General features: G+C 37.2%; 2 protein-coding genes and 1 non-coding gene across 3 annotated transcripts; 2 read left to right on the forward strand and 1 right to left on the reverse strand.

The window, feature by feature from the left end:
* Positions 1 to 2,138: 2,138 nt before the first annotated feature.
* LOC130966510 (protein NRT1/ PTR FAMILY 6.3) lies at positions 2,139 to 11,883 on the forward strand. Its single transcript, XM_057891325.1, has 6 exons — positions 2,139 to 2,432; positions 2,538 to 2,715; positions 2,936 to 2,975; positions 3,222 to 3,793; positions 9,727 to 10,204; positions 11,258 to 11,883. The coding sequence occupies exons 1-6, from the start codon at positions 2,318 to 2,320 to the stop codon at positions 11,657 to 11,659; spliced, it is 1,785 nt and encodes a 594-aa protein (XP_057747308.1). The 5' UTR covers positions 2,139 to 2,317; the 3' UTR covers positions 11,660 to 11,883.
* A 773-nt stretch (positions 11,884 to 12,656) lies between these two features.
* LOC130979441 (villin-3-like) lies at positions 12,657 to 15,335 on the reverse strand. The gene is made up of 6 exons (XM_057902892.1): positions 15,290 to 15,335; positions 15,093 to 15,155; positions 14,674 to 14,735; positions 14,055 to 14,276; positions 12,882 to 13,093; positions 12,657 to 12,660 (listed from the first exon to the last, which is right to left on the reverse strand). Exons 1-6 carry the CDS (start codon positions 15,333 to 15,335, stop codon positions 12,657 to 12,659), a joined length of 609 nt encoding a protein of 202 aa, XP_057758875.1.
* A 17,532-nt stretch (positions 15,336 to 32,867) lies between these two features.
* On the forward strand, positions 32,868 to 32,971 carry LOC130948632 (small nucleolar RNA R71). Its single transcript, XR_009073131.1, has one exon. It is a non-coding gene; the product is annotated as a small nucleolar RNA R71 (small nucleolar RNA).
* The last annotated feature ends 39,118 nt before the right edge of the window (positions 32,972 to 72,089 follow it).

Raw genomic sequence — 72,089 nt, forward strand, 5'->3', positions numbered from 1 at the left:
CTGGGATGGGGCAATATTACACGACCACAACAGGTCGGTCTCGAAAGTAGTAAAAGGAAAAGTAACGTTCAACTGACTGAAGAAGTATTCATAGGCATAGAAGAAGGGACGCTCCCTCTCGATGGAAGTCGGAAAACAAACTCTCTCATCAGAATCAGGAGCAACAAGCTCATAATCCTCCTTACGAGCACTGTTACCACAAATCCTATGGCGCTTCCTCAGTTCTGTGCAAAATTCAGCATCCACAACAGAAACACACAATAAAACAAGGGAGTCCAGCCAATCGGACATTCCCTCGGGAACTCTGGAAGACATCTCTACAATGTTATTTCGAGAAGACATGAGGCCAACTAATCCTACAAGTAAGAAAAGAAGATGGGGTTACTAAAATCATCTCGGACAAAGGAGAAAATAACTCAATACGATACAGGCGAACACACAGAAAAGGAAAACCCCAAGACTCAAACCAAAGTCTTGGGGCATCCTTTGGAGGCAATAATAAAGCAAAGTTTCTAGGAAAAATCTACTTCTTGCATCCCAGCACCTCTCAAAACAAGAAAAGAAGGCTTCAAACAACAAGCATTTTTCCATCAAAGCGAAACACAAAAAGTCATCAAAAACATTGCCTTTACAGTCTAAACCAGCAAAAACCATCCCTAAAACGAAGAACATTAAAGAGACCATTAAAGATGCAACCTTTTTCAGAATCAGACAAAAGCAACCTTCAAATAAAACGAAGAACAGATGCGGACAACAGTATCAGAATAGAAACAACAAAGAACATGCAAAGCCCTAAAAGCATCAAGCAAAAGCAAAAAGGATCATGCAGAAGATGGAGAAACTCCCAGAACACACATCTCAACAAATCTAGGGCACAATGGAAACAGAAAGATCCAAACTTTCTCTAAAAGGAGGATCAAAATCAAAACCTCATTACAAAAATAAAAACAAAGAGAAAGCACGAAATGGGACTAACCTGGAGACGAAAGAAGCTTCGAGAAAGAAAAATGGAGGCGCAGAAATGAAAACTACCCAAAAAATCGCCAAACGAAAGCCGCAACACAAGAAAGCAGAAGCGCAAAACAGAGAGCGAAGAGAGCGGAGAAAAGAAGTTACGAAAAGGACGAAGGAGAGAAACCGTTTCTGGGTTTTCAAAATCAAAATAAAGAGCCTAAGGGAAACGGGGCAATTAATGTTAAAATTAATGAAGGCATTAAACCCTCGCACGTTCCCAAAGCACCGATACAAAAGCGCGCGCTTTTAGAGGAAAAACCTTCTACATTCAAAAGCTTCTACAAAGGAATCGACAAAATGCTTGAGTTCGGCTTCACTAGAGAAGGACCGAAGTCCAGGACTCGACCTCAAACAAAAAGACCGAGCTCAAGCAGGGGCACTGTTCATACCCTGGGTCGAGCTGTTCGACCCGGGATGTTCTACAGACAAAGCGACCGACCTCTTTAGGTCAAGCGGATCGACTTCTTCGCAAAGAACTCGGTCCAAATCGACAGGAAAGCCCAAAGAAGGGCCCAACTCAAGGAATACGATAACGATCCAAGGGCAGCCCAAGCCTATAGAGATAAGGGCGGTTCCATGGAAGATAAGCTAACCTCGACAAAAGATAAGATAAGATAAGATAACTAACTTATCTTATCTAAAGAAGGTCACATCTCACCATTATAAATACACTGGAGCACCCAAGTATAACTCATACTCTGATTCTACTCAATACCTGTTTAATACCCTTGCTAACTTAAGCATCGGAGTCCCTTGCAGGTACCCCCCACCCTTCGGTAACAAGGGATCAGCAACATTCTCCGTTCCACAAGTCGGACACACCAGCTCCGGCTGCTACACACCTGCCGGACACGTCGGTTCCGACCAGCACAGAAGATCTCGTCCAAAATCGACCTACAGTTTCAGGTAAACCCTCGGAACAAAAATATTTTTGGATTCATAGAGCATTTGTCATTTAGAAAACAATTTTCTGGATTTCAAACACTAGATAACAATTTGTATAAAAAATAAAAAAATAAAAAACGGCATCATAATTAATTTAATGTATCCTAGTTCATGATTGCCGAGGAGGAACTTAACTTTTTTCACACATAATTCTAATGAATGATTGGGTAGCTAGCTAGGCGAAGAGCCTCTCTCATCTATGATGAACATTTTTAAAATCTCAGTCGTAATTCCTTCATGGTCCCTCCTCACCTCGCTCTGCTTATATATAAACACAAGCCTCCGAGAACCTTAACTCCCTCGCCCTCACCCAACTTGGTGACCTTTTCCCGTCTCTTCTCGATCTCCCCAATCAAAAATGGCAACTTTGCCTCAAACACAAGGGGAGACCATTCCCGATGCCTGGGACTACAAGGGTCGCCCAGCTGAGAGGTCCAAAACTGGTGGTTGGGCTGCTGCAGCCATGATCTTAGGTCCATATTACTATTACCACACAAATGTTTTTTTAATTTGTACAGAGATTACATGATGAGAGTGTAAAGTTAATGTCTTGTTTTGATTGTTTTTATGTATAATAGGAGGAGAAGCATGTGAGAGGTTAACCACGCTTGGAATCGCGGTGAATCTGGTGACGTATTTGACGGGTACGATGCATTTAAGAAATGCTGCTTCTGCAAACATAGTAACCAACTTCCTCGGAACCTCTTTCATGCTCTGCTTGCTCGGTGGCTTCTTGGCTGATACTTTTATTGGAAGGTAGAATGTTGCTTTCTTAATGCTTTGTGTTCAATGATACTTCAATCTCCTTGGAATATTTTACTTCCAAAAGGGAAAAAAAAAGTGTTTGAAAGACAAGAGCTGGATTTAATTATTTGTTTATATATATAATTTTTTTTTATTCAGATTAACTTTTGTCTTTGCACTTTTTACATGTGATCACTCACTGGTTTTCTTTTGTCCATTCTGTCCGTGACAGATACCTCACCATAGCCATCTTCGCAACCGTTCAAGCAACTGTAAGACATTCCATTTCATCTCTTTTAATCATCTTTCCACTATGTTTATATTTAGGACTTGTTTGCGAGCTAGACTTTAAAAATATATCCTAATAAATTTCCAACTCGCAAACAACCCCTTAAAACAAAAATTACTTGGCTTCCTTTGGTGAAACAGAGCATGTTCTGCTCTCAAGTTCAGTTTTTTAATTTCTTTGGTTAGATATTAATAAAAATTGTGTGTATGATATTGTGTCGATACAACAGGGAGTAACAATCTTGACAATATCAACCATAATTCCGGGACTACACCCTCGGAAATGCAAAGACCCATCCACACCTTGTGTACCTGCATCAAATACGCAACTCATGGTACTATACTTGGCGCTATACACAATCGCCCTCGGCACCGGAGGCCTCAAATCTAGCGTCTCAGGCTTCGGCTCCGACCAGTTTGACGAGTCGAACAAAGGGGAGAAGGGACAAATGACTAAGTTCTTCAACTGGTTCTTCTTCTTCATAAGCATAGGGTCCCTTTTGGCGGTTACGGTTCTTGTTTATATTCAAGATAACTTTGGCAGGGATTGGGGTTATGGTATATGTGCATGTGCTATATTGTGTGGATTGGTTGTGTTCTTGTCTGGAACTAGAAGGTACCGGTTCAAGAAACTGGTGGGGAGCCCGCTGACGCAGATCGCGGTGGTGTTTGTGGCGGCATGGAGGAAGAGGAGGTTGGAACTGCCATCAGATTCGTCGTTGCTGTTCAACGTTGATGACATCATCTCTGATGAAGCAATCAGTAAGAAGAAGCAGATGTTGCCTCATACCAAGCAGTACCGGTAACACTTTTACCTAAATTTTTACCTTATTATAAACAGTCCGTACACACATACATTACGTATTCATTTATCGGTATTGTTAGAAAAAAAAAAACAAAAAAACAAAAATAGACAGAAATTATTTTATTTAATATTTATTAATTATTATAATAATTAATAAATATTATTTATTATTAAATATTTTCGTTCATATATTACTCAGTCTAATCATATTAAATATAAATTAAAATTATTTAATAAAATTAAATATTAATTAAAATATATAAATATATATTAACATTAAATTAAATTATATATATTTATATAATAATTAATTTTAAAAATTAATTTTAATATATAAATAACTTTTTTTATTCACTTATCCATCTTTTTAGCGTCAATCATACTTGAAATTAAATTTGAGACATCAATGCATCAAGCTAACACTAGAAATAGTCAAACAGGGGGTGGAAAAAAGTAACCAGACAGATAAGGAATTAAATATCTTCTCTGCCTTAAAAGGAAAAAAAAGCAACTTTATAATTTTTTTTCAGATATTCTAATAAATTGTAGGAAGAATATTACGACATTAACATTTTTAGTTTAAAAAAAAAGAAAATTAATTAGTATTAATTTAAATATAAAATAAAAATAAAAAATTATTGGTTGTCTAAAATTTTTAATTTTTTTATTATATAATCCTTTTATACTATTTTATATTAATTGTGATTATTTTTTTAATATATATAAATTAAAGTATTCATATTATATTATGTTCAAATACATTAATTTTTCCTTACAAATACATTTATTTCTCCAATACACCAAAAGAAAATCAAAACAAAAATCAATTTAATAAGGATGTCAATTTAATAAAGATGCAATAACTTATAATAATGCTATTAAATTAATCAATCTCGTCAAATAATTAATAAAGATCTAATCAACAACAAGTTAACAAATATTTTTAAATTATATTTTATATTAATTAATTATTATTAATTAGTTATTATTTAAGTTTTATTTTTAGAAAATATAAAATTAATAATTCTTAATTATAATTATCTAAAATTAATTAGATGTTATTTGTCTATATTTTTCCTAAATTAATATATTTAGTTACAGTTCCTTCAACCTTGGGAAAGAAAAAGTAGTGGATAATTACATATTGGCCCCACCTTTTATTTCCCTTCCTCACAAAGCGTTCTTTCTGCATATTTAACCAGATTTAATGCTTGATGGGTTTAGTGTATATACTAATTATATTAGAACTGCTGATTGCTGACATTAGATTTCAAAAGTAATTACAAAAACAAATGATTGCGTGCAAACATAGGACACTTCAAAATTTCGAAGGGAGAAACTTATAAAAATGTAAATTCATGATTCGGAAAAAAATATGAATAATCGAGTCTAGATAGTTACGTTTCCGTGAGCCTTGGGATAGTTGAGAACATCCCTGGTTGAATAAACGGTGCAAAAATATTTATAAAACCATTGAAAATTATTTTGATAAAATAATTTTTAGTCCAAATTCATAAAAATAGTTTGTGATTTTAATTTAAAAATTGATCACTCCGTTAATAATCAAATTCATATTTAAAATATTACTCTTTTTTAAATTGATTCTCCAATAATTTTTTAATCATATTATTAGTTTTAAAAAATAAAATATAAATCAAATTATTTTTTTCGTTAAGTTAATTAAATGATGATATATCATATTAAGTGGTACATAACATAATAATTAGTTAATATATCAGATCATTGACACTTAATATACCACTTATTATTTAACATATATCATAAATTTATTTGTAATTAAATTAGTCCCTAAAAATATACACGTTAATAATTTTTATCTCTAAAATTTTAAAATTGATCAAATTAATTTTTTATAAATTTTTCATATTTTTTTATAATACTAAATTCTTAACATTTCTTAATCCTACTCATTTTAATCTCATTTTTTATACTTTAATAAACAAAATTTTCTTTAAATAAATAATAAAAATAATTAAATTATTATAAAGTTATCTTTTTATTTATAATTTTTTATTTTTAAATTTTAATTTTTTTGTAGTGAAATTTTTTATAGAAATAATTTTATTAAATTATTATTAATTATATACTAAAAATTTTAATTTTTTAGATTTTACCGAATAAATATATAATAATTATTTTAAGTGTTTTAAATAAAGGTTTCATTAGTGATGACCATGGATGGGCCCCGTGTATGAATTGAGCCTTTTTAGCTATCAATCAGAATTCAGAAACAAAATTGTCTACCAAATACTTACATGATTGAGAACTAAAGTTGATCATTGAAATGGACAACTATTGTTTTAGGCTCTTCTTTTGTTTTTATGCTGACTGGGGTGGCCTCCCATGTTATTCCATGAGCTCAAAGGAGAAATTAAAATAAATTATGGAATAATTAGCACATCATGTTTATGCTCCGGATGCTATGTGATTGATTACTTTTCATCATAATCATATTTATTAGATACGTGTATCTCAGAGAAAAATTACTTAAAATAATAGATTTTAATATTATTATATTACAGTAATTACAATAATTATGTAAATATTATTAAATTAAAGTTATAATTTTTTGTATTTTAGTAATATTTTTTTAAATAATATTTTTTTAAAATATTATTTAATAATAAAAAATATTATTTTAATTTTAATTATAATAATATTATTTTTAAAATCTTATAATTATTATATTACTATATCATAGTCATATTGAAGAAATCCTACTTAAATATAATATTTTCGTCACATAACTACTCGTGACATTACTTGACACTATAAGAATGAATATGTTTCTTAACAGATAATAATTAGGACGTTGACACGTTTGATATAATGTAAAGGATTCTTTAAACCTTCCTCTCCTTGATCAATGACACTCGTATGAGTGTCCTTTTTATTTGTTAAAAGTAAATATCTTCCGCTCTTTTTTATCCTATCTTCTTGTTTACTCAACTTGCGAGCGGTGACCACAGAAGTTATAACAGCTTAATTATAATGCTAGAAAAAAAAAAAGGTATTTACTATTGGAGGAAATTAAAATGCTCCCTTTCTTCTCTAGGTAAATTTCAACCACAAATTATAAAAGAGGTTTGCATAATCATCACTCTTATTATGATAGTACTAGTTAAGAAACCATAAAATGGAAATTTTATTTTGATACATACATAATAGACGCAAAATATTTGTTATACATAATTATCATAGAGTGTTAAATTAAATCAAATATCATTAAAGAAAATGATATTCTCTTCTTTTACAAGATGTGTAAATAACACTCATCTCTTTTATCGGATTAAGATAATAATATATTCTTTAATCTACTTTTGACTAAAGTATTGTATAATAACCATTATAATTTTATATATATATGAACCAGGGATAATTGTTTATTGGTTGATTTAAATAATAATAATTTTATTATTATTATTATTACCAATGAATTATTATTAATTTATATATATATATATAATATTAAACAGCATTTCAGTCAAATAAAATAAATTATATATATTATTAATTTTATAAACAATTGTATATTTTCTAAATAAAAAAAGTATTATTTGGATATCTTACCATTGTTATTTCCTCTATTATTTATTTATTTCCTCTACAAATAGAAAATAAATAGTGTTTACATAGAGTATATTAAAATAATGATAAATTTTAATATTTCTTGTTTACTTGTTCCAATAAGATTCTATTTTGCTGAAGATCACTATAGGTAAAGGGTAGTTGAACAAAGTAACATTTAATCATTCTGGGGATGGAGGGAGTCTCTCACGTTATCCACTCCCTTCCTAGTATCCCATTATTCCTTTTATATTTTACTTACAAAAAAATGATATGCATTGATGTATGTCCCCTTAATCCACAAACAACTATCATTTTAGGGTAAAACATAGAATTAGGAATAGAAACTCAAAAAACACTACTAAAAAAAATCATATATATATATATATATATATATATATATATATATATATATATATATATATATATATATATATATATATATCTCCTTAATGAAACTCTTAATTAAGTTGGGCTGATGAATTAATAATCAACTTTTTAAAAATAAGATTTGATTGTTAATACATAACTGTGCAATTAGCAAAAAAGAATTACACTAAAATTCATCTATGTATGTGAAAGTTATAGCCAAACAATTTATTAATATATAAATAGAATATAGAATAAATATCCTTTCCGGTACCTAATTATTTGTCTGATGGACTTTTCACCCCTTAAGAAATCTAAAAACTCAAATCGGTCCCTATCTACTTTGAAATATGTACATTCCAGTCCCTATCAACTTTGAGTAAATATCTTTCTGGTCCTTGGTAATGTCCTTTCCGGTCCCTAACCAAGGACTGGAACGTACATATATCAAAGTAGATAGAATCGATTTGGGTTTTTAGATTTTTTAAGCAGTGGAAAGTCCATCGGACAAATGATTAGAGATCGGAAAGGACATTTACTCTAGAATATATAATTATTGTTCACTTGTGAATGCAAGCAGTAGTACCCTTTGATTTTTAAAAGAAAAGAATAAAGATTAAAAGTCCTAATTTATTTTTAAAATTATTTTTTAATATTTAAATGAGAAAAATGTAGATATATATTTTATTTTTTGAAAATATCAAAACGCAAAAATTAAGAAAATAATTACAGAGATTCCCAATTATCTTTCCAAATAAAATTAGTGGAAGTAGAAATCACTAGGACTAAAGCAGTGGCAAGCCTGTTCCTCAGTTTACGTGCACGCCTCATGTCCATATGCATATGTGTCCTATTCACCAATCAACCCCTCTCGTTCTATAGTCTTTCATACCTTAATTTTTGTCGCTGTCTTCCACCCAACCAACCCAACCTTACTGTGATACTGTCACGGACGTGAACATGGTTTTTATTGTTTGTGCCATCTCTAGGTCCAAGGACTACCTATGATAAATCATGAAGTTGCATTTCTAGCCCCAGATGATAGATAAATAGAATTTATTTTTATTAGAATTATTATTATAATCATTTATATTCTTTCTTTTATAAGTTTACATTTTTTAAAAAACTAATATCATGATAGTATCAAATTTTTTATAATCTAAAATTTTTAGAATTCGATTTTTGTTGATCCAAAAAATAAAAATTTTAATATAAGACAAATAAAAGAATAAAAAATTATGCCTATATAAAATATTTATAAAAACTCAAAAATTTTTGTGTGAAAAATATATTAAAAATATAATTATTTATTTATTTTTTTTATCGGTTTAAACTTTTAGAAAAAAAAAATATACTAAAAGATAGTATTTCTCATTACATAAATATTTTCCACTTCTTACACCAAATCAACTCATATATACACTGCTGTTAAATGATGTGTAGGATTAATTGATCATGGTCTCATATTTTTGCAGTAATAAAAATAAATAAAGCTTCTTTATTCGGTTGCTGTGCCCGATACATGCATGCAAGCTCTTTGAGAAAATAAACAAAACATACACTAACTTCGTGCTAATTACTACCAAAACCTTATTATCAAATGAGTACAAGCACCACTCATATCACGTGGTATTCTGGCAAGGTGTGATTCTATCTTGTCTGTTATACACTAATAGGAGGTATAGAGCCCAGTCAATTTTGTATTCAATTGTCAAACCCGCTTGCTCTCTGAGATTAATGCTAGCTCCTACCATGAATTGGAATCTATAGAATTTCGGATACCCTTTTATCAAAGGAAGTTAATTTGGACATCCCTTTCAATAAATTCTCCTTGGTATTCGAAAGAACTTTGAAATCAATCACATACTCAAATTAAACATTTTTGTGTTTGAATAATAATTTTATTATTATTATTATTATTATTATTATTATTATTATTATTATTAGATAATTGAATGGTATGCTCTTTTCAGATTCTTGGACAAGGCAGCAATTAGGGACTCAAACACCGTCGGCGGCGAAACCACGGCGGAGAGAAAATGGTATCTATCAACCTTAACCGACATTGAAGAAGTAAAAATGGTTTTAAGGATGTTGCCAATATGGGCCACCACCATCATGTTTTGGACAATCTACGCTCAAATGAGCACATTCTCAGTGTCACAAGCCACCACCATGGACCGCCACATCGGAAAATCGTTCCAAATCCCCGCGGCATCACTCACCGTCTTCTTCGTCGGAAGCATACTCCTTACCGTCCCCGTCTACGACCGCGTGGTTGTCCCAATCATGAGAAAATCACTCAAGAACCCGCAAGGGCTGACGCCTTTGCAACGTATCGGCGTAGGGTTAGTACTCTCAATCTTCGCCATGGTTGCAGCCGCACTCACTGAGATAAAGCGATTAAGGGTCGCTGAGTCACATGGATTGGATCATGATGATGCTTCTAAGGTATAACATTCTTCATTTTAACTCGCATGGATATAATTCAACTATGTTAGGTGTACATACAAAATTTATCACTAACAATCAGTCTGTGTAAATAATTTAATTAAATTCTTTTTAAAAAAATAATTTAAACAATAAAAGTGGATATTAAAAATAATTTATAAATAATTTATTTTATATTTAATTTTTTTATTTTAAAAATATTTTTTTAAAAAAATATAATAAAAAAAAATTTATTATAAAAAAAGTTTTTTTTTTATTTTTTTATAAGTATTTAAATAATTTTTTAAAAAATTACAACTTTATTTTAAAAATTATACTAAATATTAATATTATATTTTTCCATAAGTTAAAAATTAAAAAAATTACTTATGAACTTAATTAAACAGACTCTAAATCAACTATTTATATAAAATATATATTAAAATATAAAATATATTTTAAAAATAAATTAAATAATATGTACATAATAGCTGTTTTAACCATTAATTTTTGTATTCACATGTATACTTTTTTGGCAACTACTCCCATGAAGATGTCAAAAACATCTTCTCATGATGATCCTTATTTAAAAAGTGTAACTTATTTGTTTAGTAACACTTTTAATAAAGGTAACACTTTTACTTCAAATAAAAATCAAGCCATACAATCTATCATCCAATGGCCAAAATAAAATATCTTCACATGATGACAATCATAAAATCTTCATTGGAGTAGCCACCTACTTTTTTTTGTGCACATTTATGCATTGTACGATATTACTTTTAATATTATCGTGAGAGTATGCATGTGTCCAGAAAACTTAAATCGATAAGGGATATGTACATAAGTTTTTTTAAATTTGATCCGTGATTTGCAGTACAACAAACGCGCTGAATAATGGCAATTTATTTTGATAATAACAGGGGTTTAAAATTGTCGTTAAACCGACAATTTCAAATTAAATATTTTTTTTTTTGTAAATTTTGGTGTAAAATTATTTATTTTAAAAATTTAAGCTGATAAATTATTATGTCTTTAACAAATTGTGCGTATTTATATTTGTGAAACACACAGGTGGTCCCGTTGAGCGTGTTCTGGCTAATCCCTCAGTTCTTCTTTGTGGGGTCAGGAGAGGCATTCACCTACATAGGTCAACTAGATTTCTTCCTAAGGGAATGTCCCAAAGGGATGAAAGCAATGAGCACCGGTTTGTTCTTGAGCACCTTATCCTTAGGGTTCTTCTTCAGCTCCTTGTTGGTGACCATAGTGGACAAGGTCACCGGAACCCGAAAGCCATGGCTCGCCGACAACCTTAACAAAGGGAAACTCTACAATTTCTATTGGCTATTGGCTACTCTAAGTGCTTTCAACGTCGTGATTTTCTTACTATGTTCCAAGTGGTATGTTTACAAGGATAAAAGGCTTGCCGAGGAGGGCATTGAACTTGAGGAATCAGACACTGCTTACCATGCATAGCTTTTGCTTTATTTATATTATAACTCAAAGCCTAAAATTACCATTGTGGTTGTGTTAGCCATTGATGGATAAAGAAGAAATTAAAGAAAAAAAAATGTATATGTAACGGCCACAATTATCCCTGTAATGTTGATAGGATTGATACCACGTACAATAGCAGTGTTATGACCGCAGTTACAGTTGCGTAATCTCGTACCATGCATAGGTTTCTAATTTTGTTAGCAGCTGCTTAGTAGTGTATTTTTATCAAAGTGCAACAGCATCGGTTAACAATTTATATAATATTGCTAAGAAGATAATAACATGAAGTTATTTTATTTAATTTAATATTTATAATTATATATTTATTAAATTTAAAATTATATACTTATTATAATTAAAATTATTTTTTATTTTAATAATAATTAAAAAATATAAAAAAGAAATAAATGCATTAAAAAAAGGGCAAAAAACTAAATTATGACTCCCAATAATTTTTAAATTATGACCCTCAAACATTATTTAATTTATAATAATCTTTTTTCATTACAAGAAAAGCGGATACTAGCGGCGGTTTTTTAAGATTTGCGACAATTTGGAATTACTGCTAAACAGAATATTAGTAGTTTAAGGACGGTCGTTTTTTAAAACATGGGGATTGAATTTTGTGATAGTTTTCAACAACTGCTGGTATAACCACCACTATTCAAATATTTTGTGTCGTGGATGGAATTATGGTGGTTTTAAACTGTCACGTTATGGCCAAAGATAATTTCACCTTCTTTTGCGATGGTCACTAACCGTAGCTATTTGGTGCTGTAATTTTTTTCTTTCAAATTTGTGACGATTACAAATCGCCACCATTTATTGCTACTAATTTTTTAAATTAAAATATATTAATTTATTTTTTTTAAATATTCTGGGAATACATATATTTTTTTGGGGATTATTTTTTAAATTTAAAAATTTTATCAAGTCTTTCTAAAAATCTAAATTGAGTACGAGAACTCACAAAAATTTAACTGCAAAACAAATTAATATATTTATATTAATATCAATAAAGTATTTTTCTAATTAATAAAGTATATTAAACAAAATATATACTTCAAATAAAATAAAATCAAATTCTAATTTCTATTTTTCGCTATGTCCATCCAAAAAATTCGTCTGTGCAGCGATGTTTGGTGGCAGCTCTCCATCTTGTCGTTAAATTAGATAACTTATAACATTCTCTATTGCTTGCCTCTTTATCTTCTCTGTTGCTATATCATCCTCCATTGCCTTCCTCTTTAATTTTTCTACTGTTACTTCTTCCTCCACTGCCTTCCTTTTCAATTTCTCTGCTGCTACTTTATCCTCCGCTACCCTCCTTTTCAATTTTTCGGCTGTCACCTTTGCCTGTAATTCAAACAACATTCCTTGGGCCTCCTCTATTTGAGCTCCATCTAGAGGCGACTGCGAACTCAAATGGAAGAGTTGTCTTCACAACTAGAAAATGGATTAATACAGACAGATTTACAGACGGATTTAGTCTTTATTACAGACGAATTTTCGGTTACCGACGAAATTACCGACGGATGTTGTCCCTCTGTAAAAGCCCCATCGGAAATTATTTACCGACGGATTTTTTTTTCCGTCGGAAAATTACAGACGGATTTTTAGCAGTTACCGACGGATTTGCCCTCTGTAAATTTTCTATCCATTTCCCAAAGGCGACGAACTTTCCGATAGATTTTCCGTCTGTAATTACAGACGAATTTTTTGACGGATTTTCCGTCTGTAATTACAGACGGATTTTCCGTCTGTAAATTACAGAGGGATTTTTTGACGGATTTTCCGTCTGTAATTACAGACGGATTTTTCGACAGATTTTCCGTCTGTGATTTGAACTTTGAAAAATCATCCCACGTTCTGATTACAGACAGAAAATCCGTCTGTAAATCCATCAGTAAGGTAAAATATTTTTTTTTATTTTTCTAATTGCAAAATAAACTTGTTTTCATACAAAATAAATATAAATTTAATACAAATTTCATCTAATTTGTATTCGAATATTTATAATATTTCAAAAAATAAACAAATTCATCGTATTATGAAGTACTATAAACAAGCAAGTCAATATAATTCAAAACATAAACAAAATGTATTGATCATCAACTATAATTCCTAGTATATTGTTCAACTATACTAAAACTATCAGCTATAGTCTTCAGTGTCATCTTCATCCTCATCATCATCATAGTCCTCATCTGAAGACATTGAGGGTGGCGGATGGTAGTAGAACTGCACTAGAACTACTTGACGCTCTAACCTTCTTATAGTAGCTAATCTTTCTTTTGTGACACATTTAACTTAGACAATAAGAGCTATATTTCTCATCGGAAGTGCTAGTTTCCACAACAGGACTTCTAGTTACCACAGGAGAAGAATCAGGTGATTGTTTCTTCTTCTTAGCAGTAAGAACTTGAGAGAGAGAGCAGCTACTGCTGCTGCTCTGTGATCCTTGACTTCTTCTAGTTGTCTTAGGGCTAGAACTTTTGGTTTCGGATGATGATTTTAATGCAGAGTTTAAAGCAGCCAAAGCTTCTGCTCTTTGTCTTGGTCCTCCTTGATTCAGCCCATTCAATCTATCCTGTGACTGTAAGAGTAGAAAGTATTAGAAAGAAAGGCAAGTTCCAACAGAGTATGAAATCATCATGATCTGTGACTTGGTTTGGAGATGTTCAATTTAATTTAAAAATTATGATATCTTTCCTTCATTTTTCTTTTTGGCAAATTTAATTTAAATACTATGATATTCTTTCTTTCAATTTTCTTTTCGGCAAAGATGGAAAAACCTGAACCTGTACCTACCTAAATATAATTATTAAATTTACCACTAATAACAAAAGAAAAGATACCATATACAATATGCTTAAATGCTTCATCAAGCATAGTTAAACAGATATTCATTGCACAACATATTTACTGTACAGCATTAGAGTAAGAAAAACAGCAAAACTTTTGTCATCAGAATTAATAACTCAGGTCTATACCTCTACAGCATGGCGAATCCGAAAAGTAATGTCACCTTTTTCTAGAAAGAGTTCCCCTGAACCTGCATTGCATCAGGAAATAATCCATAAGGTGGCTCATTTTGAAACATGGACATGCACATGGATTACCTAATCAATTTCAGAAATCACACATATATCTGATATACTTTGGCTAAGTATATGTATTGATAGCATTATGTAGCACTATGCCAGCAAAAAAGTAATTGTCGGAGTCAAGTTGCTCATAGCTGATCCAAGAGTGTGAGAGTTGTAGCTTATGCCAGTGAAAACACAATTCTGCATCATAGTTATGTTGCAATGTATATCTCAGTAACAAAAGGTATCATCACTGAATGAGAAATCAAAGATATAAGAACAATTCCCAAAAATATTATATTTTAACTACTTTTGGGGCATACCCAACAAGGGCAAGGAGGAAGAATTTGCAAAGAAACGAGAAAGGAAGAGGTGGTGTTGTAGTTCTGCAAAACAAAGGAAAGGAAAAGAATTAGGTAGAGATGGAATACAGCCCAATCACAAAGTTGGAGATCTAACAAGGGAAGAAGACAAAAAACCAGGAACAAAGTTGGAGAAGGAGGACTCATCGGAACAGAACCGGCCAAATGGCTGGTGGGGAGGCCGGTGGTGTATGACTCTTCCATGGAACGCAATATATCACAGCCATCAATAAGTGGTAAATGAACTTAGATTCCAAAACCCTGGAAATAGAATTCTATAGCCATTACATAAAAGAAAATAGTTTATGCACTTTCACTTTCATGTTAGAGAGAGTGTACTAAATAAAAGATTTATATCGTTTCAGAATTTTGGATCATTAAGTTATGAAAAAATATATACCGTTTCAGAAAGCATTGCTAGTTCAGCTTGAACTTGTTGGTTCATTTCAGATGAGTTATACGAGTTTACAAGAATCTAGATTACTGCACTTGATCACCTTCATTTTCCCACACACCAGGCCTGAAAATATTTTAATTTGAGAGGGAGAAACAAGTAAGCAGCTAATTTGAGAAAATGTCCAAAATGGTGCAGTCACAGATGAAAATTGGCATTGATTGTATGAAATACCACAGTTAGCAACTTACGCATCAAGAAATAGCCCATCATCACTGAGACACTTCACTTTTGTACTCCTTGTATGACATCATTACACCATCCTCTTCCCTATCAAAGAATTTACACTCTAATATCAATAGAAACCTTTGATATTAATGACCGAACTGGCTATTAAAATAGACATCAATGTAATATGCTTCTCATCATGACAAAAACTTCAACAATGGTGGAAGGAAAAAAGAAAAAAAAGTGATGTAATTTTGTACCTCAACAATGGTGGAAGCATGGCAGCTGTTGAAGGGAGCTGATTTTTTAGGAAAAGTGAACTCCTCCAAAAGAGGCCCTTTTATGTAGCTGTTGCCTAAACCATCTGCTCCGGAAATTGTGGAGTTTCCCCCTACAAAACTTTGCTACTTGCTTTTAGTTCATTGCTTCAGAGTTGTCACTTGCAGTGTCAAGAACTCATATTTCTATAGACACAAGGACAAAACATCAATAATATAAAAGAAATGTAATCATATACTGAACCATTCCAAAGAAGATAACAATATAGGTCACAAGTGTAGCAAAAAAGCAAATAGTGAAATGGTAATGGAAAATCATAAAATAAAACAAAAGGAAAGATAGTCAGCTGTACCTTTGTTCAAAGGTAGATTGACTTAAACTCTTCCCATAAAAATTGAATGACAGCATTTAGAATTGAAACTTTAATCATGATAATAGGAACTTTTTATATGCTTAAATTAACTGTCTAGTCTATAATGGCATAGCTGGCATAATAACTAGAGCAGAAAATTATAAGCATACCTCTATGTTTTAATGCAACAAAGTGAAAATGGTGTATTAACAAGGGCATAGAGTATTATTTTTATTAAAAAACTTCTAGCAGTGAAAAGATAATAAACATTGCATATGTGTATTAACAAGGGAATGAAAATGGTGATGCAAAGAATTAGCATGAGTTTTGGGAAGATGAGAGCAAAAACACATACCTAGGTACTAACATTCAGTTTTTGCATAACCGCACGCCCATCTAATTGATAATAGAATTCCATGAGCTCAACCAATGCAAATACTGTAAGCAAGAAAGGAGCTATCATGAAAAAGTTTAGTTTTTTGTTCTCTTTTCTAAGCATCTAGTTTATTATCCTTAAAAAAGTGAAAAAAATTGGCACCAAATAAGAACTTTTCATTTTAAAAATAAAACTTGTGTGTGAAAAGGGTAGCCATAGTACAGAGAAATGGCTAAGAATAGAAAGATAAACATTGTCTCGGTTTATTAACACAAGAGAGTTAATCTTTATAATTTTTCAATAGAGCTGCCTCAAGAAGATCAAAAAAGTATAATCTTAATTTAAACTATAATTTAAAAGATTGTAAATGGCATAAATAATAAAAATATAAAGTTCATAAGAAAAAAAAAGTTATGAATTAAGCCCTTGCTCTAATTTGTTAATCTTTTGTTAAATGAATAAAAATATAAATATATGAACAACCTATAATAAACAGTATAAAAATAGTACAGCAACAAGAATTAAAAACATTTGAACATTAAAAAAATTGTTGATTTATTTTGTTATTTAAAATGAAAAAGGGAAGGCTGAGTAGTAGTACAGAGTGAAGAAAACCAAAAAAGAATAATTCAAAAATGATGTGAGCAAGGAAGGGTATATGTAGTACCAAAGCACCATTGCCAAATGTGTCATTCCAAATCAATATCCCATTTCTCAGCCTTTTCATCAAACAGCTTACATGCATCATTCGAAATGATTTGATTAAATAAAAAATTCATCACAGTAACCAAATAAATCACAAAAGCAAAAGCAAACGCTAGTTTAATCCCAAATTGAAAATGAAATCAAGCAGCAATTAAACTAACTGGAAGAAAAGATAGCATACCTTACCTAATGATGCCAGGGCATTTTGGCCAGTTTCACTGACCTTTTCTTCACTGTTTTTAAGGTAGTTTCATGCATTTTCTTAGGAAATAAGCTAGTTTTGGGTAGAATTTCACTTACTTCTTGATTCAAGTATACATTGTGCACTTTACATGATTTCATGAGGATTTTGCATGAATTATATGATAAATTGGATGATGCATGATCCTATGATTAAGAGCAAGACTTTGATGCACTCTATTTGTTTGATTTCAGGCAAAAAGAAGAGAAGAGCCATGTTAGTGGCTACGTTAGTTACACTAACGTGGGCACTAACGTGGAAGGAAGGAAAGTTGGAACGTTAGTGGCATTAACTTTGAAGAAAGGAAATGGAGCCAACGTTAGTGACACTTAACATTATCACTAACGTTGGACCAAGCTCATAAGTGGCCACGTTAGAGTCCACGTTAGCTTAGTTAACGTGGCCTCTAACGTTAAAAGGGGGAAGGAAGCCAACGTTAGTGACATTCAACATTGTCACTAACGTTGGCCTAAGTGCAAAATGCAACGTTAACTCCCACGTTAACTTGGTTAACGTGGGAGCTAACGTAAGAGGCAAGGGTGGTCGACAACGTTAGTGACACCCAACATTGTCACTAACGTTGAAAGCAACCACACAACCCCCAAGGAAGCCACGTTAACTTCCACGTTAACTTAGTTAATGTGGAAGCTAACGTGGATGAAAGAAGGTGATGGCCAACGTTAGTGACACTCAACATTGTCACTAACGTTGGAAGGAGCCACACAAGCCACAATGAGCCACGTTAACTCCCACGTTAACTCAGTTAACGTGGAAGTTAACATGGGCAAAAGTCCCACTTGGCAGCCTGACCATGCCTTCTTCAAACATGCATAACATGAGCCACAAAGCTCCAAATGAGGTGATTCCAGTGGCATTGGAAAGTAGAATTCCAGAGCTTTCCAAGCATATATGGCACTACATGGTTGACACTAAATTTGAGGGAGAAAACCTGCCCCGAAAGTGCAATGATGAACATAGTATCAACCTGTATTAAGGCCTACTGACCTCTTCACCTTCCAAGAAGTATAACTCGAGTTGTAGAGCTCCAAATGATGCGCTTCTAAAGGCATTGGAAAGTAGACATCCAGGGCTTTCCAACAATATATAATAGTATGGGGTGGACACTAAGTTTGAGCTTCAAAAACGGGAAATCACTGGCGTTATTGAGACTCAACATTTTCAGTAACGTTGGCATATATGCCAGCGACCATGTCCACTTCAAAGGAGCATAACTTGAGCTACAGAGGTCCAATTGAGGTGATTCTAGTTGCGTGAGAAAGCTGACATTCAGAGCTTTCCAACGATGTATAATACTTTATAGTGGGCATGAAATTGGAGTACAAACAAGAGGCATCTTTTAAGCCCCAAAAACACCAACTGGGCAGCAAGTGCAACGTTAGCCACAATAACTTTAGCACTAACGCCACACTTGTAGCGTTAGAGTGACTAACTTTAGCACTAACTTTAGCACCTGGACCTCAACTTGACTCACTTCTCTCTCAAGTCCACTTCAAAGCCCAAGCAAGCAAGCCCACAATTGTCAACCAATCAAGACCACAAGAAGCATCTAGAATAGGAATTTTCATTTAATTGTAATTTGCTTTTATTTTCATTTGTAATTTAGGAGAGCCTATATAAAGGCCTTAGTCTTTACATTGAAGGATCCTGGAATGGAGGGGTCTTCGGACTCCCTCCCCTCACACACTTTTCTTTCTTTTCTTGTACTTTTCATTTTATGAATTTTGAAGTTTCAATTTCAGTTTTAATCTTCATCTCTACTTTTATGCACTTTCTTTCTTTTCTATTTTGTTAGAGCAATGACCAACTAACTCTTTTTATTGGGTTAGAGAGCTCTATTGTGATTTAATGAATTAAGTGTAGTTCTTCTTCTTCTTCTTCTTTCTTTTCTCTTGATTTTACTAGAGAGCTTTCGATCTTCATCCAATTGGGTAGTTATCTTGGAAAAGAAACTATTCATACTTGGATCTCTTCTGAACCTTGAAAGAGGAATGAAGAGTTCATGCTAGAAATGCTTTCTCATGCTGGACCAAATTGGGTGTGGATGGATATGTGACTATAATCCTTCCAACACTTGATTTGGGAAATGCATGTGGTATAATCAGTGACCATGCTTCATCTCTTCTCATGAGCAATTGACCAAGGAATTGGCTATTGATCAAGATTTGAGAGATTGAATTACAAGTAATTGTAATTCGATCACTTAAGATTGCCAAGGAGATCAATGAATGATTAAGGAAGAGATGAGAATGAACTTGATCCGGAGGATTGCAATATCTCTTGATCCCAATGTTCATCTTATTTTTAGTTCTTACATTTACTTTTCTTGCCATTTTACTTCTCTGCACTCTATTGCTTTCTTTACTTTTCTGTAAATTTACAATTCCTGCTGCTCATCATCCAAATCTGAATCGTCTAACTAGGATAATCAATTAACCATTGATTGCTTAATCCATTAATCTCTGTGGGATTCGACCTCACTCTATTGTGAGTTTTTACTTGATGACAAATTCGGTACACTTGCCGAATGGGAATTTGTTGAGAGACAAGTTTTACTCCGATCAAGTTTATGGCGCCGTTGCCGGGGATTAACTGTGATTAACAAACTGCCGGTTGATTGATTTACTAGATTAGACACTTTTCTTTTATTTTTGTCTTTCTTTTGTTTCTTTATTTTCTTTTGCTAACCAACTGTTTGTGATATTGCCTCACTGGGAATTTCCTCATCTGTGACAATGGAGATTCCAATTTCTTTTGGTGATTATTGTTTGAGACAGAGCTTTCTGCAGGAAAGAAAGGAGCATCCATCATCTTTTGGTGATTATTGTTTGAGACAGAGCTTTCTGCAGGAAAGAAAGGAGCATCCATCATCTTTTGGTGATTATTGTTTGAGACAGAGCTTTCTGCAGGAAAGAAAGGAGCATCCGTCATATTTTAGGCAATCAAGTTTCATGAGAAACTCTCCACCACCCCAGAATGATTCACTTTACTATGCTCATGGTGGGTGGGAATATCAAGAACATGAAATGGGGTACTTTCTGGAGCCACAAAATGATCCATATTTTGGTGAAATTGATCACTACTCAAGTTGTGGCTGGGAAGATCATAATCAAAGAGATTTCACTCATTCATACCCCATTCATCAAGAGCCATCACCTCTCAATTATACAACCTCACCTCCAAGTTTTACATGCCTAAATTCTTCATCACTTGATTATGCCTCAACACAAAGTCCATACAAGTCATCCCATCAATCACACAACTCATTCCACACCCCTCAGCACAACTTCACCACAACACATCCATGTCACCACAACACAAGTCATCATATACCCATTTTTCAAGCTAATTTCACTTGTTTTATTAGTCTTTATGCACTTTCTTGCATCCTAAGTAAGTGGTTTGGAGTGAAAATGCATAACTTCCTTAAATCAAACAACCACCATGAAATTAATGTTAACTCATGAGGTTTAAGCTAAATTTAATTGATTTTTAATTGATTTATAAGCCTTGTGAATTTAGTGATACTTGGAGTGGTTGTTTTGGTTGATTGTAGGTGAAGAAAAGAAGAAAAGAGAAAGCGTGGCCTAAGAAAGCGTGGCCCAAGGAGAAGAAAACGTGGTCAAAGGAAGGAGAAGTGTGCCGCATGGAAGGGAGGAAGCAAGCATTGCCCTCCACAAGGGCACACTGCCCTTGTGGAGGGCAACATAAGGAAACAAGGCTTGAAGAGGCAACTCTGCCCTGCCCACGACAAGGGCAGAGCACAAAATTGTGTCTTGGATCAAAGAAGAGAAAAACCTTGCCCTGCCCTCCACAAGGGCAGTATCGAGCTCACTAGAGGAATAAATCAAAGGAAAAAGTTCACCTAAGCTTGCTACAAGAATCGAACACGGCACCATGAGGAAGCAAGGATTTAAGCCTCACTTTGGTACCAAGAGAACCAAGGAAAATAGGTAGCGTGTGTGTCATCCAAGTTTCGAACACGGGGCTTCAAGTTGGAAACATTGCCCTGCCCTCCGCGAGGACAGGGCAGCATTTTGTTGTGGCACGGCCAGCGCACCATTCTGGCGCACCAAGGCATCACTCGGCAGCACCAGCAGCACGCGCAGGCACCAAACTGGCGCACCAGAAATTTCTGCCCTGCCCTCCGCGAGGACAGGGCAGCATCCTGCAAGCACGCATCGCACGCACCAACGCACCAAGGCCGCACGCACCATTTTCTGCCCTGCCCTCCACAAGGGCAGGGCAGCCTCCTGGAAGCAAGTTTTCATGGGCCAAAAATTGAATTAAAAATCCAATTTAATTCATTTCTTCACCAAATCAAAAGCCCATACAAACCCCAAGATCCAAGAATAGAAAGTGTATAAATAGGAGCTAGTTTGATGTAATTAGAACTTTTTACTTGACTTTTGAATTTGGCACTTTCTTTGGAGCTTTGAATTTTGCAACTTTTCTTTGAGAGACTTGACCGAGATTTCAGAGAATTAGGGAGGAGAATTGATCTCTCTTCTTCCTCGTTCTTGCTTGGGCATTTTCTACTTTTCTTGTTTGAGTCTTGGGTGTTAAGAATTGAGGAAATTCTGTCTCAATCTCCACTCAAGAGCTCTTTAATTTCTCTTCTGCATAATTGAATTCATTTACATTCCCTTTACTGCTTCTTCTTCAATTTCTTGTCAATTGCTTTGAGAACTTGGATCTGGGAAGGCAATTGAGATCTAGGCTTTGCTACCTAGTCTCTGGAGTCCTGAGATCCCAATTTTCTTTTGGTTCTTCTGTGAACCCTTGCTGCACTCAATTTCCTTACTGTTTGAGTTCTAATTGCTTCTAATTCAATTTCTGCTCTATTAATTGTTGCAATTCAACTTCTCTTTGCTTAGATTCTGAAATCCCAGTCCTCAAATCCCTTTCACATTCAAGCAACTTATATTCCTTGCATTTTAAGTTACTGCAATTTACATTTCTTGCACTTTAAGTTTCAGTCATTTACTTTCTTGTTCTTTAAGATTCAGCAAGTTTACTTTCTTGCTCTTTAATTTACTGCAATTTTCCCCTCTCCCTTTACATTTCAAGCAATTTAGCTTCTGTTAAATACAAACCACTCAACCAAAACTTAATTCGCTTGACTAAATCAACCACTAAACTAAAATTGCTCAATCCTTCAATCCCTGTGGGATCGACCTCACTCATGTGAGTTATTATTACTTGATGCGACCCGGTACACTTGCCGGTGAGTTTTGTGTCGATCGTTTTCTGCACATCAAGTTTTTGGCGCCGTTGCCGGGGATTGAAATAGATTGACAATGATTAAGTGAAGTGGAGGTCTAGATCAAGCACTCTTTTTTTTTTCTGTTTCTCTAACACACTAACTGTTTGAATTTTTGCTTAAACTAACTAAAAATTCATTCTAGCAATAGATTGAAGTTTTATTAATTTTCTGGTTCTGTGTGTTTATTGTTGTGTGTTTGTATGTCAGGTACAGGAAGAGCCTCCCCTATTCTCTCTGAAATTGACCAAAGAACTCTTCGAAGAATAAGAAGAGCTGAAAGAGGGAAGAACGTCATTGGAGAGGAAGAATCTGAGGAGGAATTCCAAGAAATGGAAGGAGATCCATCAAATCCCAATCAACCAGAAGGAGGAGCCAATAATAACCAACAACAAAGAAGAGTACTGGCTTCCTACACATTTGCAAACGCTAGACATTGTGGGAGTAGCATTCTTCCCCCCAATGTCAATGCAAACAACTTTGAACTAAAGCCACAGCTCATCACACTGGTCCAAAACAACTGTTCTTTTGGAGGAGGGCCATTGGAGGATCCGAATCAACATTTATCTACCTTCTTAAGGATTTGTGACACTGTCAAAACCAATGGTGTGCCTCCTGACAGTTACAAGTTATTGCTCTTTCCATTCTCTCTCAGGGACAAAGCCACTCAATGGCTAGAAACGTTCCCAAAGGAAAGCATCAACACTTGGGATGACTTGGTGAGCAAGTTCCTTGCCAAATTTTATCCACCTCAAAGAATCATAAGATTGAAGACCGAGGTGCAGACATTCACTCAAATGGAGGCTGAGAATTTATATGAAGCATGGGAAAGATATAAGGCACTATTGAGGAAGTGTCCACCGGAGATGTTTACTGAATGGGATAAGTTGCAGAATTTCTATGAAGGACTTACTCTGAAAGCTCAAGAAGCACTTGATCACTCAGCTGGAGGCTCATTACAACTCATGAAAACGACAGAGGAAGCTCAAAACCTCATTGATATGGTGGCCAACAACCAATATTTCTTTGCTCATCAAAGACAACGCCAACCATCACAGAGAAGAGGAGTAATGGAGTTAGAAGGAGTGGATTCAATTCTAGCTCAGAACAAGATGATGCAGCAGCAGATTCAACAACAGTTTGAGCAAATGGCCAAAAGAATTGATGGCCTGCAAGTAGCAGCAGTGAGCACCACAAGCCAACCATCAACCACATGGGTGCAAAGTGAAGAAACCCAAGAGGAGCAACAGCAAGAGCAAGTCCAATACATGCACAACCAAAATCCTGGAACAAATGAAGTCTATGGTGATACTTACAATCCATCTTGAAAGAACCCTCCCAACCTCAGATGGGGAGACAACCACAATCAAAACCAACAACCATGGCAAAGAAACTCAAGTCAGAACAATTGGAAAAGCACAAACCACAACCCCCAGCCAAACACTAACCAAAATACATACAGAAAACCACAAAATAATTACCCCAACTCTAACCATCACCTACCCAATAACCACCCAACTAACCAAAGCACTTACCATCATCCAACAACACCCCAAAACCAACCCATCTCACAAGAATCTCAGAGGATCACTAATCTAGAGCTGCTCATGGAGAAAATGATGAAGAACCAAGAATTGACAACAAAGAACCAAGAAGCTTCCATGAAGAACCTAGAGAGGCAGATTGGGCAAATCTCCAAACAGATTTTTGTTGAAAAACCATCAAGCTCACTACCAAGTGACACCATTCCTAACCCAAAGGAAGAATGCAAGGTCGTGCAACTAAGAAGTGGAAAGATGTTAGTGGATGGTAACCAAGGAGCAACCAAGAATAATGACAATGAGCCAACAAAGAATGATGAAGCCATCAACAAGGACATGACAAGCAAGAATATCCCAAAAAAACTCACAAAGGAAAACAACCAACCACAGAATCTGAAGAAGGGAAAGCAGATCATGGAAGAACCAATTCCAAGACAACTTCAAGGGGAGAAAAGCTTGACACCCCTAATACCTTATCCACAGAGATTCCACAAAGAGACAAAGGATCAGCATTTCCACAAATTTCTTGAGACTTTCAAAAAGCTGGAAATCAACATACCTTTGGCTGAGGCATTGGAGCAAATGCCTCTGTATGCCAAGTTCTTAAAGGAGCTCATCAACAAGAAGAGAAGATGGAATGAGAAGGAGACTGTAATGCTTAGTGAAGAATGCAGTGCACTCATCAAAAAGGGACTCCCTCCCAAGCTTGAAGATCCTGGAGGTTTCTTCCTACCCTGCACTATTGGAAGCCTATTCATCAACAAGGGGATGTGTGACTTAGGAGCAAGCATAAATCTAATCCCATCTTCTTTAGTGAAAAAGCTTAGCATAGAGGAGGTGAAACCAATACAGATGTCTTTGGAGTTGGTGGACCAATCAGTAATATATCCTAAAGGGCTTATTGAGAACCTTTTAGTTAAGGTTGACAAGTTCATCTATCCGGCAGATTTTGTGATCCTGGATTCTTCAGAAAATGGAAACGACTCCATAATACTTGGTCGACCATTTTTGGCCACTGCTAGAGCCATTGTGGATATAGAGCAGGGAGAGCTAACCCTCAGGATGCATGAGGAGAGCATCACCTTGAAAGTCTTTCCAGAATTACAAAGGAATGAAGAAACAAGCAAGACAAGTGGTGACTTCCTTCCAAAGCAAGCAACCGATAAAACAATAGAACAGGAGAGTGAGCTTGTACAAGGAGGAGAAGGAATTCAAAAAGAGGTCGGGATGATAAACAAAAAGGGGGAAATCATAACCCAAGTCACTGTCAAAGGAGACAGATCAACAAGGAAGAAAAAGAAGAAAAACATGAAGAAGGCCTAAAAAGGGTGGAAGAACAAGAAAATTCCAACTGAGGGATTTTCCAAAGGTGACAAAGTACAATTAGTATATCAACAGCTGGGAACAGAAGATCATTACACTGTCAACCAAGTACTCTCTCTTGAGCACATTGAAATTGAGCATCAAGGCACACAGAGAAAGCTTACAGTGAGAGGTGACAAGTTGAGACATCACCAGCATCAACCACCTTAAAGGGAGTTCAATGTCAAGCTAGTGACAATAAAAGAGCGCTTCATGGGAGGCAACCCATGATTTAAGATTTCTGCCTTCTCTTTCATTCAATAAGCCATGATTACTTGAGCATGATTTTTGAACGTCCATAAAAAAAATGCATACATTGTTTTGAAGCACTGGTGGACGAAATTGTGATTCATTCTTTTCACTTCAACAATCCCAGGTAATGGCTCCAAAAACTTGGTGTCAATGCCATGGTTCACAACTTCGCACAACTAACCAGCAAGTGCACTGGGTCGTCCAAGTAATACCTTACGTGAGTAAGGGTCGATCCCACGGAGATTGTTGGTATGAAGCAAGCTATGGTCATCTTGTAAATCTCAGTCAGGCTTATCCATGTGGTTATGGGAGATTAGATAATTAAAAGATAAATAAAATAGGATAGAAATACTTATGTAATTCAATGGTGGGAATTTCAGATAGGCGTATGAAGATGCTGTGCTCCTCTTGAATATCTGCTTTCCTGCTGCTTTCATCCAATTCTTCTTACTCCTTTCCATGGCAAGTGGTGCGCGAAATCGTGATCACTACAACTTCGCACAACTAACCAGCAAGTGCACTGGGTCGTCCAAGTAATAAACCTTACGCGAGTAAGGGTCGATCCCACGGAGATTGTTGGTATGAAGCAAGCTATGGTCACCTTGTAAATCTTAGTCAGGCAGACTCAAATGGGTATAGATGATGAATAAAACATAAAGATGAAGATAGAGATACTTATGTATATCATTGATGAGAGCTTCAGATAAGCGTATGAAGATACTGTCCCTTCCGTTTCTCTGCTTTCCTACTGTCTTTATCCAATCCTTCTTACTCCTTTCCATGGCAAGCTTATGCAAGGGTTTCACCGTTGTCAGTGGCTACCTCCCATCCTCTCATTGAAAATGTTCAACGCACCCTGTCACTGCACGGCTATCCATCTGTCAGTTCTCAATCAGGCCGGAATAGAATCCAGTGATTCTTTTGCGTCTGTCACTAACGCCCCACCTTCAGGAGTTTGAAGCACGTCACAGTCATTCAATCATTGAATCCTACTCAGAATACCACAGACAAGGTTAGACCTTCCGGATTCTCTTGAATGCCGCCATCAGTTCTTGCCTATACCACGAAGACTCTGATCTCACGGAATGGCTGGCTCGTTTGTCAGGCGAGCACTCGATTGTCAGGTGATCAACCATGCATCGTGTATCAGGAATCCAAGAGATATTCACCCAATCTAAGGTAGAACAGAGGTGGTTGTCAGTCACACGTTCATAGGTGAGAATGATGATGAGTGTCACGGATCATCACATTCATCAAGTTGAAGAACAAGTGATATCTTGGACAAAGAACGAGCGGAATTGAATAGAAGAACAATAGTAATAGCATTAATACTCGAGGTACAGCAGAGCTCCACACCTTAATCTATGGTGTGTAGAAACTCCACCGTTGAAAATACATAAGAACAAGGTCTAGGCATGGCCGTGAGGCCAGCCTCCCAAAGTGATCAAAAGATCTAAAGAACAAGAGATTCCAAAGATCAAAAGATTCAAATACAATAGTAAAAGGTCCTATATATAGAGAACTAGTAGCCTAGGGTGTACAGAGATAAGTAAATGACATAAAAATCCACTTCCGGGCCCACTTGGTGTGTGCTTGGGCTGAGCAATGAAGCACTTTCGTGTAGAGACTCTTCTTGGAGTTAAACGCCAGCTTTTATGCCAGTTTGGCCGTTTAACTCCCATTTAGGTGCCAGTTCCGGCGTTTAACGGGGAAATCTGAAGGTGACTTTGAACGCCAGTTTGGGACATCAAATCTTGGGCAAAGTATGGACTATCATATATTGCTGGAAAGCCCAGGATGTCTAATTCCAACGCCGTTGAGAGCGCGCCAATTGGGCTTCTGTAGCTCCAGAAAATCCACTTCGAGTGCAGGGAGGTCAGAATCCAACAGCATCTGCAGTCCTTTTCAGTCTCTGGATCAGATTTTTGCTCAGGTCCCTCAATTTCAGCCAGAAAATACCTGAAATCACAGAAAAACACACAAACTCATAGTAAAGTCCAGAAAAGTGAATTTTAACTAAAAACTAATAAAAATATACTAAAAACTAACTAAATCCTACTAGAAACATACTAAAAACAATGCCAAAAAGCGTACAAATTATCCGCTCATCACAACACCAAACTTAAATTTTTGCTTGTCCCCAAGCAACTGAAAATCAAATAAGATAAAAAGAAGAGAATATGCAATGAATTCCAAAAACATCTGTGAAGATCAGTATTAATTAGATTAGCGGGGCTTTTAGCTTTTTGCCTCTGAATAGTTTTGGCATCTCACTCTATCCTTTGAAATTCAGAATGATTGGCTTCTTTAGGAACTCAGAATCCAGATAGTGTCATTGATTCTCCTAGTTAAGTATGATGATTCTTGAACACAGCTACTTTATGAGTCTTGGCCGTGGCCCAAAGCACTATGTCTTCCAGTATTACCACCGGATACATACATGCCACAGACACATAATTGGGTGAACTTTTTCAGATTGTGACTCAGCTTTGCTAGAGTCCCCAATTAGAGGTGTCCAGGGTTCTTAAGCACACTCTTTTTGCCTTGGATCACAACTTTATTTCTTTCTTTTTCTTTCTTTTTTTCTTTTTTTCGTTTTTTTTTCTTTTTTTCTTTTTTTTTTGTTTTTCTCTCTTTTTTTTTTGTATTCACTGCTTTTTCTTGCTTCAAGAATCATTTTTATGATTTTTCAGATCCTCAGTAACATGTCTCCTTTTTCATCATTCTTTCAAGAGCCAACATTCATGAACCACAAATTCAAAAGACATATGCACTGTTTAAGCATACATTCAGAAAACAAAAGTGTTGCCACCACATCAAAATAATTAAACTGTTATAAAATTCAAAATTCATGCAATTCTTTTCTTTTTCAATTAAGAACATTTTTTATTTAAGAAAGGTGATGGATTCATAGGACATTCATAACTTTAAGACATAGACACTAATGATCATAAGACACAAACATGGACAAACATAAAGCATAAATTTTCGAAAAACAAGAAAATAAAGAACAAGGAGATTAAAGAACGGGTCCACCTTAGTGATGGCGGCTTGTTCTTCCTCTTGAAGGTCTTATGGAGTGCTTGAGCTCCTCAATGTCTCTTCCTTGTCTTTGTTGCTCCTCTCTCATGATTCTTTGATCTTCTCTAATTTCATGGAGGAGGATGGAATGTTCTTGGTGCTCCACCCTTAGTTGTCCCATGTTGGAACTCAATTCTCCTAGGGAGGTGTTAATTTGCTCCCAATAGTCTTGTGGAGGAAAGTGCATCCCTTGAGGTATCTCAGGGATCTCATGATGAGAGGGGTCTCTTGTTTGCTCCATCCTTTTCTTAGTGATGGGCTTGTCCTCATCAATGGGGATGTCTCCCTCTATGTCAACTCCAACTGAATAACAGAGGTGACAAATGAGATGAGGAAAGGCTAACCTTGCTAAGGTAGATGACTTGTCCGCCACCTTATAAAGTTCTTGGGCTATAACCTCATGAACTTCCACTTCTTCTCCTATCATGATGCTATGGATCATGATGGCCCGGTCTAGAGTAACTTCGGACCGGTTGCTAGTGGGAATGATTGAGCGTTGGATAAACTCCAACCATCCTCTAGCCACGGGCTTGAGGTCATGCCTTCTCAATTGAACCGGCTTCCCTCTTGAATCTCTCTTCCATTGGGCGCCCTCTTCACAAATGTCAGTGAGGACTTGGTCCAACCTTTGATCAAAGTTGACCCTTCTAGTGTAAGGATGTTCATCTCCTTGCATCATAGGCAAGTTGAATGCCAACCTTACATTTTCCGGACTAAAATCCAAGTATTTCCCCCGAACCATAGTAAGCCAATTCTTTGGATCCGGGTTCACACTTTGATCATGGTTCTTGGTGATCCATGCATTGGCATAGAACTCTTGAACCATTAAGATTCCGACTTGTTGAATGGGGTTGGTAAGAACTTCCCAACCTCTTCTTCGGATCTCATGTCGGATCTCCGGATATTCACTCTTTTTGAGTGAAAAAGGGACCTCGGGGATCACCTTCTTCAAGGCCACAACTTCATAGAAGTGGTCTTGATGCACCCTTGAGATGAATCTCTCCATCTCCCATGACTCGGAGGTGGAAGCTTTTGCCTTCCCTTTCCTCTTTCTAGAGGTTTCTCCGGCCTTGGATGCCATAAATGGTTATGGAAAAACAAAAAGCAATGCTTTTACCACACCAAACTTAAAAGGTTTGCTCGTCCTCGAGCAAAAGAAGAAAGAAGAGAGTAGAAGAAGAAGAAATAAGGAAGAAGGGAATGGCTTTGTGTTTGGCCAAAGAGGGGGAGAAGTGGTGTTTAGGTTGTGTGAAAATGAAGGTGTGAAGAAGGGTTTATATAGGAGAGGGGGGCTCATGGGTCGGTCATGTATGGGTGGGTTCGGGAGGGAAAGTGGTTTGAATTTGAAAGGTGAGGTAGGTGGGGTTTTATGAAGGATGGATGTGAGTGGTGAAGAGAAAGATGGGATTTGATAGGTGAAGGGTTTTTGGGGAAGAGGTGTTGAGGTGATTGGTGAGTGGGTGAAGAAGGAAGAGGGTGGTGGAGTTGGTGGGGATCCTGTGGGGTCCACAGATCCTGAGGTGTCAAGGAAAAGTCATCCCTGCACCAAATGGCATGCAAAAACACGTTTTGTGCCAAATCTGGCGTTAAACGCCGGGCTGGTGCCCATTTCTGGCGTTTAACGCCAGGTTCTTGCCCTTTCCTGGCGTTTAACGCCAGTCTGGTGCCCCTTTCTGGCGTTAAATGCCCAGAATGGTGCCAGACTGGGTGTTAAATGCCCAACTGCTAGCCTTACTGGCGTTTAAATGCCAGTAGGTTCTTCCTCCAGGGTGTGCTGTTTTTCTTCCTGTTTTTCATTCTGTTTTTGCTTTTTCAATTGATTTTGTGACTTCTTATGATCATCAACCTACAAAAAACATAAAATAACAAAAGAAAAAAATATAACATTGGGTTGCCTCCCAACAAGCGCTTCTTTAATGTCAGTAGCTTGACAGAGGGCTCTCATGGAGCCTCACAGATACTCAGAGCAATGTTGAAACCTCCCAACACCAAACTTAGAGTTTGAATGTGGGGGTTCAACACCAAACTTAGAGTTTGGTTGTGGCCTCCCAACACCAAACTTAGAGTTTGACTGTGGGGGCTCTGCTTGACTCTGATTTGTGAGAAGCTCTTCATGCTTCCTCTCCATGGTGACAGAGGGATATCCTTGAGCCTTAAACACAAAAGATTCTTCATTCACTTGAATGATCAGTTCACCTCCATCAACATCAATCACAGCCTTTGCTGTGGCTAGGAAGGGTCTGCCAAGGATGATAGATTCATCCATGCATTTCCCAGTCTCTAGGACTATGAAATCAGCAGGGATGTAATGGTCTTCAATCTTCACCAAAACATCCTCTACAAGTCCATAAGCTTGTTTTCTTGAGTTGTCTGCCTTCTCTAGTGAGATTCTTGCAGCTTGTACCTCAAAGATCCCTAGCTTCTCCATTACAGAGAGAGGCATGAGGTTTACACTTGACCCTAAGTCACACAGAGCCTTCTTGAAGGTCATGGTGCCTATGGTGCAAGGTATGGAAAACTTCCCAGGATCTTGTCTCTTTTGAGGTAATTTCTGCCTAGACAAGTCATCCAGTTCTTTGGTGGGCAAAGGGGGTTCATCCTCCCAAGTCTCATCTCCAAATAACTTGTCATTTAGCTTCATGATTGCTCCAAGGTATTTAGCAACTTGCTCTTCAGTGACATACTCATCCTCTTCAGAGGAAGAATACTCATCAGAGCTCATGAAAGGCATAAGTAAGTCCAATGGAATCTCTATGGTCTCATTTTGAGCCTCAGATTCCCATGGTTCCTCATTAGGGAACTCATTGGAGGTCAGTGCACGCCCATTGAGGTCTTCCTCAGTGGCGTTCACTTCCTCTCCCTCCTCTCCAAATTTGGCCATGTTGATGGCCTTGCACTCTCCTTTTGGATTTTCTTCTGTATTGCTTGGAAGAGTACTAGGAGGGAGTTCAGTAACTTTCTTGCTCAGCTGTCCCACTTGTGCCTCCAAATTCCTAATGGAGGATCTTGTTTCAGTCATGAAACTTTGAGTGGTTTTGATTAGATCAGAGACCATGGTTGCTAAGTCAGAGGTGTTCTGCTTAGAGCTCTCTGTCTGTTGCTGAGAAGATGATGGAAAAGGCTTGCTATTGCTAAACCTGTTTCTTCCACCATTATTGTTGTTGAAACCTTGTTGAGGTCTCTCTTGATTCTTCCATGAGAAATTTGGGTGATTTCTCCATGAAGAATTATAGGTGTTTCCATAGGGTTCTCCTAGGTAATTCACCTCTTCCATTGAAGGGTTCTCAGGATCATAAGCTTCTTCTTCAGATGAAGCATCCTTAGTACTGTTTGGTGCATTTTGCATTCCTGACAGACTTTGAGAAATCAAATTGACTTGCTGAGTCAATATTTTGTTCTGAGCTAATATGGCATTCAGAGTGTCAATCTCAAGAACTCCTTTCTTCTGATTAGTCCCATTGTTCACAGGATTCCTTTCAGAAGTGTACATGAATTGGTTATTTGCAACCATTTCAATTAGCTCTTGAGCTTCTGTAGGCGTCTTCTTCAGATGAAGAGATCCTCCAGCAGAGCTATCCAAAGACATATTGGATAGTTCAGAGAGACCATCATAGAAAATACCTATGATGCTCCATTCAGAAAGTATGTCAGATGGACATTTTCTGATCAATTGTTTGTATCTTTCCCAAGCTTCATAGAGGGATTCTCCATCCTTCTGTCTGAAGGTTTGGACTTCCACTCTAAGCTTACTCAATTTTTGAGGTGGAAAGAACTTTGCCAAGAAGGCATTGACTAGCTTTTCCCATGAGTCCAGGCTTTCTTTAGGTTGTGAGTCCAACCATGTCCTAGCTCTGTCTCTTACAGCAAAAGGGAATAGCATAAGTCTGTAGACCTCAGGGTCAACCCCATTAGTCTTGATAGTGTCACAGATTTGCAAGAATTCAGCTAAAAACTGATGAGGATCTTCCAATGGAAGTCCATGGAACTTGCAATTCTGTTGCATTAGAGAAACTAATTGAGGCTTAATCTCAAAGTTGTTTGCTCCAATGGCAGGGATAGAGATGCTTCTCCCATAGAAGTCGGGAGTAGGTGCAGTAAAGTCACCCATCACCTTCCTTGCATTGTTTGCATTGTTGTTATTTTCGGCTGCCATGTCTTCTTCTTCTTTGAAGATTTCTGTTAGGTCCTCTACAGAGAGTTGTGCCTTAGCTTCTCTTAGTTTTCGCTTCAAGGTCCTTTCAGGTTCAGGGTCAGCTTCAACAAGAATGCCTTTGTCTTTGCTCCTGCTCATATGAAAGAGAAAAGAACAAGAAAATATGGAATCCTTTATGTCACAGTATAGAGATTCCGTGAGGTGTCAGAAGAAAAGAAAAATAGAAGGAAGAGGTAGAAGAATTCGAACTTAATTAGATAGAGTTCGAATTGTGCATTGAGAAGGAGTGGTACTCCATAAATAGAAGGATGTGGGAAGAGAGGAAGAAATTTTCAAAAATCAAGTGAAATATTTTGAAAACATTTTTGAAAAACTTTAATTGATTTTCGAAAATCAAGAGTGGGAAATAAATTAAGTAATTTTTGAAAAAGATTTTGAAATTAGAAATCAAAAAGATATGATTAAAAACTGTTTTGAAAAAGGTGTGATTAAAAAGATATGATAAAAAATTATGCTTTTAAAAAGGTATGATTGAAAAGATATGATTTGAAAACAATTTTAAAAAGATTTGATTTTAAAAATTAATGACTTCCCTAACAAGAAAAGATATGATTCAAACATTAAACCTTTTTCAACAGAAAAGGCAACATACTTAAAATGTTCAATCAAATCATTAATTGTTAGTAAGTATCTTTGAAAAAGGAAAGAAATTGATTTTGAAAACATTTGATTGAAAAGATATGATTTGAAAAAGATTTGATTTTGAAAAACTTTGAAAACTTGAAAAAAATTGATTTTGAAAACAAAATCCTCCCGCTTGTGCCATCCTGGCGTTAAACGCCCAGAATGGTGCACATTCTGGCGTTTAACGCCCAATGCACTACCTTTTTGGGCATTAAACGCCTAACCAGGCACCCTGGCTGGCGTTTAAATGCCAGTCTGTCCTTCTTCACTGGGCGTTTTGAACGCCCAGCTTTTTCTGTGTAATTCCTCTGCTGCATGTTCTGAATCTTCAGTTCCCTATACTATTGACTTGAAAATAGAACCAAGATCAAATAAACAATGCATGCAAGACACCAAACTTAAAGGAACAAGAAGCTTCCATGAAGAACCTAGAGAGGCAGATTGGGCAAATCTCCAAACAGATTTCTGTTGAAAAACCATCAAGCTCACTACCAAGTGACACCATTCCTAACCCAAAGGAAGAATGCAAGGTCGTGCAACTAAGAAGTGAAAAGATGTTAGTGGATGGTAACCAAGGAGCAACCAAGAATAATGACAATGAGCCAACAAAGAATGATGAAGCCATCAACAAGGACATGACAAGCAAGAATATCCCAGAAAAACTCACAAAGGAAAACAACCAACCACAGAATCTGAAGAAGGGAAAGCAGATCATGGAAGAACCAATTCCAAGACAACTTCAAGGGGAGAAAAGCTTGACACCCCTAATACCTTATCCACAGAGATTTCACAAAGAGACAAAGGATCAGCATTTCCACAAATTTCTTGAGACTTTCAAGAAGCTGGAAATCAACATACCTTTGGCTGAGGCATTGGAGCAAATGCCTCTGTATGCCAAGTTCTTAAAGGAGCTCATCAACAAGAAGAGAAGATGGAATGAGAAGGAGACTGTAATGCTTAGTGAAGAATGTAGTGCACTCATAAAAAAGGGACTCCCTCCCAAGCTTGAAGATCCTGGAGGTTTCTTCCTACCCTGCACTATTGGAAGCCTATTCATCAACAAGGGGATGTGTGACTTAGGAGCAAGCATAAATCTAATCCCATCTTCTTTAGTGAAAAAGCTTAGCATAGAGGAGGTGAAACCAATACAGATGTCTTTGGAGTTGGTGGACCAATCAGTAATATATCCTAAAGGGCTGATTGAGAACCTTTTAGTTAAGGTTGACAAGTTCATCTATCCGGCAGATTTTGTGATCCTGGATTCTTCAGAAAATGGAAACGACTCCATAATACTTGGTCGACCATTTTTGGCCACTGCTAGAGCCATTGTGGATATAGAGCAGGGAGAGCTAACCCTCAGGATGCATGAGGAGAGCATCACCTTGAAAGTCTTTCCAGAATTACAAAGGAATGAAGAAACAAGCAAGACAAGTGGTGACTTCCTTCCAAAGCAAGCAACCGATAAAACAATAGAACAGGAGAGTGAGCTTGTACAAGGAGGAGAAGGAATTCAAAAAGAGGTCGGGATGATAAACAAAAAGGGGGAAATCATAACCCAAGTCACTGTCAAAGGAGACAGATCAACAAGGAAGAAAAAGAAGAAAAACATGAAGAAGGCTTACAAAGGGTGGAAGAACAAGAAAATTCCAACTGAGGGATTTTCCAAAGGTGACAAAGTACAATTAGTATATCGACAGCTGGGAACAGAAGATCATTACACTGTCAACCAAGTACTCTCTCTTGAGCACATTGAAATTGAGCATCAAGGCACACAGAGAAAGCTTACAGTGAGAGGTGACAAGTTGAGACATCACCAGCATCAACCACCTTAAAGGGAGTTCAATGTCAAGCTAGTGACAATAAAAGAGCGCTTCATGGGAGGCAACCCATGATTTAAGATTTCTGCCTTCTCTTTCATTCAATAAGCCATGATTACCTGAGCATGATTTTTGAACGTCCATAAAAAAAATGCATACATTGTTTTGAAGCACTGGTGGACGAAATTGTGATTCATTCTTTTCACTTCAACAATCCCAGGTAATGGCTCCAAAAACTTGGTGTCAATGCCATGGTTCACAACTTCGCACAACTAACCAGCAAGTGCACTGGGTCGTCCAAGTAATACCTTACGTGAGTAAGGGTCGATCCCACGGAGATTGTTGGTATGAAGCAAGCTATGGTCATCTTGTAAATCTCAGTCAGGCTTATCCATGTGGTTATGGGAGATTAGATAATTAAAAGATAAATAAAATAGGATAGAAATACTTATGTAATTCAATGGTGGGAATTTCAGATAGGCGTATGAAGATGCTGTGCTCCTCTTGAATCTCTGCTTTCCTGCTGCTTTCATCCAATTCTTCTTACTCCTTTCCATGGCAAGTGGTGCGCGAAATCGTGATCACTACAACTTCGCACAACTAACCAGCAAGTGCACTGGGTCGTCCAAGTAATAAACCTTACGCGAGTAAGGGTCGATCCCACGGAGATTGTTGGTATGAAGCAAGCTATGGTCACCTTGTAAATCTTAGTCAGGCAGATTCAAATGGGTATAGATGATGAATAAAACATAAAGATAAAGATAGAGATACTTTTGTATATCATTGATGAGAGCTTCAGATAAGCGTATGAAGATACTGTCCCTTCCGTCTCTCTGCTTTCCTACTGTCTTCATCCAATCCTTCTTACTCCTTTCCATGGCAAGCTTATGCAAGGGTTTCACCGTTGTCAGTGGCTACCTCCCATCCTCTCATTGGAAATGTTCAACGCACCCTGTCACGGCACGGCTATCCATCTGTCGGTTCTCAATCAGGCCGGAATAGAATCCAGTGATTCTTTTGCGTCTGTCACTAACGCCCCGCCTTCAGGAGTTTGAAGCACGTCACAGTCATTCAATCATTGAATCCTACTCAGAATACCACAGACAAGGTTAGACCTTCCGGATTCTCTTGAATGCCGCCATCAGTTCTTGCCTATACCACGAAGACTCTGATCTCACGGAATGGCTGGCTCGTTTGTCAGGCGAGCACTCGGTTGTCAGGCGATCAACCATGCATCGTGTATCAGGAATCCAAGAGATATTCACCCAATCTAAGGTAGAACGGAGGTGGTTGTCAGTCACACGTTCATAGGTGAGAATGATGATGAGTGTCACGGATCATCACATTCATCAAGTTGAAGAACAAGTGATATCTTGGACAAAGAACGAGCGGAATTGAATAGAAGAACAATAGTAATTGCATTAATACTCGAGGTACAGTAGAGCTCCACACCTTAATCTATGGTGTGTAGAAACTCCACCGTTGAAAATACATAAGAACAAGGTCTAGGCATGGCCGTGAGGCCAGCCTCCCAAAGTGATCAAAAGATCTAAAGAACAAGAGATTCCAAAGATCAGAAGATTCAAATACAATAGTAAAAGGTCCTATATATAGAGAACTAGTAGCCTAGGGTGTACAGAGATGAGTAAATGACATAAAAATCCACTTCCGGGCCCACTTGGTGTGTGCTTGGGCTGAGCAATGAAGCATTTTCGTGTAGAGACTCTTCTTGGAGTTAAACGCCAGCTTTTATGCCAGTTTGGGCGTTTAACTCCCATTTAGGTGCCAGTTCCGGCGTTTAACGCTGGGAAATCTGAAGGTGACTTTGAACGCCAGTTTGGGCCATCAAATCTTGGGCAAAGTATAGACTATCATATATTGCTGGAAAGCCCAGGATGTCTACTTTCCAACGCCGTTGAGAGCGCGCCAATTGGGCTTCTGTAGCTCCAGAAAATCCACTTCAAGTGTAGGGAGATCAGAATCCAACAGCATCTGCAGTCCTTTTCAGTCTCTGGATCAGATTTTTGCTCAGGTCCCTCAATTTCAGCTAGAAAATACCTGAAATCACAGAAAAACACACAAACTCATAGTAAAGTCCAGAAAAGTGAATTTTAACTAAAAACTAATAAAAATATACTAAAAACTAACTAAATCCTACTAGAAACATACTAAAAACAATGCCAAAAAGCGTACAAATTATCCGCTCATCAGCAAGCTGTTTGTAAGGCATCACCGTTGTCAATGGCTACATCCCATCCTCTCAGTGAAAAAGGTCCAAATGTTCTGTCACGGCACGGCTAATCATCTGTCGGTTCTCAATCAGGTTGGAATAGAATCCCTTGATTCTTTTGCGTTTGTCATCACGCCCAGCCTTCAGGAGTTTGAAGCTCGTCACAGTCATTCAATCCCAGAATCCTACTCGGAATACCATAGACAAGGTTTAGAATTTCCGGATTCTCAAGAATGCTGCCATCAATTCTAGCTTATACCACGAAGATTCTGTTGGGGAATCTAAGAGATATGCGCCCGGCCTAAGGTAGAACGGAAGTGGTTGTCAGTCACGCGCGTTCATAGGTGAGAATGATGATGAGTGTCACGGATCATCACATTCATCAAGGTGAAGTGCAACGTATATCTTGGATTAAGAATAAAATTGATTTGGATAGAAAATAATAGTAATTGCATTGAAACCTGAGGTACAGCAGAGCTCCACACCCTTAATCTATGGTGTGTAGAAACTCCACCGTTGAAAATACATAAGTGAGAGATTCAGGCATGGCCGAATGGCCAGCCCCCAAAACGTGATCACAGGATTCAAAATACAATCCAGGATCAAAACCAAGATGATAATATGATAGTAAAGAATTCTATTTATAATAAACTAGCTACTAGGGTTTACAGAAGTAAGTAATTGATGCATAAATCCACTTCCGGGGCCCACTTGGTGTATGTTTGGGCTGAGCTTGGTCTATCCACGAGCTGAGGCTTTTCTTGGAGTTGAACTCCAAGTTATAACGTGTTTTGGGCGTTCAACTCCGGATCATGACGTGTTTCTGGCGTTTAACTCCAGACAGCAGCATGTACTTGGTGTTCAACGTCAAGTTACGTCGTCAATTTTCGAATAAAGTATGGAATATTATATATTTCTGGAAAGCTCTGGATGTCTACTTTCCAACGCCGTTGAGAGCGCGCCATTTGGAGTTCTGTAGCTCCAGAAAATCCATTTTAAGTGCAGGGTGGTCAGATTCCAACAGCATCAGCAGTCTTTTTGTCAGCCCTTTTCAGAGTTTTGCTCAAGTCCCTCAATTTCAGCCAGAATTTACCTGAAATCACAGAAAAACACACAAACTCATAGTAAAGTCCAGAAATGTGAATTTAACATAAAAACTAGTGAAAACATCCCTAAAAGTAGCTTGAACTTACTAAAAACTACCTAAAAACAATGCCAAAAAGCGTATAAATTATCCGCTCATCAAGCACATGTCAAACTTCTAAGTTTGGTGTACCTTAGGGCACACCCAAGTTCATTTTTCAAAAAAAGGGGATTATTCTTAGAACATATGCATAATTCTTTTGATGAAGCATATGACCAAACACTAAGTTTGGTGTCTGTATGTGTAACAATGTTCACAAGATCATTTCCCAATCATGGAATCAAAACCATACAGAAAGGGATCATGCACAAAATATTTTTTTTAAAATACATCAATTGTGAAAAATGGTTTGCATTGCTAAGCCGTCCCCTCAATAAAAGATAAGTTTGGTGTTCACCAACTTTTAACATCTTTAATTAAGGGACATAATTGACCATGAAAGAAAATAAATAAATAAATAAATAAATAATAAATAATAATAAACAAAACAAAACAATTTTTTTCTTTATTGCAAATAAATTGCCAACGACTATATTAATGATCTAATGCTAGCTCCAAGCAATCAGACAAATTATTCGACTATTTAACTGCTTTTTAGCTTTGATTCCATAACCTTTAGCAAGGACACAATGTTTCAAATATGGTTAACTTGTTGCATCTGAGACAGTGGCAAACAATTAAGTTTGGTGTTCACACACCAAAACAAATCCAAGAGCCACACTCAATTTATGCATACTAACCATACACTTAAGGGCTTGAGAAGTAAGCAACTTTGAGAATTAGGCAGGACATGAGTCAATAATTGAAGATATTGTGCATCCTAACTCAAAGAAAACACAACAGAAGGAAGAATCAAAGGGCTGCAACTTCAAAGGTTGTATCTAAACTTAATCCTTGCTGCTGTGTATTATTTTGAACATGGGAACCATTATATATCCTGCTAAAGTGTTTATTTAGTTGCAAGTGAAATTGTTTGATTATGTATGCTAAATCTGCATAATGCTTGTCATTCATCACTTAGCTTTAATTTTGTTTTGTTTCTCATATGCTTGAATAAAAGAGATTTTGTTTGAATTGAAAAGTGAAATATCCAATGTTGCATAAGTAAGAATGGAAGTTAATGGTGGTATATATGTTTGATTAAATGCATAACTCATGAAATAATTGTTGCATAATATCATTTTCATTTAAGTGAGAGTTAGCTTGCTATTACAAAGACTCTTATCAATAAAGGAAAAGCCCTTGAGGACAAAAATAGAAAGAAAAGGAAGAAGAAAAAGCCAAAGTGGCAAGAAAAACAAAGAATAAAGGTTGGACACCAATAGCTTGGACCCTAGGACATATGCCTGTGGTGTTCTTGTACTAAGATATGCTTGGATGAGTAAATTCTAAGGGGTATTTTAAAACCCGGTCACTTAGATCAACTGATTTGGGATGGCCAATTGAAAGTCCACAATAAAGAGCAACTTAGATACAGAACATTTAGTTATCCAAAGAGATGCTGGGCATCAATGATCCTAGGAAGAAATAGTGAGCCATGTGTCTGTGGTGGAAAGATGTTGAGCAAAAGAAAAAAAATAAAGCCAAAGGCTACTACTGCAACATTAGACACCAAACCTCCAAAAGAATAAGCTTGTCAAGCATTATAAGAAAGAAAAGTTAGCAAGGGAGTAATTAAAAAGTAAGTCTTATAACAGCAAGTTTAGCAAGCCTTTGATGAAAAATGTATACTATGTAACAGCAAACAATAACTTGAGTTATCATTGTCTGCATAAAGACTCCATAAATCAAGTTCTGCTATTTGCTTAATAAGGATATGTTTCTTTTCTTGTTCATTTGATTTTCTCTTAGTTTTGATGCTTGCTTGGGGACAAGCAAGATTTAAGTTTGGTGTTGTGATGACAAGTCATCATATACCCATTTTTCAAGCTAATTTCACTTGTTTTATTAGTCTTTATGCACTTTCTTGCATCCTAAGTAAGTGGTTTGGAGTGAAAATGCATAACTTCCTTAAATCAAACAACCACCATGAAATTAATGTTAACTCATGAGGTTTAAGCTAAATTTAATTGATTTTTAATTGATTTATAAGCCTTGTGAATTTAGTGATACTTGGAGTGGTTGTTTTGGTTGATTGTAGGTGAAGAAAAGAAGAAAAGAGAAAGCGTGGCCTAAGAAAGCGTGGCCCAAGGAGAAGAAAACGTGGTCAAAGGAAGGAGAAGTGTGCCGCATGGAAGGGAGGAAGCAAGCATTGCCCTCCACAAGGGCACACTGCCCTCTAGGAGGGCAACATAAGGAAACAAGGCTTGAAGAGGCAACTCTGCCCTGCCCACGACAAGGGCAGAGCACAAAATTGTGCCTTGGATCAAAGAAGAGAAAAACCTTGCCCTGCCCTCCACAAGGGCAGTATCGAGCTCACTAGAGGAATAAATCAAAGGAAAAAGTTCACCTAAGCTTGCTACAAGAATTGAACACGGCACCATGAGGAAGCAAGGATTTAAGCCTCACTTTGGTACCAAGAGAACCAAGAAAAATAGGTAGCGTGTGTGTCATCCAAGTTTTGAACACGGGGCTTCAAGTTGGAAACATTGCCCTGCCCTCCGCGAGGGCAGGGCAGCATTTTGTTGTGGCACGGCCAGTGCACCATTCTGGCGCACCAAGGCATCACTCGGCAGCACCAGCAGCACGCGCAGGCACCAAACTGGCGCACCAGAAATTTCTGCCCTACCCTCCGCGAGGGCAGGGCAGCATCCTGCAAGCACGCATCGCACGCACCAACGCACCAAGGCCGCACGCACCATTTTCTGCCCTGCCCTCCACAAGGGCAGGGCAGCCTCCTGGAAGCAAGTTTTCATGGGCCAAAAATTGAATTAAAAATCTAATTTAATTCATTTCTTCACCAAATCAAAAGCCCATCCAAACCCCAAGATCCAAGAATAGAAAGTGTATAAATAGGAGCTAGTTTGATGTAATTAGAACTTTTTACTTGACTTTTGAATTTGGCACTTTCTTTGGAGCTTTGAATTTTGCAACTTTTCTTTGAGAGACTTGACCGAGATTTCAGAGAATTAGGGAGGAGAATTGATCTCTCTTCTTCCTCGTTCTTGCTTGGGCATTTTCTAATTTTCTTGTTTGAGTCTTGGGTGTTAAGAATTGAGGAAATTCTGTCTCAATCTCCACTCAAGAGCTCTTTAATTTCTCTTCTGCATAATTGAATTCATTTACATTCCCTTTACTGCTTCTTCTTTAATTTCTTGTCAATTGCTTTGAGAACTTGGATCTGGGAAGGCAATTGAGATCTAGGCTTTGCTACCTAGTCTCTGGAGTCCTGAGATCCCAATTTTCTTTTGGTTCTTCTGTGAACCCTTGCTGCACTCAATTTCCTTACTGTTTGAGTTCTAATTGCTTCTAATTCAATTTCTGCTCTATTAATTGTTGCAATTCAACTTCTCTTTGCTTAGATTCTGAAATCCCAGTCCTCAAATCCCTTTCACATTCAAGCAACTTATATTCCTTGCATTTTAAGTTACTGCAATTTACATTTCTTGCACTTTAAGTTTCAGTCATTTACTTTCTTGTTCTTTAAGATTCAGCAAGTTTACTTTCCTGCTCTTTAATTTACTGCAATTTTCCCCTCTCCCTTTACATTTCAAGCAATTTAGCTTCTGTTAAATACAAACCACTCAACCAAAACTTAATTCGCTTGACTAAATCAACCACTAAACTAAAATTGCTCAATCCTTCAATCTCTGTGGGATCGACCTCACTCATGTGAGTTATTATTACTTGATGCGACCCGGTACACTTGCCGGTGAGTTTTGTGTCGGATCGTTTTCTGCACATCAGTTGACACTAAAGTTGAGGGAGAAAACCTGCCCCGAAAGTGCAATGATGAACATGGTATCAACCTGTATTAAGGCCTACTGACCTCTTCACCTTCCAAAAAGTATAACTCGAGTTGTAGAGCTCCAAATGATGCGCTTCCAAAGGCATTGGAAAGTAGACATCCAGGGCTTTCCAACAATATATAATAGTATGGGTGGACACTAAGTTTGAGCTTCAAAAACGGGAAATCACTGGCGTTATTGAGACTCAACATTTTCAGTAACGTTGGCATATATGCCAGCAACCATGTCCACTTCAAAGGAGCATAACTTGAGCTACAGAGGTCCAATTGAGATGATTCTAGTTGCGTGAGAAAGCTGACATTCAGAGCTTTCCAACGATGTATAATACTCTATAGTGGGCATGAAATTGGAGTACAAACAAGAGGCATCTTTTAAGCCCCAAAAACACCAACTGGGCAGCAAGTGAAACGTTAGCCACAATAACTTTAGCACTAACGCCACACTTGTAGCGTTAGAGTGGCTAACTTTAGCACTAACTTTAGCACCTGGACCTCAACTTGACTCACTTTTCTCTCAAGTCCACTTCAAAGCCCAAGCAAGCAAGCCCACAATTGTCAACCAATCAAGACCACAAGAAGCATCTAGAATAGGAATTTTCATTTAATTGTAATTTGCTTTTATTTTCATTTTGTAATTTAGGAGAGCCTATATAAAGGCCTTAGTCTTTACATTGAAGGATCCTGGAATGGAGGGGTCTTCGGACTCCCTCCCCTCACACACTTTTCTTTCTTTTCTTGTACTTTTCGTTTTATGAATTTTGAATTTTCAATTTCAGTTTTAATCTTCATCTCTACTTTTATGCACTTTCTTTCTTTTCTATTTTGTTAGAGCAATGACCAACTAACTCTTTTTATTGGGTTAGAGAGCTCTATTGTGATTTAATGAATTAAGTGTAGTTCTTCTTCTTCTTCTTTCTTTTCTCTTGATTTTACTAGAGAGCTTTCGATCTTCATCCAATTGGGTAGTTATCTTGGAAAAGAAACTATTCATACTTGGATCTCTTCTGAACCTTGAAAGAGGAATGAAGAGTTCATGCTAGAAATGCTTTCTCATGCTGGACCAAATTGGGTGTGGATGGATATGTGACTATAATCCTTCCAACACTTGATTTGGGAAATGCATGTGGTATAATCAGTGACCATGCTTCATCTCTTCTCATGAGCAATTGACCAAGGAATTGGCTATTGATCAAGATTTGAGAGATTGAATTACAAGTAATTGTAATTCGATCACTTAAGATTGCCAAGGAAATCAATGAATGATTGAGGAAGAGATGAGAATGAACTTGATCCGGAGGATTGCAATATCTCTTGATCCCAATGTTCATCTTATTTTTAGTTCTTACATTTACTTTTCTTGCCATTTTACTTCTATGCACTCTATTGCTTTCTTTACTTTTCTATAAATTTACAATTCCTGCTGCTCATCATCCAAATCTGAATCGTCTAACTAGGATAATCAATTAACCATTGATTGATTAATCCATTAATCTCTGTGGGATTCGACCTCACTCTATTGTGAGTTTTTACTTGACGACAAATTCGGTACACTTGCCGAATGGAAATTTGTTGAGAGACAAGTTTTACCCCGATCACCTAACCTTAATTCAATCTTTCCTTTAACACCAAAATTGACCTTTTTTCATGAATTTGATTGGATCAATAATCAATCAATCTAAGATAGTTGTAAAGCACAAAAAATCATGAGATCTATTTTAAGTCTTCAGAGTAATTATAAACTCCAAGAAAACTCACCAATACAGTAAATATAAAAAACAAAAGATAAAAAAAGAACAAGAAGAGCAGCAAAAAATGCAAATAAGACCTTGAGGAAAAAGTTAATTACCTCAACTTCCTTCATCCAAGAAGTAGCCTTCTGAACCTGCTCACTCTCCCAGCCTTTGATGACAGCATCTTCTCTTTTGAATCTGTTGTTAATCTTTGCAATCTTGTTCTGCATGCTGATATCTTTGCATTAACCTCCTCTTTTTTCACCCTTTGCACTAAAACCTCCTCCTTCTTTGATGTTATACTTGTAATATAAATGTAAAAAAGTGATGATCATAAACTAGCCCTGCAACTGCAGCCTTAGCCATAGTTACTGAAATCCTGGTCTAGGAACAAGTATGCAGCTCAATGCATCACACAACATGCTACTTTTTATTAGGGACATAGAACAGTCTGAAACATCAATTAACAATTAACAATAGAACAATAGAATAGTCTGAAACTAATTCTATCTTGCAAATTGCCTAAACAATAGAACAATTAACACACTACGACAAACTAACAACCAAGGTAAAAAGCAAAAATGAAAAATGATCAAAGCTTATTCAAAATGCATATACCTTATTGATGAGCGGATAATTTATACGCTTTTTGGCATTGTTTTTAGTATGTTTCTAGTAGGATTTAGTTAGTTTTTAGTATATTTTTATTAGTTTTTAGTTAAAATTCACTTTTCTGGACTTTACTATGAGTTTGTGTGTTTTTCTGTGATTTCAGGTATTTTCTGGCTGAAATTGAGGGACCTGAGCAAAAATCTGATTCAGAGGCTGAAAAGGACTGCAGATGCTGTTGGATTCTGACCTCCCTGCACTCGAAGTGGATTTTCTGGAGCTACAGAAGCCCAATTGGCGCGCTCTCAACGGCGTTAGAAAGTAGACATCCTGGGCTTTCCAGCAATATATAATAGTCCATACTTTGCCCAAGATTTGATGGCCCAAACCGGCGTTCAAAGTCACCTACAGAATTTCCAGCGTTAAACGCCGGAACTGGCACCAAAATGGGAGTTAAACGCCCAAACTGGCATAAAAGTTGGCGTTTAACTCCAAGAAGAGTCTCTGCACGAAAATGCTTCATTGCTCAGCCCAAGCACACACCAAGTGGGCCCGGAAGTGGATTTTTATGTCATTTACTCATCTTTGTACACCTTAGGCTTCTAGTTTTCTATAAGTAGGACCTTTGACTATTGTATTTTCATCTTGGTTCTTCTGGTTCCCTCTCTGGGGCCGAAACCAATGATCACTTTTGTTCTTATGTATTTTCAACGGTGAAGTTTCTACACACCATAGATTAAGGTGTGGAGCTCTGCTGTACCTCGAGTATTAATGCAATTACTATTGTTCTTCTATTCAATTCTGCTTGTTCTTGTTCCAAGATATCACTTGTTCTTCAACTTGATGAATGTGATGATCCGTGACACTCATCATCATTCTCACCTATGAACGTGTGACTGACAACCACCTCCGTTCAACCTTAGATTGAGTAGATATCTCTTGGATTCTTTAACCGGAATCTTTGTGGTATAAGCTAGAACTGATGGCGGCATTCAAGAGAATCCGGAAGGTCTAAACCTTGTCTGTGGTATTCTGAGTTGGATTCAATGATTGAATGACTGTGACGTGCTTCAAACTCCTAGCTGGCGGGGCGTTAGTGACAGACGCAAAAGAATCACTGGATTCTATTCCGGCCTGACCGAGAACCGACAGATGATTAGCCATGCTGTGACAGAGCATAGGAACGTTTTCACTGAGAGGATGGGAGGTAGCCACTGACAACGGTGAAACCCTACATACAGCTTGCCATGGAAAGGAGTAAGAAGGATTGGATGAAGACAGTAGGAAAGCAGAGAGATGGAAGGGAAAGCATCTTCATACACTTATCTGAAGCTTTCACCAATGATATACATAAGTATCTCTATCTTTATCTTTATGTTTCATTCATCATCTATACCCATTTGAGTCTGCCTGACTGAGATTTACAAGGTGACCATAGCTTGCTTCATACCAACAATCTCCGTGGGATCGACCCTTACTCACGTAAGGTATTACTTGGACGACCCAGTGCACTTGCTGGTTAGTTGTGCAAAGTTGTGTAGTGATCACAATTTCGCGCACCAAGTTTTTGGCGCCGTTGCCGGGGATTGTTTCGAGTATGGACAACTGACGGTTCATCTTGTTGCTTAGATTAGGTATTTTTTTTTCTTCAGAGTTCTTAAGAATGAATTCTAGTGTTTCAAGGTGATGCTCTCATCATCACCAAAGCTGATTGATTCTCATCAATTTAGCTCTTGAATGTAATGTCCTGCTGAAGCTTGGCTAGCCATGTCTAATTCCTTTAGACTAAAGCTTTAGACTAACATTGCATGATTCCTGGAATTCTCATTAAGAATTCTGAAACCTTTATTTTCTATTTTCATATAATTTTCGAAAAAATCCAAAAAAAAAAATTACAAAATCATAAAAAAAACCAAAAATATTTCTTGTTTAAAGTCTAGTGTCTCATTTTAAGTTTGGTGTCAATTGCATGTTTCTGTTCTTCTTGCATTCATTCATGTGTCTTAAGTGTTCTTCAAGATGTTCTTGATGATTTCCTTGCTCTGATCTTTGAATTCTATTGACTTGAGCATTTCGGTTGTTTGTCATATGCATTCTCATTTTGTTAGTGTCAGTATTATACAAACTTCTAAGTTTGGTGTCTTGCATGCATTGTTTATTTGATTTTAGTTGCATTTTGATTATTCCTCATTATTAAAAATCCAAAAAATATTTTTAATTTGTGTCTTTTCAAGTCAATAATACAGAGAATTGAAGATTCAGAACATACTGCAGAGGAATTATACAGAAAAAGCTGGGCGTTCAAAACACCCAGTGAAGAAGGCAGACTGGCGTTTAAACGCCAGCCAGGGTGCCTGGTTGGGCGTTTAACGCCCAAAAAGGTAGTGCACTGGGCGTTAAACGCCAGAATGTGCACCATTCTGGGCGTTTAACGCCAAGATGGCACAAGAGGGAGGATTTTGTTTTCAAATCAATTTTTTTCAAGTTTTCAAAGTTTTTCAAAATCAAATCTTTTTCAAATCATATCTTTTCAATCAAACCTTTTTCAAAATCAATTTCTTTCCTTTTTCAAAGATACTTACTATCAGTTAATGATTTGATTCAACATTTTAAGTATGTTGCCTTTTCTGTTGAGAAAGGTTTAATGTTTGAATCATATCTTTTCTTGTTAGGCAAGTCATTAATTTTTTTAAAATCAAATCTTTTTAAAATTGTTTTCAAATCATATCTTTTCAATCATATCTCTTTAAAAGCATAACTTTTCAATCATATCTTTTTAATCACATCTTTTTCAAAATAGTTTTCAATCATATCTTTTTAAATTCTAATTTCAAAATCTTTTTCTAAAATTACTTGATTTCTTCTCCATTCTTAGTTTTTGAAAATCAATTCAAGTTTTTCAAAATGTTTTTAAAATCTTTTACCTAATTTTCGAAAATTTCTTCCCCTCTTCTCACATCCTTCTATTTGTGGAGTAACACTCCTCCTCAATGCACAATTCGAACTCTATCTCACTAAGTTCGAATTCTCTACTTCTTCCTTCTATTTTTCGTTTCTTCTGACACCTCAAGGAATCTCTATACTGTGACATAGAGGATTCCATATTTTCTTGTTCTCTTCTCTTTCATATGAGTAGGAACAAAGACAAAGGCATTTTATTGAAGCTGACCCTGAACCTGAAAGGACCTTGAAGCGAAAGCTAAGAGAAGCTAAGGCACAACTCTCTGTAGAGGACCTGACAGAAATCTTCAAAGAAGAAGAACCCATGGCAGCCGAAAATAACAACAATGCCAACAATGCAAGGAAGGTGCTGGGTGACTTTACTGCACCTACTCCCGACTTCTATGGGAGAAGCATCTCTATCCCTGCCATTGGAGCAAACAACTTTGAGCTTAAGCCTCAATTAGTTTCTCTAATGCAACAGAATTGCAAATTCCATGGACTTCCATTGGAAGATCCTCATCAGTTTTTAGCTGAATTCTTGCAAATCTGTGACACTATCAAGACTAATGGGGTTGACCCTAAGGTCTACAGACTTATGCTATTCCCTTTTGCTGTAAGAGACAGAGCTAGAATATGGTTGGACTTACAACCTAAAGACAGCCTGAACTCTTGGGAAAAGCTAGTCAATGCCTTCTTGGCAAAGTTCTTTCCACCTCAAAAATTGAGTAAGTGTAGAGTGGAAGTCCAAACCTTCAGACAAAAGGATGGAGAATCCCTCTATGAAGCTTGGGAAAGATACAAACAATTGATCAGAAAGTGTCCATCTGACATGCTTTCTAAATGGAGCATCATAGGTATTTTCTATGATGGTCTCTCTGAACTATCCAAGATGTCCTTGGATAGCTCTGCTGGAGGATCTCTTCATCTGAAGAAGACGCCTACAGAAGCTCAAGAGCTAATTGAAATGGTTGCAAATAACCAATTCATGTACACTTCTGAAAGAAATCCTGTGAACAATGGGACTAATCAGAAGAAAGGAGTTCTTGAGATTGATACTCTGAATGCCATTCTGGCTCAAAACAAGATATTGACTCAACAAGTCAATTTGATTTCTCAAAGTCTGTCTGGAATGCAAAATGCACCAAGCAGTACTAAGGATGCTTCATCTGAAGAAGAAGCCTATGATCCTGAGAACCCTTCAATGGAAGAGGTGAATCACCTAGGAGAACCCTATGGAAACACCTATAATTCTTCATGGAGAAATCACCCAAATTTCTCATGGAAGAATCAAGAGAGACCTCAACAAGGTTTCAACAACAATAATGGTATCATCTTCTCAGCAACAGACAGAGGATTCTAAGCAGAACCCCTCTGACTTAGCAACCATGGTCTCTGATCTAATCAAAACCCCTCAAAGTTTCATGACTGAAACAAGGTCCTCCATTAGGAATTTGGAGGCACAAGTGGGACAGCTGAGCAAGAAAATTACTGAACTCCCTCCAAGTACTCTTCCAAGCAACACAGAAGAAAATCCAAAAGGAGAGTGCAAGGCCATCAACATGGCCGAATTTGGAGAGAAAGGAGAGGAAGTGAACGCCACTGAGGAAGACCTCAATGGGCATGCACAGACCTCTACTGAGTTCCCCAATGAGGAACCATGGGAATCTGAGGCTCAAAATGAGACCATAGAGATTCCATTAGACTTACTTCTGCCTTTCATGAGCTCTGATGAGTATTCTTCCTCTAAAGAGGATGAGTATGTCACTGAAGAGCAAGTTGCTAAATACCTTGGAGCAATCATGAAGCTAAATGACAAGTTATTTGGAAATGAGACTTGGGAGGATGAACCCCCTTTGCTCACCAAAGAACTGGATGACTTGTCTAGGCAGAAATTACCTCAAAAGAGACAAGATCCTGGGAAGTTTTCAATACCTTGTACCATAGGCACCATGACCTTCAAGAAGGCTCTGTGTGACTTAGGGTCAAGTGTAAACCTCATGCCTCTCTCTGTAATGGAGAAGCTAGGGATCTTTGAGGTGCAAGCTGCAAGAATCTCATTAGAGATGACAGACAACTCAAGAAAACAAGCTCATGGACTTGTAGAGGATGTTTTGGTGAAGATTGAAGACCACTACATCCCTGCTGATTTCATAGTCCTAGAGACTGGGAAGTGCATGGATGAAACCATCATCCTTGGCAGACCCTTCCTAGCCACAGCAAAGGCTGTGATTGATGTTGATAGAGGTGAACTGATCATTCAAGTGAATGAAGAATCCTTTGTGTTTAAGGCTCCAGGATACCCCTCTATCACCATGGAGAGGAAGCATGAAGAGCTTCTCTCAAAACAGAGTCAAACAGAGCCCCCACAGTCAAACTCTAAGTTTGGTGTTGGGAGGCCACAACCAAACTCTAAGTTTGGTGTTGAACCCCCACATTCAAACTCTAAGTTTGGTGTTGGGAGGTTCCAACATTGCTCTGATCATTTGTGAGGCTCCATGAGAGCCCTCTGTCAAGCTACTGACATTAAAGAAGCGCTTGTTGGGAGGCAACCCAATGTTATATTCTATCTATTTTCTTTTGTTATTTTATATTTTTTGTAGGTTGATGATCATGAGAAGTCACAAAATCAATTGAAAAAGCAAAAACAGAATGAAAAACAGAAAGAAAAACAGCACACCCTGGAGGAAAAACTTACTGGCGTTTAAACGCCAGTAAGGCTAGCAGGTGGGCGTTTAACGCCCAGTCTGGCACCATTCTGGGCATTTAACGCCAGAAAGGGGCACCAGACTGGCGTTAAACGCCAGAAAAGGGCAAGAACCTGGCGTTAAACGCCAGAAATGGGCACCAGCCCGGCGTTTAACGCCAGAATTGGCTCAAAGTGCATTTTTGCACGCCACTTGGTGCAGGGATGACTTTTCCTTGACACCTCAGGATCTGTGGACCCCACAGGATCCCCACCTACCCCACCACCCTCTCTCTTCTTCACCCATTCACCAATCACCTCAACACCATCTTTCTCTTCACCACTCACACCCATCTTCACTCCTCATTTTCACACACCCTAAGCACTACTTCTTCCCCTTTTGGCCGAACCACAAAGCCATCTCCCTCTCCTCCATTTCTTCTTCTTCTACTCTCTTCTTTCTTCTTTTGCTCGAGGATGAGCAAACCTTATAAGTTTGGTGTGGTAAAAGCATTGCTTTTTGTTTTTCCATAACCATTTATGGCATCCAAGGCCGGAGAAACCTCTAGAAAGAGGAAAGGGAAGGCAAAAGCTTTCACCTCCGAGTCATGGGAAATGGAGAGATTCATCTCAAGGGTGCATCAAGACCACTTCTATGAAGTTGTGGCCATGAAGAAGGGTCAACTTTGATCAAAGGTTGGACCAAGTCCTCACAGACATTTGTGAAGAGGGCGCTCAATGGAAGAGAGATTCAAGAGGAAAGCCGGTTCAACTGAGAAGGCATGACCTCAAGACCATCACTAAGAAAAGGATGGAGCAAACAAGAGACCCCTCTCATCATGAGATCCCTGAGATGCCTCAAGGGATGCACTTTCCTCCACAAGACTATTGGGAGCAAATTAACACCTCCCTAGGAGAATTGAGTTCCAACATGGGACAACTAAGGGTGGAGCACCAAGAACATTCCATCCTCCTCCATGAAATCAGAGAAGATCAAAGAATCATGAGAGAGGAGCAACAAAGACAAGGAAGAGACATTGAGGAGCTCAAGCACTCCATAAGACCTTCAAGAGGAAGAACAAGCCGCCATCACTAAGGTGGACCCGTTCTTTAAATCTCCTTGTTCTTTATTTTCTTGTTTTTCGAAATTTTCATGCTTATGTTTGTCTATGGTTGTGTCTTATGATCATTAGTGTCTTAGTGTCTATGCCTTAAAGTTATAAATGTCCTATGAATCCATCACCTTTCTTAAATGAAAACTGTTTTTATTACAAAAGAACAAGAAGTACAGGATTTCTAATTCATCTTTAAAACTAGCTTAATTAGTTTGATGTGGTGACAATACTTTTTGTTTTCTGAATGTATGCTTGAACAGTGCATATGTCTTTTGAATTTGTTGTTCATGAATGTTAAAATTATTGGCTCTTGAAAGAATGATGAAAAAGGAGACATGTTACTGAGGATCTGAAAAATCATAAAAATGATTCTTGAAGCAAGAAAAAGCAGTGAATACAAAAAAAAAAGAAGAAAAAAAAAGAGAGACGAAAAAAAAGAAAAAGAAATAAAGTTGTGATCCAAGGCAAAAAGAGTGTGCTTAAGAACCCTGGACACCTCTAATTGGGGACTCTAGCAAAGCTGAGTCACAATCTGAAAAGGTTCACCCAATTATGTGTCTGTGGCATGTATGTATCCGGTGGTAATACTGGAAAACAGAGTGCTTTGGGCCACGGCCAAGACTCAATAAGTAGCTGTGTTCAAGAATCATCATACTTAACTAGGAGAATCAATAACACTATCTGGATTCTGAGTTCCTAAAGAAGCCAATCATTCTGAATTTCAAAGGATAAAGTGAGATGCCAAAACTGTTCGGAGGCAAAAAGCTACTAGTCCCGCTCATCTAATTTGGAGCTAAGTTTCATTGATAATTTGGAGTCTATAGTATATTCTCTTCTTTTTATCTTATTTGATTTTCAGTTGCTTGGGGACAAGCAACAATTTAAGTTTGGTGTTGTGATGAGCGGATAATTTATACGCTTTTTGGCATTGTTTTTAGTATGTTTCTAGTAGGATTTAGTTAGTTTTTAGTATATTTTTATTAGTTTTTAGTTAAAATTCACTTTTCTGGACTTTACTATGAGTTTGTGTGTTTTTCTGTGATTTCAGGTATTTTCTGGCTGAAATTGAGGGACCTGAGCAAAAATCTGATTCAGAGGCTGAAAAGGACTGCAGATGCTGTTGGATTCTGACCTCCCTGCACTCGAAGTGGATTTTCAAGCTCAAAAAGAATGAGTATCCGGAGATCCGACATGAGATCCAAAGAAGAGGGTGGGAAGTCATAACCAACCCCATGCAACAAGTCGGAATATTAATGGTTCAAGAGTTCTATGCCAATGCATGGATCACTAGGAACCATGACCAAGATATGAACCCAAGCCCAAAGAATTATCTCACAATGGTTAGGGGGAAATACTTGGATTTTAGTCCGGAAAATGTGAGGTTGGCGTTTCACTTACCCATGATGCAAGGTGATGAACGCCCCTACACAAGAAGGGTCAACTTTAATCAAAGGTTGGACCAAGTCCTAATGGACATATGTGTGGAAGGCGCCCAATGGAGAATAGACTCCAAAGGCAAACCGGTCCAACTAAGAAGACTAGACCTCAAGCCTGTAGCTAAAGGATGGCTGGAGTTCATCCAAAGATCCATCATCCCTACAAGCAACCGATCTGAAGTTACTGTGGATCGGGCCATCATGATTCACAGCATCATGATTGGAGAGGAAGTAGAAGTTCATGAGGTCATCTCCAATGAACTCTACAAAATAGCCGACAAGTCCTCACCCATGGCACGGCTAGCCTTCCCTCACCTTATATGTCATCTATGTTACTCAGCTGGAGTTATCATAGAAGGAGATGTCTCCATTGAAGAAGACAAACCCATCACCAAGAAGAGGATGGAACAAGCAAGGGAAGCCCCTCACGGTCCTCAAGAGATGCATGAGGAAGCTCATCATCAACAATTCCCTGAGATGCCTCAAGGAATGCACTTTCCTCCCAACAACTATTGGGAGCAACTTAACACCTCCTCAGAAGATCTGAGCCATAATGTGGAACAATTAAGGGTGGAACATCATGAGCACTCCATCATTCTCCAAGAAATAAGAGAAGATCAAAGAGTAATGAGGGAGGAGCAACAAAGGCAAGGAAGGGACATAGAAGAGTTGAAGAACATCATTGGTCCTTCAAGAAGAAGACGCCACTAGAGGTGGATTCATTCCTTGTTCTTTATTTCTTTCTGTTTTCGGTTTTTAGTATTGTGTTTATCCATGTTTTGTGTCTTTATTTCATGATCATTAGTATGTAACCATGCCTTAAAGCTATGAATAAAATCCATTACTCCTTCACCTCTCTTAAAAGAAAAATGTTTTAATTCAAAAGAACAAGAAGTACATAAATTTCGAAAATAGCTCTTGAATTTAGTTTAATTATATTGATGTGGTGGCAATACTTTTGTTTTCTGAATGAATGCTTGAACAGTGCATATGTCTTTTGATCTTGTTGTTTATGAATGTTAAAATTGTTGGCTCTTGAAAGAATGATGAACAAAGAGAAATGTTATTGAGGATCTGAAAAATCATGAAAATTGATTCTTGAAGCAAGAAAAAGCAGTGAAAAAGAAGAAGCATTCGAAAAAAAAAAGAGTATATAGAAAAAGAAGGAGCAGTAGAAAAAGCCAATAGCCCTTAAAACCAAAAGGCAAGGGTAAAAAGGATCCAAGGCTTTGAGCATCAATGGATAGGAGGGCCCAAGGAAATAAAATCCAGGCCTAAGCGGCTAAATCAAGCTGTCCCTAACCATGTGCTTGTGTCATGAAGGTCCAAGTAAAAAGCTTGAGACTAAGTGGTTAAAGTCGTGATCCAAGGCAAAAGAGTGTGCTTAAGAGCTCTGGACACCACTAACTGGGGACTTTAGCAAAGCTAAGTCACAATCTGAAAAGGTTCACCCAGTTATGTGTCTGTGGCATTTATGTATCCGGTGGTAATACTGGAAAACAAAGTGCTTAGGGCCACGGCCAAGACTCATAAGTAGCTGTGTTCAAGAATCAACATGCTTAACTAGGAAAGTCAATAACACTATCCGAAATTCTAAGTTCCTAGAGAAGCCAATCATTCTAAACTTCAAAGGAAAAAGTGAGATGCCAAAACTGTTCAGAAGCAAAAAGCTACAAGTCCCGCTCATCTAATTATAATTAATATTCATTGATATTCTGGAATTTATAGTATATTCTCTTCTTTTTATCCTATTTGATTTTCAGTTGCTTGGGGACAAGCAACAATTTAAGTTTGGTGTTGTGATGAGCGGATAATTTATACGCTTTTTGGCATTGTTTTTAGGTAGTTTTTAGTAAGTTCAAGCTACTTTTAGGGATGTTTTCATTAGTTTTTATGTTAAATTCACATTTCTGGACTTTACTATGAGTTTGTGTGTTTTTCTGTGATTTCAGGTAAATTCTGGCTGAAATTGAGGGATTTGAGCAAAATTCTGAAAAAGGCTGACAAAAGGACTGCTGATGCTGTTGGATTCTGACCTCCCTGCACTCGAAATGGATTTTCTGGAGCTACAGAACTCCAATTTGCGCGCTCTCAACGGCGTTGGAAAGTAGACATCCAGAGCTTTCCAGCAATATATAATAGTCCATACTTTATTTGAAGACTGACGACGTAACTTGGCGTTGAACGCCAAGTACATGCTGTTGTCTGGAGTTAAACGCCAGAAAAACGTCATGATCCGGAGTTGAACGCCCAAAACACGTCATAACTCGGAGTTCAACTCCAAGAGAAGCCTCAGCTCGTGGATTGATCAAGCTCAGCCCAAACATACACCAAGTGGGCCCCGGAAGTGGATTTATGCATCAATTACTTACTCATGTAAAACCCTAGGAGCTAGTTTATTATAAATAGGATGATTTACTATCATATTATCATCCTGGATTGTATTTTGAATCTAGTGATCACGTTTTAGGGGGCTGGCCTCTTGGCCATGCCTGAACCTTTTGCTTATGTATTTTCAACGGTGGAGTTTCTGCACACCATAGATTAAGGGTGTGGAGCTCTGCTGTACCTCAAGTATTAATGAAGTTCTATTTTCTTTTATTCAATTCTCTCTTATTCTTATTCCAAGATATTCATTCGCACCCAAGAACATGATGAATGTGATGAGTAAATAACCCCCATTATCATTCTCACTTATGAACGCGCGTGATTGACAACCACTTCCGTTCTACATGCAACAAAGCTTGAATGTGTATCTCTTAGATTCCCCAACAGAATCTTCGTGGTATAAGTTAGATAGATGGCGGCATTTATGAGGATCCGGAAAGTCTCACCTTGTCTGTGGTATTCCGAGTAGGATCCTGGGAATCCGGAAAGTCTCACCTTGTCTGTGGTATTCCGAGTAGGATTCCGGTAATGAATGACTGTGACGTGCTTCAGACTTGCAAGTGCTGGGCGTTAGTGACAAACGCAAAAGAATCAAGGGATTCTATTCCAGTAGGCGCAGGAACCAACCAGTGATTAGCCGTGCTGTGACAGAGTGCGTGAGCGTAGTTTTCACTGCGAGGATGGGATGTAGCCATCAACCATGGGTGATGCCTCCAGACGATTAGCCATGCGAGTGACAGCCGCAGAGGACCATTTTCCTGAGAGGATTGAAAGTAGCCACCGTTGATGGTGAACCCCTATACACAGTTTGCCATGGAAAGGAGTAAGAAGGATTGAGTAGAAGCAGGAGAATAGCAGGCGTCCTTGAGCCATACAGCATCTTCATATACTTAACTGAAATTCCTACCAATGAATCTGCATAAGTCTTCTATCCCTTTTATTATATATCATCTATTTTCTTATTTCTATTTTCGAACCCATAAACAATTTTAATCTGCCTAACTGAGATTTACAAGGTGACCATAGCTTGCTTCATACCAACAATCTCTGTGGATTCGACCCTTACTCACGTAAGGTATTACTTGGACGACCCAGTACACTTGCTGGTTAGTTGAACGGAGTTGTGAATTCAACAAGAGACACAATAGTTTTTGTGTACATACCAAAGAGCCGAATTCAAGCATGATCACAATTTCGTCCACCAGTAGCCACTGACAATGGTGAAACCCTACATACAGCTTGCCATGGAAAGGAGTAAGAAGGATTGGATGAAGACAGTAGGAAAGCAGAGAGATGGAAGGGAAAGCATCTTCATACACTTATCTGAAGCTTTCACCAATGATATACATAAGTATCTCTATCTTTATCTTTATGTTTCATTCATCATCCATACCCATTTGAGTCTGCATGACTGAGATTTACAAGGTGACCATAGCTTGCTTCATACCAACAATCTCCGTGGGATCGACCCTTACTCACGTAAGGTATTACTTGGACGACCCAGTGCACTTGCTGGTTAGTTGTGCAAAGTTGTGTAGTGATCACAATTTCGCGCACCACTTATCAAGGTAAGGCTATTCAAGAAACTTGTTCAGCCAATCAATCTTCAGCAAAAACATGGAAACAAGAAACATTACATCAATAAAAACCTAAACTCCAAAAAAATTCAACCAAAATGAAACTAGTCAATGCATTCAAGAACCTTGATTTCACAAACAAGTTTATAAGAACACAAAATAAAGAACTGTAACTGCTACAAGTTCTTATCATTGAATAGGAAATAGAATTAGAGTTAGCTATGGAATTGAATGAAAGAAAGCAGCGATGAAAAAGAAAGGAGATTAGGGTTACCTGTACAGCTGAGACAAGATCCAAGAGAGAAACACAGCAACACACGGATCGGAGAAGAGCAAGCACAAGTGGCGAGATCGAAGAGAGAAACGCACGTTAGGGTTCCAAAGGGAGCAATGTGAACAAGGCCGATAGAAGGGGTGTGACGGAGAAGAACCAGGAAGGGGTACGACAGAGCCTCGGTGCGATGGAATTTCAGTGGAATGGAGGTTCAATGCGACGGCAGTGCAAGGCTGATAGTGCCGCCGATGGAGCATTTAGAGGGATGAGTGAAGAGGTGTGGAAGTGGAAACTGAAATGGAGAGAAGAACGCGATTCCCACAACTTTATTTTATTATTTCCGATGGAAAATTTTAAATTACAGACGAATTTTCTGTCTGTAATAATTTAATAAAACTGCAGCATTTTGTTCATTTAATTACAGACGAAAAATCCGTCTGTAATCATTTTTTATGAAAAAAAATTAATTTTTCCGACAGAATTATAGACGGATTTTTTTGTCTGTAATTTATGCTAATTCATTTTTTTGTTTTCCGACAAAAAAATCTCTCTGAAATTCCGTCTGTATTTTTGTAGGATAAAATTCGTCAGAAATATCCGTCTGTAATAACTAGTTTTCTAGTAGTGCTTGGAGTCAGTCCGAAACCCATGCCATGCACTCTACACGAGTGCTCTTTTTGGAGAGCTTGAGCAAGGGAATCATTTTCAGACAATATTCTAGCAAATTCATTACGCTGCTTAATCTCCATAATTTTTTCTACAAATATAAATAAGTAAACATAAGCAATTATGGGTTAGAGAATATTCAACACAATTTTATAATTAAATCCAACGAGAAACAATATAAAGGATTAAACATAGTACTTACACCAATGCTCTGAGCTTCTTCATATATATATGAGCTATCACGTCGTTTGTGCACTAAGGTTCATAATTCTCCTCTACCAACTCTCCTCCTTTGTAGTTCTGATGGTAACAATATAATTTATACTATAACCGTATTAAATCCAAATAAAGAAGATATAGTCTAAAATACAGTTCAAAATGAATTATTCAAAGCTAAATTACCTCATTTTTCTTTTGCCTCGCCAAGCTTTTAGTACCGCAAGTGTGAGTGAATAGTTATTTCATTTGATTTACAGCATTTTTTCTGTACTTTTCTTATTATTCCATAAAAAATAATATTGATTAGACACCAAATTTGTCCATATTAATGTACCATAAATAGTAATATTTCTTTACAAATTCAAAATAGGTTACTTGTGTGTCAAAGTCATTACGATAACCAAGGAACCATCTCCAATGCTCTTTATCAATTTTCGCTGGGCGTCCCTCAAGATTTTCCTCAAGAGTCCTTGTTGATTTGTAATAATCATGATACACCATATTCCTTGCATTCTTTCAAGACTTCTCTATACTTTTCAAAATTGTTTTCTTAATACTTCCACCTCTATTTCCATCAAAGTGGAACATTTTCTGCTACGATAATTTCAAGCTGTTAGTAATTGTACAATGAAAGAATTGATTTAATTCAACAATGCTATAAATGTTTACCTTTATGCAATCATTATAAACCCTATCTTTGGCAAGCACCTTTTGCCAACTTTTTTCACAGATAGAAAATTTGTTATAATCAGCACCTAACAATCCAAGAACGCCACTCAATGGACCAATTCTATCTCTAATTGGTTGCAGTTCGCCGTTGAACCTCAATATAATCTTTCTACCATTATTAGGCCAATTCATAGCTTCCGTCACACTTAATTTTGCTTTCTTGATTGATTATGCCATCCGAATCTATAAAAAATAGAACCTTATTTATGTCACCGTTGTGTCCAAGATGCGAGAAAAATAAACATAACAGAGTATAATTATTTTGAATATATAGAGGTTCAAGATTTGTTACCGATGATATGAACATTCCAAAACTCGGTAGTCTTACGTCCTTTGTGACTTTCACCAAATGAAGTAGCAAATAGGTTGTCAATGTTTTATTTAAACGATTCTACCTTGATTGCCTCTAGGTCCAAGTCTTCATTGCCTAGCTCCAAAGTTTGTACACCATTGGTGTTGGTTTGTGTATCAAGTCTTGGTTCACTCCAGAGCAGATGGAATGGGTGAAAAGATTCCGCTGCAGGGACACCACCATCACTGGGTGAGGAAATCATAAAGTCATCATGATTTGAGGAGAAAGATGTAGGAGCTTCCTTTTGAGGGTACTGACATGGTGTTTTCAATCTTTATTTTTTTTGTGTAACGAGCTTTCCTGGCATCTTAGGTTCATAGTATAAAAAATGCACACAATAAAATGGAAAATACAGGAAAGCAATTAAGTTTATATCAACATTTTAACAAGATTGAATGGAAAAGTGCATAAACATGGAACAAGACTTTATATGTTGAGTGCACATGTCAATCAATGTATAGGTACATAAAAAAGTATGTAAGGCATTTGAAATCGCAAACTTCTAACCATCTATCATTGAAATTTCCACAGCGGCACAAACCCAACAAAATATGGTTGCCAACAGCATTATTATTGAGTGAAAAAGGACACACAAGTCCCATGTATAAAAACCCAAATGAAGAAGTTATATCACTTAATCACCTATTTAACAATTTTTAATAACATAAGTAATCATAGACTGACAACAATTCTTTGTTATTCACAATGAAAATTCAGGTGCAAAGAAGTGGTGCACGAATTTCTACACTTCGTACATCTAAACCAACAAGTGCACTGGATCGTCCAAGTAATACCTGAGCGAGTCAGGGTCGATCCCACGAGGATTGTGGTTTGAAGCAAGCTATGGTTATCTTGTAGATCTTAGTCAGGCAGATAGAAAAGGTTGTTTGATTGTTTAAATGCATAAAAGAAAGTAAAGAGAACTTAACTAGGTTGATATGCTTGCAATGATAAGATGATGGTAAAGGCTTGGAGATACTTTATTCTTCTGGATAACTCTGGTCTTACTGTCTTCTTCAACCGTGAATGATTTCTTCTATGGCAGGTTGTATGTGATTAACGCTGGTTGAAGGGTCGCCAATACTTCTCCAGATCTGAACCCCAATGTTAGTGTGGATCCATTCTGATTGAGGGTGAAGCTCTTATAGTCCATTCTCCTTAGTGATCCTACTCAGAATGGCACAGATAAGGTTGAATCTTTTAGATCAGAGAATGCTGTGCCGTTGGATTTTAGTCTTTACCACAAAGACCATAATCTTCCCATACCTCGACTGAACTGGTGTCTCGAGAAGTTCCCAACGAAGTCATGGATTAGCCATCTAAGAGATGTATAATCAAGCTAGTGGTTCATTTTGTCCGATAAAAAACGCACTCTGAACCCAAGAAGAACAAGGGTGGTTGTCAGAACGCGGTCTTAGAATGAAGAATGAAGATACATCTTAGAATAGAACCAAACATGGATTGAAAAGAAACAGGAATACTTTTATTGATCCGTAAAACTCAGTAGAGCTCTTCCCCTCAAACTATGAGGTTTATAAACTCATACTGATAGAAAATACAATGATAAACGTGTAAAGTGTCTAAAAGTGGTGGAAGATCCTTGACAAAGAGTGATATTCTATTTTAAATACTAAACTAATGACTAAGAATTACATAAAAAAGGTAAAATAGACTTTTAGTTCTAAAATCCACTTCTGGGGCCCACTCGGTGAGTGTTTGGGCTGAGCTTGATTGAGATCTTCGTGCTAGAAGGCCTCTGGGGCATTGAACGCTAGCTAAGAGGTCCTTTTTGGGTGTTTAGATGCTGGTCTCCTCCTTGTGGGTGTTGGACGCCAGAATAGGGCAGGAGGCTGGCGTTGGACACCAGTTTTGGGCCTTCAATTCTGAAGCAAAGTATAAACTATTATACATTGATGAAAAGCTATGAATGTTAGATTTCTAGAGCCGTTGAAAACGCTCCATTTGGACTTCTGTAATTCGAAAAAATCTCTTTCGAGTGCAAGGAGGTCAAATCCAGACAGCATCTGTAGTGCTTTCTCTGCCTTTGAATCAGACTTTTGCTCCAACTCGTCAATTTCAACCAGAAAATACCTAAAATTACATAAAAACACACAAACTTAAAGTAAAATCCAAAAATATGAATTTTACACTAAAACCTATGAAAAATTAATAAAATTTAAACAAAACATGCTAAAAACTATATGAAAATGATGCCAAAAAGCATATAAAATATCCGCTCATCACAACACGAAACTTAAACTGTTGCTTGTCCCCAAGCAACTAAAAATAAAGTAGGATAAAAAGAAGGGTAATATACAATAAATCTCAGAGTTTTGAATGAAGCTCAATTTCAATTAAATGAGCGGGTCTTAGTAGCTTTTTGCTTCTGAATAGTTTTGGCATCTCACTATCCATTGAAACTCAAAATTGTTGGTCTCTTTAGGAACTTAGAATCCACATGATATTATTGACTATCCTAGTTCAGTTCTTTTTTATTCTTGAAAATAGCTTTCAGAGTCTTGGCCATAGCCCTAAGCACTTTACTTTCCAATATTACGACCAGATACATAAATGCCACAGATAGTTAACTGGGTGAACCCTTTCGGATTGTGATTCAGCTTTGTTAGATTCCCCAGATAGAGGTGTCTAGAGTTCTTAAGCACACTCTTTTTGCTTTGGATCACGACTTTAACTGCTCAGTCTCAAGCTTTAACTTGACACCTTCACACCACAAGCACATAGTTAGGGACAACTTGTTTGAGCCGCTTAGGCTAAGATTTTACTCTTTTTAGGCCCTCCTAACCATTGATACTCAAAGCCTTGAATCCTTTTACCCTTACTTTTTGGTTTAAAGGGTTATTGGCTTTTTGCTCTTGCCTTTTGGTTTAAAGAGCTATTGGCTTTTTTTGCTTTTTATTTCTTTTGGTTTTTTTCACATGCATATATATATTTTTTTCTTTTGCAACATGCTTTTTCTTTTTCTTTTGGCTGCTTTTTCTTGCTTCAAGAATCAATTCTTTTGGATTTTTCAGATTACCAATAATAATTTTCCTTTTTCATTATTCTTTCAAGAGCTAACATTCTTAATTTCAATTTTAAATATGTACTGTTCATTCATACATTCAGAAAACAAAAGCAATGCCACCACTTCAAGATAATTGAACTATTCTTATTATATAACTCAAAATTCATGTATCTCTCAATTCTTTTCAAATAAAATAATTTTTCTTTTAAGAAAGGTGAAAGATATATGGAACATTTTATAACTTTAAGACATAAATGATCATGCAACAAGAACAAGAAAATAGAAAACAGAAAAATAACATAAGAAAAAAGGGGGGGTTAAGAGAACGAATCCACCTTAGTGATGGCGGCTACTACTCCTCTTTGAGGATCCAATGTAGTGCTTGATCTCTTCAATATCACTCCCTTGTCTCTATTGTTCTTCCCTCATAACCCTTTGTTCTTCTGATAAACCCATATTTCATGGTTTATCTTGTGCTCAATTGAGTGGTTTTTATCAACTCTTTACCCACTTATTCATACTATTTGCATGGTTTTACATTCGCCTTCCTAATTATGTGCTTTGATTGAAAACATGCTTCTTTGGCCTTAAGTTCCCTATGTTTAATCCTCTCTTATTACCATTAGATGCATTGATATGTGTGTTAAGTGATTTCAGAGATTACAAGGCAGGAATGACTCAGAGGATGGAAAGGAAGCATGCAAAAGTGGAAGGAATACAAGAAGTTGGAGAAACTGCAAAGCTGTCCAGCCTGACCTCTTCGCACCCAAACGGCAATAACTTTAGCTACAGAGGTCCAAACTATGCGATTCTAGTTGCGTTGGAAAGCCAACGTCCGGGGCTTCGATTTGATATATAATTTGTCATAGCTGCCCCGACGTCAGGCGACGCAAACGCGTGAGTCACGTGGACGCGTGACCTGGCAGGAACGCAACCCGCGCGGCCGCGTGAGCCATGCGGCCGCGTCACTTTTTCGCGACCTGTACGGACCAGAAAGTGCTGGAAGTGACTTCTGGGCTATTTTTGACCCAGTTTTCAGTTTAGAACACACAGATTAGAGGCTATAAAGTGGGGGAATGCATCCATTCATATGCATTCACTCATAATTCACTTTTCATATTTAGATGTAGTTTTTAGTGAGAGAGGTTCTCTCCTCTCTCTTAGGATTAGGATTTAGGACTTCTCTTAGTTTTAGGAGTGACTCTCAATCCCAGGTTCTTTATTTTTATTTATCCCAATTTAATTTATGAACTCTTCCATGTTACAGATTACTCTTTTAAATTAATGTATTTGAGGTATTTCAGTTTAATATTACTTTCTTTTATTTACATGATTATTGCTTTCCATCTAAAGGCATTTTTATTCCAGCAGCTTCAATTTCCTTTCCTTTTGGTTTTGGTTAAGAAATCAGTAACTTAGGAAGTTATCCAACTCAACAGCATAATTGATAATTATTATCTCCTCTAATTGAAGATCAAACTAATTAGTCACTTGACCTTCCTCTACTTTAAGTAAGGGTTAACTAAGTGAAATTAAGATTCAATTTTTATTATCATTGATAAGGATAATTTGGTCTGGACTTCCAATTTCTTATACCTTGCCAAGAGGTTTTATTGTTATTATTTTATTTTATTTGTCATTTAAATATGCTTGTGCCCATTGCCCAAACTCCAAAACCCCAATTTTACCTTTTTCATAGCCAATAATAAGAACATACCTCCCTGCAATTCCTTGAGAAGATGACCCGAGGTTTAAATACTTCGGTTATCAATTTATTTAGGGGTTTGTTACTTGTGCCAACCAAAACATTTGTACGAAGGGATTTCTGTCGGTTCAGAGACTATATCTACAACGTGACTGTTTTTATGAAATTCTTTACTGGCAAAAATCCTAACGTCATCTTCCCTCATAGCCCTTTGTTCTTCCCTAATAGCCCTTTGGTTTTCTCTTATTTCATTGAAGATGGTGTAGTGCTCTTGATGCTCCAACCTCAATTACTCCATATTAGTGTTCAATTCTCCAAGAGAATTGTGCAGTTGGTTCCAATAGCCTTGAGGAGGAAATTGCATCTCTTGAGGTATCTCAAGGATTTCTTGCTAAGGTGGTTGCACAGGCTCACGTGCATGCTCTCTAGTTTGCTCCATCCTCTTCTTAGTGATGGGCTTGTTTTCCCCAATGAAGATGTCTCCTTTTATGACAATTTCAGCTGAATTGTAGAAGTGACAAATGAGGTGAGGGAATGCCAACCTTGCTTGGGTGGAAGGCTTCTCAACTATCTTGTACAGTTCTTGAGGGATCACTTCATGTACTTGCACCTCACTCCCTATCATGATGCAATGGATCATGATGGCTCTGTCAATGGTCACTTCTGACCGATTGCTAGTAGGGGTGATAGAGCATTGGATGAATTCCAACCATTCTCTAGCTACAGGCTTGAGGTCAAGCCTTCTTAGTTGAGTAGGCTTGCCTTGGGAATCTCTTTTCCATTGTGCTCGTTTCACACAGATGTCTGAGAGTACTTGATCCAGTCTTTGATCAAAGCTGACTCTTCTAGTGTAAGGATGTGGGTTTCCTTGCATTAAAGGCAAGTTGAACGCCAACTTCACACTTTCTGGGCTAAAATCTAAGATTCTCCCTTGGATCATGGTGCTCCAATTCTTGGGATTTGGGTTCACACTAATGTCATGGTTTTTTGTGACCCATGCATTAGCATAGAACTCTTGCACCATTAAGATCCTAACTTCTTGGATGGGGTTGGTTAGGACTTCCCAACCTCTTCTCCGGATCTCTCTTCGGATTTTTGGATGCTCATTATTCTTGAGCCTAAAAGGGACCTCAGGGATCACCTTCTTCTCAGCCACTACTTCATAGAAGTAGTCTTGGTGGGTTTTCGTGATGAATCTCTCCATCTTCCAAGATTTATAGGTGGTGGCTACTGTATTTCCTTTCATCTTTCTAGAAGATTCTCCAACCTTGGGTGCCATAAGTGGTAATGAAAAGCAAAAAGCAATGCTTTTTCCACACCAAACTTAAAAGCTTTGCTCGTCCTCAAGCAAAATTAAATAGAAGAGAAAAATAGAGTAGAAGAAGAAGAAAATAGATGGAGAAGGAGGGAGAAGAGCAACTCGGCCAATGGGGCTTTTATGTGTATGAATGGTGTGTATATGAAGGGTTAGTGAGAGGGTTATTTATAGGAGTGGGCTAGGATTGGGTTCGGTCATGGTTGGGGTAAATGGGTGGAAATTTTGATTTTGAAGTGGGTAAGGATGGTTTTGGGGAAGTGGTATGGATGTGATTGGGCTAGGGTTTATAGGGAAGAGTGTGTGGGGAAGTGTGAAAGTAAGAAGAAAAAAATGGGATAGGTAAAGATGTTGTGGGACCCACTGGTCCTGAGAAGCTAGGAAGCTCAGAATCTCTGCCCTCTGCATTGGCGTTGAATGCCCAGGGTCTGCTCCTTGGCCAGCTTTGCTGCCATTTGGGGCGTTAAACACCTAGCCAATGCTCCTTGGCTGGCGTTCAATGCCAGCAAGACATTCCATCCAGAGCGTTCTATTTTCATTGCTGAACCTTTCTATCTCTGTTCTGACTGCTTCACATGAACATTAACCTAAAGAAATACTAAAAAAAACAAATTTAAGGAATTAAAAAGAGATAGAAATAATTAAATAGAGTTGGGTTGCCTCCCAATAAGCGTTTCTTTAACGTCATTAGCTTGACAGTTAGCTCTTTTCGGAGATGGATATGGGCTCAGAATTTTGCCCTTCCTGTCTTTTTATGGATGAGCTCTACATGCTCTAGAGATAGGACACAACTCACTGTATGTTGTATGACTGGCTTCTTGGTGAAAACAACTCTTATGCTAGGTGAGAGGCCTTCAGTGGGGACTTTCTTGTCCCTCCAGTCCTTAGGTACTTTCTTCTTAGTACCTTTGTTCTCAATGCTTGTTAATGGCTGCCCAACACCAAACTTAGAATTGATGTTTGGGGGCTTAGTAAAGCTTTGCACTGAAAGAGATGGTTAGAATACTAAGTGTTGGACAGATATTTCTCTTTTTTCAGAGGGAGAGTTGAGGTGAGGCATCTTGAACAAGATGTAGTCTTCCCCTATTTGGAAGACCATTTCTCCCTTTGCCACATTAATAATGGCATTTGCATTGGCTAGGAAAGGTCTTTCAAGGATGATAGGTTCATCCTCATCCTCTCCAATATCCAAGACTATGAAGTTTGCAGGGATGTAGTAGTCTTCAACCTTTGCCAAGACATCTTCTACTAAGCCATATGGCCTCTTCATTGACTTGTCTGCCATCTCTAATGAGATGTTTACAGTTTGTACCTCAAAGATTTCCAACTTCTCTGTTACAGAGAGTGGCATGAGGTTTATACTTGACCCTAGGTCACACAGAGCCTTCTCAAAGGTCATGGTGCCTATGGTGCAAGGAATTAGGAAGCGTCTGGGATCCAGAAGCTTCTGAGGTAGCTTCTGCTGAACCAAAGCATTGAGTTCTTTGGTAAGCACTGGAGGTTCTTCCTCCAAAGGCTTTGTACCAAATAACTTGGCATTCAGCTTCATGAGAGCTCCTAGGTACCGAGCAACTTGCTCTTTCCTACTGTCTTCATCCTCATCAGAGGATGAGTGTTCATCAGAACTCATGCACTGTAGGAGTGCATGCAAGGGAACCTTTATGGTATCTACATGAGCCTTGGCTTCTGACGATGAAGAATTTATCGTCGATCTAGATTTTCACAAAATAGAATTCTATCATTCAAAGTATAGTCTAGACCAACAATTAATTCCCACATCAAATATTTTAAATTCAAATTATAATAACCGAGATCGAGAGTAATTCAAACTCAGGTCATTCTCCCTAGGAGTTAAAATTAAGTGTACATTTATTGGCTATGGAAGGAAATGGGGATTGGGAATGCAAGAGAGGCAAGAAATGTAAATAGCAAGAAATTAAATGATCATGCAAGGAATTAAAAGAAAGCAAATAAACATGCAAGGAATGTGAATGGCAACTCTTGGCAATAATTGGGGAGTTTAGGTTTCCTATCCTAGTTGTAGACCACAAACATGGCAATTGTGTGGAATCAATCCAAACTAGTCAATCCTCCATGAGAATTAGTCAAAAGAGTATAATGATCTCAATCCATAAGTCCTAGTCAACTCACTAATTAATTTAGTGAAAGACTAGCGTCAATGGAAATCAAATCAATTAACTATTCCATACAATGCGGAATGGACATCCATAACTCAATTCCACCCAAACATCCAATTTCTCAACCAAGAGTGTGAAAACTAAACATGCAAGAAAGTAAACATCAAAGCAATAAAAGTCAAAGCAATTAAATGTCAAAGCAAGAAAGATTAAAATGTGGTGCACGAAATTGTGATCTCAATGGCACCAACAACTTGGTACGCACAATTGTAATATCACTCTTTTTCACAACTTCGCACAACTAACCAGCAAGTGCACTGGGTCGTCCAAGTAATAAACCTTACGTGAGTAAGGGTCGATCCCATGGAGATTGTCGGCTTGAAGCAAGCTATGGTCACCTTGTAAATCTCAGTCAGGTGGATTCAAATGGGTTATGGAGTTTTGATAATTAAAATATAAATAAAACGTAAAATAAAGATAGAGATACTTATGTAAATCATTGGTGGGAATTTCAGATAAGTGTATGGAGATGCTTTATCCCTATTGAATCTCTGCTTTCCTCATGCCTTCATCCAATCCTTCATACTCCTTTCTATGGCAAGCTGTATGTAGGCGTCACCGTTGTTAGTGGCTACTTCCCATCCTCTCAGTGAAAAGGGTCCTCTACGGTTTCTCGCATGGCTAATCAGCTGTTGGTTCTCGGTCGTGTAGGAATAGGATTTACTATCCTTTTGCATCTATCACCACGCCTTACAGTCGCGAGTTTAAAGCTCGTCATAGTCATCCCATCCCAGATCCTACTCGGAATACCACAGACAAGGTTTAGACTTTCTGGATCTCAAGAATACAGCCAATGGATTCTAGCTTATACCACGAAGACTCTGATCTCACAGAATGGAAGGCTCTGTTTTCAGGAGAGGCAACCATGCGTCGTGGACCAGGAATCCAAGAGATACACACTCTAGTTTATTTTCATGTAGAACGGAAGTGGTTGTCAATCACGCATTCATGAGTGAGAATGGTGATGAGTGTCACATAATCATCACATTCGTCATGTTCTTGTGTGTGAATGAATATCTTAGAATAAGAATAAGCATGAATTGAATAGAAAAAAGTAGTACTTTGCATTAATACTCGAGGAACAGTAGAGCTCCACACCTTAATCTATGGTGTGTAGAAACTCCACCGTTGAAAATACATAAGAACAAGGTTTAGGCATGGCCGAATGGCCAGCCTCCCCAAATAGCATGTGAATATGAAAATAGGGAAAAGGACCTTCAGTACAATTGTAAAAAGTTCTATTTATACTAAACTAGTTACTAGGGTTACAGAAATGAGTAAATGATGCAGAAATCCACTTCCGGGATCACTTGGTGTGTGCTTGGGCTGAGCATTGAAGCTTTCACGTGTAGAGGTCTTCCTTGGAGTTGAACGCCAGTTTGTAACTTGTGTCTAGCGTTTGACTCTACTTTGCAACTTGTTTTTGGCGTTTAACGCTAGAATAGGGCAAAAAGCTGGCGTTAAACGCCAGTTTGCGTCATCTAAACTCGGGCAAAGTATAAAATATTATATATTTCTGGAAAGCCCTGGATGTCTACTTTCTAACTCAGTTGAGAGCGTGCCATTTGGAATTTTGTAGCTCCAAAAATTCCATTTCGAGTGCAGAGAGGTCAGAATCCAACAGCATCTGCAGTCCTTTGTCAGCCTCTGAATCAGATTTTTGCTCAGGTCCCTCAATTTCAGCCAGAAAGTACCTGAAATCATAGAAAAACACACAAACTTCTAGTAAAGTCCAGAAATGTAAATTTTTCTTAAAAACTAATAAAAATATACTAAAAAGTAAATAAAACATACTAAAAACTATATAAAAATAATGCCAAAAGCGTATAAATTATCCGCTCATCAAAATGCAAGAAACCTCTTGGAAAGTAATTGAGAACTAAGGCTACCTATCCTAGTCGTTAAACCACAAACATATAATGATTATGAAGAGTTAATCCTACTTAGTCAACCTTACATCGAAGATAAATCAAATAGGCATAGTTAATTTCAATTCTTAAGTCCTATGTCAACACTAGGGGTCACATAGAGTCAAGGAAAACCAAATTAACTAACTACTCTAATATATCAAACAAGAATGGACATCAATGACTCAAGGGACACCAAAGTCAACAATTCCAAGCCAAGAGTGTAGAAAAATTAAGTGAAAACTAAGCCAAGCATTTTATCAAACACTTGGTGTGCATGAGAATAAAATAATATTAAATTACAATAAAATAAATTCTAAAACTACCAAAGCAAGAGAGTAACAACAATAACTAGAGAAAGCAATAAATGACATGAAAACATAAAATTGCATTAATTAGAATTAAAATGACAAAAGTGTTCATAACACGAAAATGACATAAAAGAGAAAATAACAAAAACGATGAAGAAGATAAAGACAAGAATGCATAAAAACATAAATGAAACTACACTAAAATAAGAATTAAAGTGCTGAAAAAAAGAGAATAAAGATAAAAACCTAATTCTAGAGAGAGGGGAGAGCTTCTCTCTAGAAAACTACACTAAAACATGATAAAAGCTAAACCTAATTGCCCCCCTTCATTCCTCTTCACTTTGGCCTTAAATAGTTTCAAAAACTGAGTTGGAATGGGTTTTAGGGGCCCAAAAATCACCTCCAGCAGTTTTCAATTAATGAGCTCATGTGCAGGGACCTTTGCAGACGCACAGATGTGTGCGTCCGCACACTTGCTGAATCCTGACCTGTGCGTGCGCACAAATTGTGTGCGTACGCACAAATTGTGTGCGTACAGACACTTTAACTTAGTTTATTATAGTAAATTATATATAATTTTGAAGCCCCAGACGTTAGCTTTCCAATGCCACTGGAACCGCCTCATTTAGACCTCTGTAGCTTAAGTTATGATCAATTTAGTACCGAGAGGTCAAGGCTGGCAGCTTTCCAAACTCATTTCTTCATGGTTTCTTCCTTTTTGCATGCTCTTCTCCTCACTTCTTCAACCCATACTTGCCTTGGAAACCTGAAAATCACTTAACAAATACATCAAGCCACCAAATGGGATTAAAGTGAATAAAATTGACTAAATTAAGTACAAAAGAGCATGTTTTCACTTTCAAGCACAATTTAGGAAGAAATACCAAAAGCATGTTATTTAGGTGAATAAATGTGGGTTTATGTGATGGAATCCACTTAAATCAATCCAAAATATATCGAAAAATGTGGACTCATCAATTTCTCCACACTTAAACCAAGCATGTCCTCATGCTAAACCAACCAAAGAAGATGAATGAAAGGGTAATTATTAATGCAACTACCTACATCCATGTAACTATACTAAATGCTATATATATATATATATATATATATATATATATATATATATACTATGATTCCTATTGAGTTTGGTAAAAATAAACAAAAGAATCTCAATCAATCCAAAATAAAGCTTAGGGCCAAGACGAAGCAAATATAGCAATATGATCAATGTCCAAAGATTGATTTAAAATTTTCAAAAATAAGTTCAACAACTTGCAAGAAGATACAAGATAAGGGGTGAAAATATAGAATTGAGCGATTGAACCCTTCATTGGATGTGTTTACACTCTAGTCGCTCAGTGTTTAGGGCTTAATCACTCAATCCTCCTTTAATCATGTTTCTCAAAGATTTGCAAGTCGTCTAACAATAAACTAATATTTGGTGCATGAATGCAAATATCATGAGGACTTTTGTGGGTTGTAATAGGGCTTAGGTAAGGGTAGGATTAATATGGTTAAGTGGGCTAATAGATTGGATCTTTGATTAGCTCAAGTATCCCATGTAATCCTATATCATCCTATATACATAACAAAACAACCTAACTACCCATTTATCCCTTTTTCTCACATTCACTCATGCATGCTTCTTTTTAATTCAACTACATATGCATCTCTTATTTACATTCTTATTATTATTTCTTTTTTTTTCTTTTTCTTTTTTTTCTTTTTTTTTCTTTTTGTTTTTTT

The sequence above is a fragment of the Arachis stenosperma genome, chromosome 1 (assembly GCF_014773155.1).
Source record: "Arachis stenosperma cultivar V10309 chromosome 1, arast.V10309.gnm1.PFL2, whole genome shotgun sequence".
Lineage (NCBI taxonomy): Eukaryota > Viridiplantae > Streptophyta > Magnoliopsida > Fabales > Fabaceae > Arachis > Arachis stenosperma.

Bases quoted from the DNA above. Each gene is read 5' to 3' on its own strand.
- LOC130966510 (XM_057891325.1), top strand. From the start codon at position 2,318: ATGGCAACTTTGCCTCAAACACAAGGGGAGACCATTCCCGATGCCTGG. The intron at 2,976-3,221 runs GTAAGACATTCC...TCGATACAACAG, and splicing joins TCGCAACCGTTCAAGCAACT to GGAGTAACAATCTTGACAAT. The intron at 3,794-9,726 runs GTAACACTTTTA...TGCTCTTTTCAG, and splicing joins CCTCATACCAAGCAGTACCG to ATTCTTGGACAAGGCAGCAA.
- LOC130979441 (XM_057902892.1), bottom strand. From the start codon at position 15,335: ATGGAAGAGTCATACACCACCGGCCTCCCCACCAGCCATTTGGCCG. The intron at 15,156-15,289 runs GTTCTGTTCCGA...TTTGTTTTGCAG, and splicing joins CCCCACCAGCCATTTGGCCG to AACTACAACACCACCTCTTC. The intron at 13,094-14,054 runs GTAACTAGAAGT...TTGAGTTCGCAG, and splicing joins CACCTGATTCTTCTCCTGTG to TCGCCTCTAGATGGAGCTCA.